Here is a 63,119-nt window from a genome sequence, read left to right on the forward strand (position 1 = left end):
TAAAAGCACTGCTTTCCAGAAGAGAAAACAAATTCAGGTTGAAAGAACGACAAGCAGCTTATCAGTAAACCACTTTTATCTAGAAAACCACTATTATCTAGAAAATAGTGCTGGTAAAGCCAGTGCTGGTAAAGCCAGCACTATTTTCTAGATAATTTTGAAAGAAGTACTTTGATCAAAGCGTATCCTTTTTTGGCTCCCAGATGAATCAGAGAGGAGACAAAATCCTGGCATTTGGATAAACATTTGGAATAAGAGAAAGACTCCCAACTTTTATACCAACTTTTTCAGTCAATCAGAGGAGGAGGGGGCTGTGGCCTTAACGCTAATTGTCCGAAATACCCAAACCTCCACACCTAACCCCACACATGGAAGGCAAAATCCTTTATCCCCAATTCAGCCATGAATAATTACACGAGAGAGAAATTAAAAATGCTTCCTTTATTACATAAAGCCAGTACTGCTACTTCTAAATTCCACTGTTTATGCATCTCTGTGTTTTTCAGTGTTACGCCTGTGATGTGAAAGGCAGTCACTTCCAGGTGTCCTCAGCGTGGCTTCCCGTGGCTGTCGGCCGTCACACCCGCTCCCTGCTTCAGACAGTCGGCAAACTACTCTAGGAAATTAAGAAGCTTGCCCAGGCCCCAGAGTAAACATAATGTTCTTCCAAACCTTACTGTACCAGAAGCAACACAGTTCTGAAGGAGACACAATTAAAGACATCTGGGTATCCCAGTCTGTCAATACACCACCTCACCATTTTCATCAACAAAGTGGATTACACTGGAGCCCAAATTTGCATTATAATTCGCTGTTACAAGACAGTGCACATTCTCCAGATTTCCAAGATGCAAGGTCACTCTCAGAACAGCCTCCCAACTAGACCAGCGAGCAGCTGCAGGTGCAGGAGCTGCTTCCTGTGTGCCAGCTACGTGCATGAAGTAGTGCTGTGCAAGATCGGTGCTGGTTCTAAGCAGTCTCCACCACACGTCTGGTAGAATCTTACGTAGTTAGTAAGTACATTAGTGCTGTTACATGTTGTGAGAATTATTTTCCATTACTCAGTTTAGCTCAACAGAGAAAAAAGAATTTGGGCCAAAATTATAACCAGATTATGACCAATTCTCTAAGCAAAAGAAACAAAGTAACTACTGAGGTTAATGAAGATGCAGTAGTTCTCTTCATGTGGCCTTGGACTGTTGTGTGAACTGCACTATTAAAAATCCTGAGCTTAACAAAAATCTTTACAAGTCAACTAATCAAAACAGGCATTTGGCCAGTAAGAATTTAATTTCACACCAATACAACTTTAGAGTTTAGATTTATTTAGGGCCATTTGCACATGTGCATGGAATAGTTTACCCTAGCAAATGACAAGACAGCTCCCCTCAGCGAGTCCCTGGCCTAAACGCATCAGCTTTACTTACATAGCGAAAGGATAACATTAAACACGGAAGCTTTCAGTTTGTGGCACCGAGTGATGGTCTACACAGGGCATCCTTCAAAAGCTACAATTAAGGATCCACCTAGCTTTTCAGCAATACAAGCCCGATTGAGGTCTTCTGGCCCATTTGCTTGACATTCATGTTTTATGCCTAGGGAGGAAAAACAACAATTCTATTTAGAATTATGGCAGTAGCTTACGTATTTCTCTAAGATATCCAACTGTTTTAAAAGACCAGTTCAAACGTGGGTGGGAAAGCCGTGGCATATACAAACCACGGAATAGCACACAGTGACGAGCAATCTGTAACCACATGCATCATCACGAATGACTCTCACAGACTAATGCTGACAAAAAGAAGCCAGACTTAATAGCGTATGTTCTAGACGGTTCCACTCGTATAACACAAAATCAGCCAGAGCTACCTTATGCTGTTAGGAGCCAGGGGACTGGTGTCCCTGGGGGGAAGAAGTAGGGGCAGTGGTGTGAGGAGGGGCACCGGGAAGGCTTCGGGGCGCTGGGGTCATTAAACCAGGAAACAACCGTAATTCACGTACGCTTTTCTACAGATGCGCTGTATTTCAACAAGTTAAAAAGCAGGTCTAGGAAGTTTTTCTTGGTTTTTGAAATATACATAAACGTATGAATTTGATGTTTTGATCGTACAGTTGATTTAGTCAACTGAATTGAGGAATAAGAGCACTTACAAATGGGATCACTTCTGCTCCAGAAAACAGGTCTCCAGTGGCACCGCACAATACATCAAGAAATCTGTCACAATTAAGACTATGTAAAATGTTTTACTGATCGCCTTCTCATCAAAATTACAACACCACACTGCACAAAAGGAGCTCAATTATGGAATCATATACAGTAGCTTCTCTGTAAACAGCTGCTCTCTTTTAAACAGCTGCATTTTCTGATTTTCCATAATTTTAAGACCATTTCTTAAGCTGCTGAAAGCACAGCAGGTCAGCTTTTGGACCACTCAGGACTGACTGGAGAAAGCCAGCGAAGGTTTCACCAGGAAAAAAGGCACCAGGGAGATGGTCTTTCACGTCAGCAGATCAAGTCCACGGAGCAGCTCCTTTACTGGAACGCACCGCAGAGCGAGGAGGAATCCACTCCGACGCCCTCTGGGGTGCCCTGTGCCAGTGCTGAAGCTAAGGGGTCACGTCAAAACACCAGTTCCCCGGCCAGTGCACACACTTCTAGGGGCAGCCCGACACCAAACCAAGCACATGAGGAGCCTGACAAGGACTGCACGATGCAGGAAAGGAAGCGAGAACTTTGTTTTCCCAAGTAAAACACGCTAGGGCAAACCCGATCTACTACAAGAATATAAAAATCAGTCACAGTAAAACAAGCAAAATGAAAATGACACTAGGCCAAGCCCTTGTGACCGCGGCTCTCCCAGCTGTCTGGAGCGGCCACAGCAGGAAGGTAGGGGGCCACCTCTTCTACTGCGCACCTCCCGTTCCCAGCTGGGAGAACCCGGCCCGTGGAGGTCACACAGCACTCAGACAACAAGCTTAGCCCTCAGCGGGCTAAGGGCACTTGCCCCATGCTCTGTCCATCATACCAACATCTCCTCCTGGCTGGAGACAGTAAGTGCGTCCAGGCCATCTCATCAGGGTCCCCAATCACCCAGCGGCAAGTCAAATATAACTGGCCAGCCCAAGGACTGAGGCCACTCTCCTCTGGACACAGATGCGTCTATAACGTAAAATCATACCATTCCAAAGAAGAGCCAGCGACAAGAGCAGCCCTTCCCATTTATGAACATTTCCTTTGTGCAACTGTGTTCTGTCAACTACATTCAGAGGTAACAGCAAATTTATTACTTAGTATGACCAGTTAGTCCCCACCTGCTACGTGAGAAACTTGACAGCATCTCAAACTAGTTTCACACCAGACTGAACAGGAGTACACACACAGTGTCGAGGGAACAGAATATCGAACACAGGCCTTTCGGCCCAGGGTGGCCTGCACAAGGCACAGACGCGCAGAAAGCTGGGTCAGCCTCCAGGGTTTTCCTCTAAACAAGCAGTGATGCCCTCCTCTGTGGCCAGGGCCCTCCAAAGAGAGTAAGGTGCTTCTTAGAACAGGCGGTCCCCGTGCCAGGGCTCACGACACCGCCGAGTACCGGAAGTCAGCTAGGCCTTACCTTGAAATTTCTTTTTGATTGCATCCTTGGAGCTTGCGTAGATCATTTTACTTTTCAGAGGTGCTAGTTCTGGAGCCCTGGATACAGAAGCGCCAAAGAAGAAAAACAGTGGTTTAGAGAAAGTTCAATTTACATCTTGTTAAACATCTGCAGCAGTGGGCAGGGAGGGTCCTCAGAATCTTCTGGGAGAGCTTCTCTAACTACACAATTTTTCCAATTCCGCTCCTTGGACCGTGGTGGCTGAGCGTATACAGAATAACTCAGGTTGACGAAGGTGGGAAAAAAGTTGAGGACCAATGATTAGAAATCAGTTAATGGCGCTAGAATAAAAGAAACAACGTTGGATAATTCACTGTATGACCCAACTGTTTTCTTGCAAATAATTGTTTTTCACTCGTATCAATAAAGGCTTGAGTTCAGGCTAATAACCACCATCTTTGTATGAGGTTTTTAATACTTTCTGGTGGAAAAGTTTCAAAATACAGAAAAGTACAGAGAATAATCTGTAAGTCAAGTATCTGCCACCCAGAATTAAGAGATGCTAGCAATTTTTGCTTCAGGTTGTTTTCTGGAAAAGAATGTATATAAAGTCCAAGTCCCCTTACTACCCCTGCCCACCCTGTCCCCTCATTCACATCTGTTCCAGCAGCAAGTTCTGACCTCAGGCACTCGTTGTCCATCTCAGTCTAACATAGTAAAACACGTCACAAGGATTTCTTTTTCTAAGCTTAATGGTAATTCAGCAATCATTATGTCTTAATTGTTAATATAACTATTATCTCATATTTACAAAATGTTTAGTGCCTCCCCCTCTTGAACGAATACTGGAAGCACAGCATACGCTTTACCATGTTCTTTACCTGCAACGTTGAAAGTAAGAGAAATACTAACAATGCACAGAAACATCTCATCTACTCAAACTGCACATCTACGAATGCATCATCTCTCACTATACACCAAACCTCAGGCCTGCCTGCACTCCACACCACCACGATTCCATTTAGCTGCCATATTTCCAGGACATTCCACAGTCATGAACACCGTGGCCCGGTGGGGCCCTCAGCTAGTCTGCCGCCCACACAGCGGGCTGAGTCTATTCCTGGGAACAAGGCGAAGGGCAGTTTCTCGGTCTCTCAGCGCATATTCCTCACAACTCTGAGGTCCAAGGAGGGAGGCAAAGCCACAACAAGGACCTCAGATGCACCAGCTACAAAAGTAAGTGGGTGCTTTTCTTATGCAAAATACGTCAGGGACAAAAAAAGCTTTAGCTGTTCTGATTTTACTCTAAACAGATCTTCAAAATACTTGAAGCAAGAGCCGTTCCCTGGGCCCTAAACAGAGCTTGTGATGGAAAACTCCTATAAGGTTTTATCTTTCTTTTAAAAAGTAATAAAGCAAAAATAAAACACTGCACGAACACTGAATCTTCGCTTCTTCATTCTACTTTTATTTTCCAAATGTTCTTTAATAAGGATGTATCATTTTCATAGTGGAAAAAAAAAAGGATAAAAATCCAGGATAAAAAATAGTGCAAATGAAGGAAATATTAACCAGTTTAAAAGCTTAAACCTTTACCTGCCATACCTGCCACTCAAGAGTAAAGCCCGGAAGAGCCAGGGCTCTAGCTGGTTTTTCACAGCTATTTTCCCAGCCCTAACACAAGGCCTGGCGTGTAGCAGAAATAGAAGTTTAAAGGATGCACCTTCATTCAACGCGCTCGGTTTAAGTCTCACTACTATCTTTATGCACTTGTGTCTGCGGCTGCCAGGCTCCTTCCACAGTGGGTGCCCAATACGCGCATCTGACCTCACCAGGTGCAGCCAGGGCTGCAAGGGACTGAGCCGTGGCCTAGGGTTACATTCCCTGAGACCTGAACTCTTTTGACTTCCCAGCCCCATGGTCCCACGTTGTTGGTGGCACACAGCTGAGAGTTAAGCCCCTCCTTGCCTTGCTGGGCTCAGGCCAGAGTCCAGAGGACACTCACGCCCCCCAAATCAGAGGCCGTTACCACTTCCCCCTTCCCCTTGGAAGCCAGAGAAGATTCTCGCTGTGTAAGAATTCCATACCAAGGAATGTACTACATACAATACAATTAAATGAGGAATATAGGGTGACTTTTAAATCAAGCTTAATCTCAAATATGAACTTACTTGAAAAGACCAGAATAACTAATTTAAACAGCCTTTTAAGGCCATGTAAATCACTTTATAGCACAGTTTCACTATTTACAACAACGCTGTCCAATAAATAGAGCTTTCTGCAGCAAAGGAAATGTTCTGTATCGGTGCTGTGCTACCTAAAAAGGTGGCCACTAGTCACATGTGGCTACTGAGCATTTGAAATGTGGTGATTCAACTGAGAAACTGAACTTCAGACTTTAATTTCAACAGCCCCAAGAGGCTAGTAGCTACCCTACTGGACAATGTGAATGCAGAGCAAATCCCAGCTGGAGGCCACGCCAGCACCAGCTTCAAAGGCCACAGAGGCACAAGTGAAGCGGGAGGCTGGTTCCTGGCAGGGCGTGTTGGAGAAGAATCTGGTGAGGTGCTAAGCTGACAATAAGAGATTAACTCTGAGATTTACAAAGGTTCAATATTTCTAACAATGCTTACCACAAAAAAAACATCAACTCCTCTTTTCTGGATTCCTTTGTTTCGAAGCTTGCATCATACAAAGCATAGCGACAATCTTTTTCAGGAAGCATTCCCACAAAATGCTTGAAAGGATCCGTTATGGTTACACCGATATCTCCAACCAAGATCTCTTTGCCTTCTTCTACAATGATGCACTTTTTGTCTGCGCTGAGACAAAAAATGACAGCTTTCTTTCTTTTCTTGATTTCTTCTGGTGTGGAGCACTTCCGAACCTTCATGTCATAAAAAATGCGACATACTTCATCAGCAACTTGCACTCCTGAGGCCTAGAATGAGAGGGGAAAAAATCATAAGGAGGCTTACAGTTTTTATCATGCCAAATACAAAACACTACGTAACTTTTGGTCCATAGACTGGCATACACTTAAATTTTTTTAGGTATATTTACCATCTAATAGGAAGACTAGAAAATTTGAGCTGCAAACACTAATTTCAGTCATTAAACTTTTAAAAAGATTACATATCTAAGCCATTCATCACTATTATGCGGGAGTAAGGGAAGATTCAGCTACAGCAGCTCCTCCAACCCTGAAACCTAGCAAACAGTGCTTCCTGGGGTGCTGAATTAGTTTCTTCTTATACAGGTTGCTCAGAGCCCTGACTGGGGTAGTCATCTCCCCAGTTTGGGTGTTAATAATACCCGAAATTCTTTTCATAACGAATAATAGATGGTCAGAGTGGCTGGGTTGAGAAAATTCCACTACTACAGCACATACTTCACTAATAAAAGAATTGAAAGATCTTTGTTCTACTAACATGTCAAAATTATATGATTAATCCAGTAACATATCAGTCACATACCTGTAAAATTTCATTTATAAAATCTCCAAGTTTTAAATTAAAATTAGAATAAATGAGACTGCTAGGAGACTAGATCTTAATCGTTCCCACCACAAGAAAAGAAATGATAATTATGTGATGTGAAAGAAGTGTTAGCTAACCTACGGTGGTAATCATATTGCAATAGATAAATGAATCAAAAATCAACACCTTGTAAACCCTAAGCTTACATAATGTTATATGTCGATTATATCTTGATTAAAAATAAATATTTACTGCTATAACAAAGAGGATAGCTTAATTTAGGATTATACTGACTACAGAAAATAACCTTTTACCATGTTATACTTGCTATTCCAAAATGAAGAAGTGGTTACATAAGATCTTGATAACCAAAGATCTAAAATCACTTTTTGATCTTTTCAACTTCTTTAAGGAATGTGCCATTTCCATTAACTTTATAATTTTTTATGCTTCATTAACTACTTTGGTTTGCATGTTAGCTTTTCTAAAGCAAGAATTATAAACTTAATAGAATTTAAATACTAAACAATGCCAAAATGTTAATGATACCCAAAATTAACATCACACCGTTTGATTAAATATAAATGCGTGTGAGATGAAAAAATAACCTGCACACTAGGAAAAAATATTTGCAAATCGTATATCCAATAAGAAACTTGCATCCAGAATATATAAAGAAACCTTATAACAACAATAAAAAAGACAACCCAATTTAAAAATGGGCAAGCAATTTGAATAGACATTTATCCAAAGAAGATTTTTAAAAAACGGTCAAGAAGCACTTGGAAAAAAATGCTCAGCACCATTAGTCATTAGGTAAGTGCACATCAACACCACAATGAAAAACTACTTCACACCCACCGGGATGGCTGTGGACAGAAACTAATGTTGGTGAGGCTGTTGAGAAACTAGGGCCCTTAAATGTTGCTGAAAGAACTACAACAATGGTGCAGCCGCTTCAGGAAACCATCTTGCAGCTCCTCAAAACATTAAACATGGAGTTAACACACAGCAACACCACTCCTCAGCGTAGACACAGGAGAAATGAAAACATATGTCCATACAAAAACCTGTGCGTGAAAGTTCATAGCAGCATTATTTCTAACCGCCAAAAAGTAGAAAGAATCCAATGTTTATCAGCTGATGAATAAACAAAATGTGGCATATCCATACAATGGAATATTATTCATCCATAACAGAATGAGGTGCTGATACCCGCTACACGACACATGAACCTTGAAAAGCACCATGCTAACTAAAGGCCCAGACATACGAGGCCACATTGCTCACAAGTCTATTCCCTGAAATGTTGAAAACAGTCAAATCCATGGACAGGAAGCAGATTAGTGGTTTCCAGTGGCAAAGGGGAGAGGGAATGCAGAGTGACTACTAGTGGGACGGGCATCTTTTTGGAGTGATGGAATGTTCTGGAATTTGACAGTGGTGATGGATGCTCAACTCTGGAAACATACTGAAAATCAGCGAACTGTACTTTATGATATGTGAATTATATCTCAATAAAGTTGTTACTTAAAAAGGCATGTAAGGGGCTTCCCTTGTGGCGCAGTGGTTGGGAGTCCGCCTGCCGATGCAGGGGATACGGGTTCGTGCCCCGGTCCGGGAAGATCCCACATGCCGCAGAGCGGCTAGGCCCGTGAGCCATGGCCGCTGAGCCTGCACGTCCAGAGCCTGTGCTCCGCAACGGGAGAGGCCGCAACAGTGAGAGGCCCGCGTACCGCAAAAAAAAAAAAAAAAAAAAAAAAAAGAAAAGAAAAGAAAAATCCATGTAAGAATTCTGGGGGTTAAAATACACAAAGATCCTAGCAGTTACTTAGTATTAAGGTAACTGGGCCACTTAATCATCTCATTGATTAAAAGAGCTCACCTCAATCCCATCTAATCTAATCTACATCTAATCATAATCCACTTCAATCCTACCTAATCTAATCCTAAATGAACATTTTACTCTAACAAAGAGGAATATATAGAAAATTAAGGCTAGAAAACTACCTCCAAAGTTACACAATCTTACCGCTTTCCCATTTTTAAAAAATACTACCTTAAACCTTCTTTTACTGCTTTAGGAGTAGTATTGTTCTGATCTTCACAGTTCATCTATGGAAAGCAAGTTAAGAATCTTTATTTTGATTTTTTGAATAGAGATGAATAAAATGTTCAAAGTGACAAAAATTAACAAGGAATTAGAAACAGACCCTAATTCCTCTAACTCCCTAGTCCATAACTGGTGATTTGTAAATGACATTTGACTAATCCATCTTTAAAAGCATGAAGGAAACATGTGAAGCCTTGAATCCAACCAATTAATATTTGAATGTATCTGTCAATATCTAAGTGAAGTATTTCAAACAACACTCAATTCCGACTTGGAAATTAAATTAATTATGTATCAGTAATTGAAAACAGAAAGTAAATGTGTATCCTGCAATCATAATGCAACTAACCTCCGTCAAATCTGGCTGTAACTTACAGGCACCTTAAAAGCCTCAGTAAGGAAGAATTTTGGCTTTTTTCTATCTGAAATGAGGAATATGGAGGTTTCTGATGAGGGGAATACTAGAGACATTTATGCTTGAGGAAACTAACACCAAAGACTGTGAAGGAGAAACTGGCAAAGACACTGGAAGCAGGAAGACTACTTCTGAGGCAACTGCCAATATCCAGAGAAAGCTCTGAACTACAGCAGTGCTGCTGAAAACAAAAACAAATCCAAGGACATTTCAAAGCAGAGCCAATACAGCTGAGAGAAACAGTACAGAAGAGCATCAAAGACGACCCTGGATGGATTCTCCAGACTGGTGACTAGAAAGACTGATGGATAAACAGAAGGGGGAGGATGGGCACAGTTTAACACGTTAATCTTGAAGAATGTGCAAGACATCTAGGTGGAGATGACCAGTTAGTAACTGGAAACAGCACAAATCTAATAGGAAGGCTCCACTTAATCGGTATTTTGGACCAAAGTCAATACCACGGAGGCATATCAACATTAAGTAGCAAAAGAGAAACAAGTCAATGGAATTAAGAAGAAATTATCAGAAGGCTAAGAAGAAAAAGTAAGAAGGGGGAAAAGACCATCCTGGAAGCCAAGAGAAAATATTTCCAGAAGGGAGGTCAGCAATACCAGAAACTGTAAAGTTCGAGAATGACTGGAAACGGACCACTGGGCTTGACGACTGGGCCTCTGAGCATTTCAGGAGACAGAGGGATGGGCAGGAATCCAGGGCAGTGGGCTGGGGATGCACAGGGAACTGAGGTACAGCAGACAGGATGGCTGATGGCGAAGGGAAGGGGAGGACTGAACGCTGACTTCCAATGCATGTAAGTTGTCTTCCACTGGGGAGATGCGGCCACACTAACAGTTTAAGAGCTTGAAGGAACAAGAGAAAGAAAGCCAAACCCTAAAGAAAAAGAAAAAAATACTAATATTGAGTACTTCTATTGTCACACACTTCTAAATCACCATTCTATGAGCTAGCTACCACTACTGCTTGCATCCTACAGATGGGGAAATTGAGGCATAGAAAGATTAAGTAACTTGGCCAGGGTCACACAGAAACTGACAGAAGAACTGAGGTTTGAACTCAGGCGATTTGGCTCCAGAGGATACTTAACCACTCAAACAACAGTCAGAATCCTAATGAGACTGACGAGATGCAGGGCACAGATGCACGAGTCAGTCTTAGGAAAGACTATGCCTTTATTCCTCTAAAATAGGAAGAGGGAGGGTAAAGGTTTAGAATAGCTATGATGGGTAGTTCCAAAGGGAATCCCCTAAGGACCAGCAAAGGGATCCGAGGACCCCACAGGTTCAGTGAGGTCAGAGAGGCAACGGTTGAGCAATCTGGCAGAAAGCAGATGCTGATGGTGGTGTTGGTGGAAAGGAAGGACTCTGCATTCTCCTGAGGTATCCACGCTCGAGATTTCCATCACCTAATCCAAAGGACTCGCACGGTGTTCAGATTTCTGCCTTTCTGAACTCACAGTCTTTACACCCAATTGCCTATCTAACATCTGCAGCTGGATGTTTCAAAGGGATCTGATGCTCAGCATGTCCAAAATCTGATACAGGTTGGTCTCCTTCTCATCAGTCTTCCTTTCCCAGTACACACCACCATCCCAGTTTCATATAAGCGCCAAACCTAAGAGACATCCTCAACAATCCTCTACCCTCACCTCACTTAGCCCTTTGAATTTCCAAGTTTTTCTCCAAAATATTCATTTCTCCCCATTTCTGTTGCCATTCTCCCAGCCCAAGCTACCACTGCCTATTACCGTAACTGTGCCAGTAACCTCTCAAGTCACTGCAGGGGAGGGAGACGAGGACATGCATGGACCCAGGAAGACCACGTTCTCCAGCCTTCCTCACAAGCTCAGCTGGGGCCACAAGACTGAGCCCTGCTCGGTGAGAGGTGGTCACCGTGACAGGAAGCACCGCCAGGCCTGGCCCTTTAAAGCTGATCTTCAAGCTCTGCCTTCCCCTGCAAAGATGACCCTGGCAGACACACCTCAAGACAGAAGAGGGCTGCCCAACCCCACTGCACTGCACGACAGAGATAAACCTTTACTCTATTATTAGGCCACTGATATTTGGCGTTTAATTTGTCATCCCAAACACAACAGACTGCTCACGCACCCTGTGATCACCTCCACTCCCCCTAATTCATCCAGTGCACTGCAGCCACAGATCTGGAACAGGAATACCATCACCGTGCGTAAAACACTTCAGTGGCGGCTTTCCACTGCTCTGCGCAGGCGTGATCCGCCCACCTCTGCAGCCCTACCTTACAGCACCCGTGCTCGGAAGTTCAGGAAGCTCACTACCGGCCTTCTGTCAGTTGTCTGCATTCAGGCTCCCTCCCGGCTCGGGGCCTCTGCTCACTGTGCCTCATTCACTCTTTACACCTCAGATCAATTTTCACTTGGAAAACAAGTTGTTTGGGCCAAAACCACTATCACGTGCTTCCATGAGATCATATGCCTCTAGCCCATAGCACTTACTACAGCCTCAATGTCCTACCTTCAAGATTACTTGACTGTCTCCCCAAAGGGGCAGTAAGCTCCTTAAGACTATATGTCTGTCTTGTTCACTTTTGTGTTCCCTTGAGGAAATCAAGAATAAATCAGACCCTCAAGGGAGTGTACTGATTAGTGGAGAAGATAAAGAGCACATATAGTGCTTCAATACTTGGTAAAACATTCACTATTCCTTGATAAACTCCAACAGAAGGGCGTTTAAAGAAGGTAGAGATCAAACTGGGGGCAGGGAGGGGATGCGGGTAAATCAAGGAGAGTTTCGTCTGGAAGGTGACTTACAGCACTCCAGAATAAGGGGGCTGAAAGGATGAAAAGACAGTTCCTGACAAACAGAACGCGGTTCGTCCAGTATGAGAGGAGGAAACCAGGATGTGGACTGGGTTCGGGGGAGAGGCCACCAACGGCAGGCCCAGGAGTCTGGAGGCACTGGGTATTTTTTGGAAAATACACGAAGCCATGCATGAGAGAGCCAGGACAGGAGGAGACTGGGGCAAGGAGACAACCTAAAGGCCACTGCGGTCAGCAAGGCCGGGGCCATGAGGCCTCCACCAGCGTGGCAGGCACAGTACAAGGAGGAGGTGGTGAGGACATCCCCTGTGCTCCACAGCCCCTGGCTGGGAAGGGAAGACAGCGAGGAAGCAGACAGAATCAAGTGTTCAGGTCAGTGACCAGGAGGCTGACTGATATCACCAAATGCTCATTTTCTCTCATCTTCCCACTGCGGTGGCTTTAGGGGCTTCGATGTTAAACAAGTACGATTTCTTTACGACTACTAACACTGTAATACTAACTTTTGCCCTTGAAAGTAATTTAAAACATGCACGAGGCAACATGTACATTAGATTCAATTGTAATGAATAAAATATGCTTGAATTTGTTAGACCTTGATTTACTTAGTATATACTTGGAATACACTTGATATGGAAGATTAAACAACTGGTGCCTAGACTCTTGATAATGATTTTTATAAAGCTGGACTAAAATAAAACCGCGAGGGCAGACTGGGAAGGCAGGGGACACCACTCCTCCAGCCCGGCGCCTCTGCCACTGCTCCTCCATGGGCTCACGGGCACCAGCAGGGCTCTTCTTCCACCTTTGACTCTGGGGGGTGAACGGGAAAGCCTGGGGTACGGACTAGTGGGATGGAAAAAAGATAAACTACTCCTTAAGTAACTACAGTTTATTAACTTTTTAGAGGCCAAAAGCAGATAACTTGATATTAAAGCACCAGAATTATGAGAGCAACAGCTCCACCCAAGCTTCCCCACTAACCAGCTGTGTCACCTCGGGCGTGTCATTTAACATCTCCTGAGTAAAGGAGTTCCTTCAACTGATTTACTTAGGGGCATGCACCAGGTCAGTAGGATCACCTGGGGATCCTGTTAAAATGCAGATTTTGCAGATTCTGATTCAGAATATCTGGGGTAGAGTCTGAGACTCTGCATTTCCAATCAGCCCCAGGTGACAATCACTAAACTGTTGCTCTAAAATTTCAAGAAACATTAAAATCTTAGCTCATTGCTATTTTACTTCTTTGCCTACAAGTTTAACTTTTATAATGAAGCAGTAGTGATAGAGTACATTATAAAAACTAATAGGCCCAAAGTCAAAGCATTTTTTGAGCCACAGACTCCTGGTAAAGCCTATGGGTCCTTTCTCAACATGGTATTTCAATCAAAATAAAAGATACAGCATTAAAAAAAAACCAATTATATTGAAATACAGTTCATCTATCATGATGGTTAAGAATTCCTGTGAGTATTAAATTCTGTGGATTTGTTATCACATTTCAATGAATCTCTTAAAAACAGTTATAACACTAATATTCAGAATCATTTGTTCACTGTGTTTTTTACCTAATAGAAAAGATCCTCTCCCATAAGTCTCAGTTTTCAGTATTTCTCTAAAATGTTAATTATTAACATTTTAACTGCTCAGCTGTCAAGAAATCCAAAGTTTATTTTTTAAAGCAAAACCAAATTCAGTTGCAATTTTAAATTTATTTCTAAAGAGTTATTTATATTCAACTGCAAAGTTTTAACAATAAAGACCATTAAAGGATACTTTGAAATAGGACCAAAATCTGCTGCACTGTTGGGAAAGAAAATCTTGAGAGCAAAAATAGATTGCTATTACAAGAGCCTTGTGATTACCTTAAAAAGATATGTTATCCACGACTTCAGTTTCTCTCTGTTCTGTACCAGTGACCACTGGAGAATAACAGTTGCTTTCAGAACTCCACCCCCATGTTAAAATAGTTGCTGTTAAATGATTCTTCACTTATTTTATCTCACGTGACTACCAGTTTTAACTTGTACCTGAAGCATAATGGATCTCAAACCTGAGTCTCCTCTGGCAGAGCTTGTGTAAAACACTGATTCAGAGATTAAATGTATAATGTACACGGAGGCACTGTCTTTATATTCAACATTCACCCAGTGTACGCTTCTTTAAATAAAGTTACTACTCACAAACAGAGGGGGAAGTAAAAGCTACAAAGACTATGAAACACTGGGTATTTTAAAGTTAAAACATCAACTCTCTCCACTTCTAGAGTAAGGGTGGTAATCTTTGAAAGAAGCTCAAGTTTTCTGATTCAATTATTGTAGACAACGGAACCAGGCCAAAAACGAAATGTGATGGCTTACAGCAGCCTACCTTTCAACAAAACTTCAGAAACAGTGGTCTATGTCTATACTACCAAACTCACGTAGGATGCCTGCTGGCTCCATAACTGATGCCAACTACACTTAACCCAATCCTCATTGGAGAAAACAGGAATGAAAGCTATTGTTTTGCCTCAGAAAATTATTAATTTTTAAAAAATTATTTTTCTAAGCTGAGCGTCTGAAACATTTGAAAGTAGAATACTGCATAGCAGACAAATACAGTTTCAAATTTACAAACACCTGGCAGAAAAAAATGGCATTAATTAGGTCCTTTCTCAACCTACCAACTCTTAAACACCCACCATAACTGCTAATCAAAGGAGTTGGGGAGTTTAAATGGGTTCACAATTATCCTTTATTTACACCATGCCTTGCACAAGGGCCAAGAGAATCAGAAAATTACTGACTACAGAATATTTAGGCTTTTGGCTACTACAACTGGTGCCTCTGAGCAATAATGATCACACAACAAATAAAATGAGAGTGACAAGTACTTCAGGGACATTTTTACATGTAAGATTTAAGAACCTCACAGATCCTGTGTCAAGATGGGAGGCAGAATACATACATTTAATTTATCTCCCTACCAAAAAGCCACTGAGAGTTCAAATAAGAATGAATGAAATTAGTTTGAGAAGCATTTAGGTCTCTAGATCCCGTCCTGAACTCCACTCTGCCGCCACCCCACTCCCTGGAATACTAGAGGTTATTCTCTGGGTAAACAGTATGTCTTTCTGGCTTAGTTATCATACTGAAAACAGGAAAATAGGTGGCCATATGCAAATGATGCTAAGACACTCCACCTCCAACACCACCTTGAAGCTGTGCTGAACAACAGAACTTTCTGTGATGATACAAATGTTCTCTGTCTGCACTGTCCAATATGGCAGCCACTACCACACACGGCTACTGAGCACATGAAATATGGCTAATACAACTGAGGATTTTAAATAGTTTAACATAAAATAACACATAAAATTAACTCACTATGTACCAAAATAGTATATATTGGGTAGACAAATCTATAAAACATATTACGTAGTTTTCTACCTTGGAAAAACACTATACTATTTAGCGTTATGGATGCCTCCTGTCCTCAGGAACCACCGTTACTATACTATGCAGTAAAATAATGTCCCCAAGGGCAAGGATTTCAACTCCAGTTTACTGTAATAATTATGGCCAACTATTTCTGGAGGTAAGGAAGCAATCTTGGGGGGATAAGAGACTTATAATAGACTCTTTTTTTGGCACGGGGATATTCTGAGTGTTAATTTGGAAGAGTCAAAACAACCAGACAGCTTAAAATTTTTATTTGAAACAGTAATTTCTACCTGTCCTCTGACGACCGCAACTACAGATTTAAAAAACATACTGACATTTGATGTATCTCTCTCCTTTCTTCCCGTGACTATTAAATGGATGAACAGCAAAGATATGAAGAACACAAAGGATGAGAACGGTCTTCTTTAACAGTCAAGATTGAGTCACACCACCTCTTACCATTATCCTCCGCACAACTATCAGCTACAGGTATGAAGCAAAGGTCACAAGGATGAAAACTGGGGCCTGCTGTGGGGCGAACTAACAGGCTCTGCCTTAAAATCTGTCCCTGCCCAGTAAGTAAAGATCACTCAGGCAAGCACACAGCAAATCCTCCATCCCTTGATAAGCCCAAAATGTCCACAGCTGCTGAGTAGTTTTCTAGACCGTGCCTGGCCAAGGGGGCCAAGAAAGAGCTAAATTAAGCCCCTGCTCCACTAGCCGAGAGGCGCCTCTGCAGGGCTGCGAAGCTGGCAGCAGCGCCATCTGCCTGCCTCCTGGGGCTGCGCCACCGAGGGAAGCGCCGTTCTGTCGTTTGCGCAGTCACTACACAGGCCAGCAGCGAGCCAGAAAATGTTCCTAGTTAACCCTCTGCCCTGATACACTAGCTCATCCCCCAAAGCCAGGGTGACTAAACTGTTAAATTTACAGCCAATTTCCACTTGTAGAAGTCCTTCATTCACCTCACAGCAAAGTACAGACAATGTCCTTGAGACAGCCTATGTAGACCAAACAGCAACTCTCTACTAGCTGCATGTTAATGTTTAGAGTTCCACGAAAACCATTTTATGGTTACACCTTACTTGGTAAGGAAAAAAACTCATTCAATAACCTAAATTCTAGGAACCACCACCCACAGAAAAAAAACCGCCACCAAAAGAAAAATAACTTACAGAAAAATCATCTCAACAGCCAAAATAGATTAGATAGAATAAAGGCCCAGTTGCTAAACATCTGTCTCACTCCGATTGTATGCAATCTTATTTACAGACAGTCTTACTAGGTGTAACAGGTTCCCCACCTGCTGGGAGGCTGAGGCAGGGAGTCAGAAAGGCAGGGCAGGAACAATAAGGAGTTCCATAAACCTGACGGAGAAAGTAACAGCCCCCATTTCTCCCCCCACCCGCCTCAAATCTAGATAGAAAAATGGGAGGGGGTCCGAGCAACCAAGGGATAGAAGCACACTGGCAAAAAGTCCTAGGTCTTTCCTGTTTTCTTTCAAGTGCCCAATTTCCTTCAGGATAAAATCCATGCCAAGCACTTTATGCCCTATCTTTCCAGCTTCCTTTCCCACTTCTCCCTGACGTGCACCCCGTAATTCCAGTCATGCACGACCTCTAGGATTCCCTGAATACACCACATTCTCTAGTGATACTTCACCTTCCTCCTCTGCCGCCGGCCAAGTCCTTCAGGGCTCAGCTCAGGCCTCCCCTCTGGGAAGGAAATGCTTACTTGGCCTCTCAACCACCATATGCTAACACAGAGGACGATTATTTCCATCACAGAATCATCAACGACTGTGATGAACTTTCTATTGGGTGTCTCATTCTCTAGACTGTGCTCCTTAAGGGCAAGAACTAACAGTATCATTTTTTCTCCAACCCTATACTACCTAAGAAATATCACCTACTTTATAAGGTTTTGAAAAATGATTATCCCTTAAAATTTTTATGAAATGTTGTATTTTTCCCCATTCTTTATGGTACAATTCTTCAGTTTACACCAAGGAAAATACTACATCTCAAAACTTTAGGGTTTTCTGAAAGAAACAAAGCGAAAAACTTCTAAGCAATTTTTATTGATCTCCACAGAATATTTTGGTCCTGATCAGACCTGCTATTATTTTCTTTTTCCTAAAAATACAGAACTTCAGACCTCTGACATACTGTTTGCATATATTTATAATGTTTATCTTTTAGATTCCTCATAACTGACAAAAACAACTTGTAAAGAAGGAAAATTTTTACATCATTTGATTTTATAAGGACAACTCACTGCATATCACATCATGGAACCATGAATGTACTTGCGATGATGATGAAACTGAAAGACATTTTTTTTGAGCTATAACTGACACAGCATTGTTAGGTCACAACAACATACCTATTGTTTCAAGTGTACAACATAATGATTCAGTATTTGTATACACTGTGAGATGATCACCATAATAAGTCTAGTTAGCATCCATCACCACACGTCGTTACAATTTTCCTTCTTGTGATGAGAACTTTTAAGATCTACTCTTTTAGCAACTTTCAAATATACAATAAGTACTATTACAATATTATAGTCACCATGCTGTACATCACATCCCCAGAACTTATTTATTTTATAATAGAAGTTTGTACCTTTTGACCACCTTCACCCATTTTGCCCACCACCCTGCCTCTGGCAACCACCAATTTGTTCTCTTTATCTATGAGTTTGGGTTTTTTTCTTTAGATTCCACATATAATTGAGATCATAAGGTATTTGTCTTCCTCTGTTTGACTTATTTCACTTAGCTTAATGCCTTCAAGCTACATCCATGTTGCTGCAAGTGGCAAAATCTCCTTTTTTATGGCTAAATAATATTCCATTTATGTATTTATATATGTGTGCACATTTTCTTTATTCACTTAACCATCAATGAACACTTAGGTTGCTTCTATGCCTTGGCTATTGTAAATAATGTTGCAATGAACAAGGGGTTGCATACATCTTTTATTCCTTTGCATAAATACCCAGAAGTGGAGCTGATGGATCATACGGTAGTTCTTTAATTTTTAATTAAATTAAAAAATCAGTATGAGGAATCTTCATACTGATTTCCATAATGGCTGAACCAATTTACATTCCCCCCAATAGTGCACAAGGGTTCCCTTTTCTTCACATCCTCACCAACACTTGTTATTTCTGTCTTTTTTATAATTGACATTCTAATGCATATATGGTCAATTAATTTATGTCAAAGGAGCCAAGAATAAAAAGTTGACCCTTGAACACCTTGGGGGTTAGGGGTACTGACCCTCTGCACAACTGAAAATCTGCATATAATTTTATAGTCAGCCCTCCAAGTCCATGGTTCCGCATTGGTGGATTCAACCAACCACGGATCGTGTAGTACTACAGCACATATTTACTGAAAAAATCCACCTCTAAGTGGACCTGTGCAGTTCAAACCCATGCTATTCAAGGGTCAACTGTACAATGGGAAAGGACAATCTCTTTTAATAAATGGTTTTGGGAAAAGTGGACAGCCACGTACAGAAGAATGACACTGGACCGCTATCTTATAGCATAAGGAAATTAACTCAAAAAATGGATTAAAGACTTGAATGGAAGATATGAAATTGCAAATCTCCTAAAATAAAACACAGATGGTAAGCTCTTCGACATAGGTCTTGGTGATGATTTTTCTGGATCTGACTCCAAAAACCAAAAGCAACAAAAGCAAAAATCAGTAAGTGGAACTATATCAAATGAAAACACTTCTGCACAGCAAAGAAAACCATCAACAAAATGAAAAGGCAATCTATTGAATGGGAGAAAATGTTTGCAAATCAGGTATCTGATAAGGTACATATCCAAAATATGTAAAGAACTCACTCACATACAACTCAGTAACAACAAAAAAAATTCAATTAAAAAATGAGCAGAGGCTCTGAATACACATTTTTCCAAAGACATAAAGATGGCCAAGAAGTACGTGAAAAGGTGCTCAACATCACTAATCATCAGGGAAACAATCAAAACCACAATGAGACATCACCTCAACTCTTGGTATCTTTATCAATGCCCTCTGCCTAACACATACACACAATCCCCCATCTACCCGGAACCGAAGCTGTTTAATAAATGTTTATTTAATCAACGTAAGTTTTCTACTTAATATTCTGTTCTAAAGGTCACAAATATACACTTTTTATTTCTAAAACTGATATGTAAGCATCACTTAATTTCAGAATAAATGCTAGATAAGAGACATTAATGTATACAGTATTCAAAATGCAAAGAGTATGACCTTTAAGAAGTCAATATCCCATAAAACAAACTGACACATTTCAAAATTTCTGCAATCCCCTCCCCTGTTAAATAGCCATTTGATTCTGCAGTTGAAAAAATTTTAAAAGCACTACTTAATAATAAGATATATCTATTAGTGGTTTTATCCAAGGTGGAGAGAATGACTGTTTCAAGCACTTATTAATATTAGGGGGAAAAAGATCTCCACAATATTTTGCCTCACCTTTCACTAAGATAGGAAACGAAGAATACATTCCTAAACTGGGGAATGGAATACTGTTTGCAACAAAAGGAACAAACTGCTGATGTACAAATACCTTATCCTAAGTGAAAGGAACCCAGACTCAAAGGTTATGACTGCACAATTCCATTTATATGATACTCGTGCAAAGGTGAAAGAAACTACAGGGACAAAGAACAGATCAGTGAGTCAGCTCTACACACCACCAGTCCCTCCCATCAGGAAACTTGCATAAGCCTCTTAGATAGCCTCATCCACCAGAGGGCAGACAGAAGAAGTAAGAAGAACTACAATCCTGCAGCCTGTGGAACAAAAACCACATTCACAGAAAGACAGACAAGATGAAAAGGCAGAGAGCTATGTACCAGATGAAGGAACAAGATAAAACCCCAGAAAAACAACTAAATGAAATAGAGATAGGCAACCTTCCAGAAAAAGGATTCAGAATAATGATAGTGAAGATGATCCAGGGGGCTTCCCTGGTGGCGCAGTGGTTGGGAGTCCACCTGCCCATGCAGGGGGCGCGGGTTCGTGCCCCGGTCCAGGAGGATCCCGCGTGCCGCCGAGCAGCTGGGCCCGTGAGCCATGGCCGCTGGGCCTACGCGTCTGGAGCCTGTGCTCCGCGACAGGAGAGGCCACGGCAGTGAGAGGCCAGCGTACCGGGAAAAAAAAAAAAAAAAGTGATCCAGGACCTCGGAAAAAGAATGGAGGCAAAGATTGAGTAGATGCAAGAAATGTTTAACAAAGATCTAGAAGAATTAAAAACAAACAGAGATGAACAATGCAATAACTGAAATGAAAACTACACTAGAAGGAATCAATAGCAGAATAACTGAGGCAGAAGAACGGGTAAGTGGCCTGGAAGACAGAATGGTGGAATTCACTGCTGCGGAACAGAATAAAGAAAAAAGAATGAAAAGAAATGAAGACAGCCTAAGAGACCTCTAGGACAACATTAAACTCAACAACATTCGCATTATAGGGGTCACAGAAGGAGAAGAGAGAGAGAAAGGACCAGAGAAAATATTTCAAGAGATTATAGTCGAAAACTTCCCTAACATGGGAAAGGAAATAGCCACCCAAGTCCAGGAAGTGCAGCAAGTCCCATACAGGATAAACCCAAGGAGAAACACGCCGAGGCACACAGTAATCAAATTGGCAAACATTAAAGACAAAGAAAACTTATTGAAAGCAGCAAGGGAAAAATGAAAAATAACATACAAGGGAACTCCCATAAGGTTAACAGCTGATTTCTCAGCAGAAACTCTACAAGCCCGAACGGAGTGGCATGATACACTGAAAGTGATGAAAGGGAAGAACCTACAACCAAGATTACTCTACCTGGCAAGGATCTCATTCAGATTCGATGGAGAAATCAAAAGCTTTACAGACAAGCAAAAGCTAAGAGAATTCAGCACCACCAAACCAGCTCCACAACAAATGCTAAAGGAACTTCTCTAAGTGGGAAACACAAGAGAAGAAAAGGACGTACAAAAACAAACCCAAAACAATTAAGAAAATGGTCATAGGAACATACATATTGATAATTACCTTAAATGTGAATGGATTAAATGTTCCAACCAAAAGACACAGGCTTCCTGAATGGATACAAAAACAAGACCCATATATATGCTGTCTACAAGAGACCCACTTCAGACATAGGGACACATTCAGACTGAAAGTGAGGGGTTGGAAAAAGATATTCCATGCAAATGGAAATCAAAAGAAAGCTGGAGTAGCAATACTCATATCAGATAAATAGACTTTAAAAAAAAGAATGTTACAAGAGATAAGGAATGACACTACATAATGATCAAGGGATCAATCCAAGAAGGTAAAACAACTATAAATATATATGCACCAAACACAGGAGCACCTCAATACATAAGGCAACTGCTAACAGCTATAAAAGAGGAAATCAACAGTAACACAATAATAGTGGGGGACTTTTAACACCTCACTTACACCAATGGACAGATCATCCAAAATGAAAATAAATAAGGAAACAGAAGCTTTAAATGACACAATAGACCAGATAGATTTAATTGATATTTATAGGACATTCCATCCAAAAACAGCAGATTACACTTCCTTCTCAAGTGCACACGGAACATTCTCCAGGATAGATCACATCTTGGGTCACAAATCAAGCCTCAGTAAATTTAAGAAAACTGAAATCATATCAAGCATCTTTTCTGGCCACAACGCTATGAGATTAGATATGAATTACAGGGAAAAAAACATAAAAAACACAAACAAATGGAGGCTAAACAATATGTTACTAAATACCAAGAGATCACTGAAGAAATCAAAGAGGAAATCAAAAAATACCTAGAGACAAATGACAATGAAAACACGACGATCCAAAACCTATGAGATGCAGCAAAAGTAGTTCTAAGAGGGAAGTTTATAGCTATACAAGCCTACCTCAAGAAACAAGAAAAATCTCAAATAAACAATCTAAATTTACACCTAAAGCAATTAGAGAAAGAAGAACAAACAAAACCCAAAGTTAGCAGAAGGAAAGAAATCATAAAGATCAGAGCAGAAATAAACAAAATAGAAACAAAGAAAACAACAGCAAAAATCAATAAAACGAAAAGCTGGTTCTTTGAGAAGATAAACAAAATTGATAAACCATTAGCCAGACTCATCAAGAAAAAGAGGAGAGGACTGAAATCAATAAAATTAGAAATGAAACAGGAGAAGTTACAACAGACACCACAGAAATACAAAGCATCCTAAGAGACTACTACAAGCAACTCTATGCCAATAAAGTGGACAACCTGGAAGAAATGGACAAATTGTTAGAAAGGTATAACCTTCCAAGACTGAACCAGGAAGAAATAGAAAATATGAACAGACCAATCACAAGTAATGAAATTGAAACTGTGATTAACAATCTTCCAACAAACAAACGTCCAGGACCAGATGGCTTCACAGGTGAATTCTATCAAACATTTAGAGAAGAGATAACACCCATCCTTCTCAAACTCTTCCAAAAAATTGCAGAGGAAGGAACACACCCAAACTCATTCTATGAGGCCACCATCACCCTGATACCAAAACCAGACAAAGATACTACAAAAAAAGAAAATTACAGACCAATATCATTGATGAATATAGATGCAAAAATCCTCAACAAAATACTAGCAAACCGAATCCAACAACACACTGAAAGGATCGTACACCATGATCAAGTGGGATTTATCCCAGGGATGCAAGGATTCTTCAATATACACAAATCAATCAATGTGATACACCATATTAACAAATTGAAGAATAAAAACCATATGATCATCTCAATAGATGGCAGAAAAAGCTTTTGGCAATATTCAACACCCATTTATGATAAAAACTCTCCAGAAAGTGGGCATAGAGGGAACCTACCTCAACATAATAAAGGCCATATATGACAAACCCACAGCAAACATCATTCTCAATGGTGAAAAACTGAAAGCATTTCCTCTAAGATCAGGAACAAGACAAGGATGTCCACTCTCACCACTATTATTCAACATAGTTTTGGAAGTCCTAGCCACAGCAATCAGAGAAGAATAACAAATAAAAAGAATACAAATTGGAAAAGAAGAAGTAAAACTGTCACTGTCTGCAAATGACATGACACTATACATACAGAATCCTAAAGATGTCATCAGAAAACTACTAGAGCTAATCAATGAATTTGGTAAAGTTGCAGGATACAAAATTAATGCACAGAACTCTCTTGCATTCCTATACACTAATGATGAAAAATCTGAAAGAGAAATTAAAGAAACAATCCCATTCACCATTGCAACAAAAAGAATAAAATACCTAGGAATAAACCTACCTAGGGAGACTAAAGACCTGTATGCAGAAAACTAAAAGACACTGATGAAAGAAATTAAAGATGATACCAACAGATGGAGAGATACACCATGTTCTTGGACTGGAAGAATCAATACTGTGAAAATGACTATACACCCAAAGCAATCTACAGATTAAATGCAATCCCTATCAAATTACCAATGGCATTTTTTACAGAACTAGAACAAAAAACCTTAAAATTTGTATGGACACACAAAAGACCCCAAATAGCCAAAGCAATCTTGAGGGAAAAAAACGGAGCTGGAGGAATCAGACTCCCTGACTTCAGACTATATTATAAAGCTACAGTAATCAAGAAAATATGGTACTGGCACAAAAACAGAAACATAGATCAATGGAACAAGATAGAACGCCCACAGATAAACCCACACACCTATGGTCAACTAATCTATGACAAAGGAGGCAAGGATACACAATGGAGAAAAGACAGTCTCTTCAATAAGTGGTGTTGGGAAAACTGGACAGCTACATGTAAAAGAATGAAATTAGAACACTCCGTACGTAACACCATACACAAAAATAAACTCAAAATGGATTCGAGACCTAAATGTAAGACCGGACACTATAAAACTCTTAGAGGAAAACATAGGAAGAACACTCTTTGACATAAATCACAGCAAGATCTTTTTTGAACCATCTCCTAGAGTAATGGAAATAAAAACAAAAATAAACAAATGGGACCTAATGAAACTTCAAAGCTTTTGCACAGCAAAGGAAACCATACTCAAGACAAAAAGACAACCTTCAGAATGGGAGAAAAGATTTGCAAACGAATCAACGGACAAAGGATTAATCTCCAAAATATATAAACAGCTCATGCAGCTCAATATTAAAAAAACAAAGAACTCAATCCAAAAATGGGCAGAAGACCTAAATAGACATTTCTCCAAAGAAGCCATACAGATGGCCAAGAAGCACATGAAAAGCTGCTCAACATCACTAATTATTAGAGAAATGCAAATCAGAACTACAATGAGGTATCACCTCACACCAGTTAGAATGGGCATCATCAGAAAATCTACAAACAACAAATGCTAGAGAGGGTGTGGAGAAAAGGGAACCCTCTTGCACTGTTGGTGGGAATGTAAATTGATACAGCTACTATGGAGAACAGTATGGAGGCTCCTTAAAAAACTGAAAATAGAATTACCATGTGACCCAGCAATCCCACTACTGGGCATATACCCAGAGAAAACCATAATTCAAAAAGACACATGCACCCCAATGTTCATTGCAGCACTATTTACAATAGCCAGGTCATGGAAGCAACCTAAATGCCCATCGACAGACGAATGGATAAAGAAGATGTGGTACATATACACAATGGAATATTACTCAATAAAAAGGAATGAAATTGGGTCATTTGTAGAGACGTGGGTGCATCTGGTGACTGTCATACAGAGTGAAGTAAGTCAGAAAGAGAAAAACAAATATCGTATATTAACGCATATATGTGGAACCTAGAAAAATGGTACAGATGAACTGGTTTGCAGGGCAGAAAATGCGACACAGATGTAGAGAACAAATGTATGGACACCAAGGGGGGAAAGCGGCGGGGGTGGGGTGTGTGTGCTGAATTGGGCAATTGGGATTGACATGTATACACTGATGTGTATAAAATTGATGACTAATAAGAAACTGCTGTATAAAAAAATAAATAAAATTAAATTTAAAATTTTTTTAAAAAAAGAACATCAGTGGTTGTTGGGGATTGGAGGAGGTATTAATATGGGCACTTTTTTGGAGTGAAGGAACTATTCTATATTTTGATTGTGGTGGTAGTTACACAACTGTATATGGCCAAAATCTGCAGAACTTACACTAAAAATGGTGAATTTTACTTTACGTAAATTATCCTAAATGGAAAAAATATACATTACTTTTAGTTTTTACTTCAAGAGCAACAATGTAAAAAACACTCTAGTCCCTTTTGAGAAAGATAATACTGAACACACCATAAGCTAATGGTAAACGATGTTGTCTTAGCTTAACAACTTGGCTTCTCTGGAGGATGAGCTAGCATGTCAGTGAACCGAAGACAGGAAGCAGACTTGACGCTGTTGGTTAACTGATCTACCTTTGTTCCGTGGTCACACTCAGTTTCTAAGCCCTACCAAATTCCTCCTTAAATGTGTATTTCAAATCTATTCCTTCTCATCTACTCTTCAAATCTTCTATCACGCCCAAGATTAAAAATCTTCACCAATTCCCAAGCACCCACAAAAGTCCGAATTCATTAACACAGCATAAGAGGCCCTTTATTATCTGAACCAACCTACCCTTCCAGATTTATCTTCCACCACAGGCAACGATATTACTCACTGTTACCTTTCAGGAAGCAATTTGGCCATTTTCACCAAGAGCCTTAAAAAAATCTAAACTCTTTGACCCTTTAACCTAGTATTCCTACTTCAAGGAATTTATTCTGGGGAAATAATCTGCATAATACTAAAAATGAGACAGTCCAAATAAAAACAGAAGAATTACTAAGAAAATCATAATATATCCACAGGATAGCTTGTGATACAGCTGTTAAAATTATGTTTATGGTAAGCTTTTAATGACATGGGGGAAATAATTATGATTTGGTTTAAGTGAAAAAATAAGCTAGATATAAAGTTTTATGTACAGTAAAATACACAGAGGAAAAAGAAATTTCATCTCTAACAGTGGGAATATAAGTGACTTTATCTACTCCCTAGTTTCCTCTATTTTCCAAGTTTTCTATGATGAGCAAATTTTAAAAATCAGAAATATATACACACAAACACCAAACTTTTGACTCAGTAACTGCATACCTAGGACTCTATTTTGAACAAACAATGCCAATGAAGGCAAAGATTTATGCTCAAGGATGACTGGGCACTACTTACAATACGGATTAAAATCTAACAGGAAGATGATTTAATACCATCACTGTATATGCATAATACCATTACAGTTTAAATAGTTTTTACAGATATATTTAACACACCATAAAATTGACCCATTTAAAGTGTAAATTCAGTGGGCTTTAGTATATTCGCATTGTGCATCCATCACAGTCTAGTTTTAGAACATTCTGAACACCTTAAAAAGAAACCCAGTACTCATGAACAATCACTCCTCTTTCCCATTCTTACCAACCCCAAACCTAGCCAACCACAAATTTACTTCCTGTCTCTATGTATCTGCCAATCCTGGATATGCTATATAAATGGAATCATACAACATGCAGTCTTTTTCTGACTGGCTTCTTTCACTTTACATGTGTTAAGGTTCATCCATGTCATAGCATGTATCAGTACATCATTTATTTTACTGACAAATAATACTCCATTGTACAGATATACTACATTTTATCTACCCAATCATCAGTCGATGGACATCTGGGTTGTTTCCACTTTGAGGCTATTATGAATAACACTATGAACATTCATGTACAAGTTTTTATGTGGACATGTGTTTTCATTTCACTTGGTATATAACTAGGAGTGAAACTGCTGGGTCATATGGTAACGCCTAAGTTTAACTTCTTAAGGAAATGTCAAACCATTTTCCAAAATGGCTGCACCATTTTACATTCCCACCAGCAACATATGTGGGAGGGTTCCAACTTCCCCATGCCCTTGCCAACATGTTAGTTTTTTTACAGCCATCCTAGTGGGTATGAAATAGGATCTCACTATGTTTTGATCTGCATTTCCTAGTGGCTAATGATTTTGAGCATATTTTCATGAGCTTATTGACCATCTGTGTATCTTCCTTTAGAAAAATGTCTATTCAAAGCCTTTGCCCGTATAATTCAGTTGTCTTTTTATTGTTGAGTTGTAAGAGTTCTTCATATATTCTGCAAGTTCCTTGTCAGACATATGATTTGCAAATATTTTCTCCCATTCTCTGGGTTGTCTTTTCCACTTTCTCAATGGTGTTCTTTGATGCAAAAAAGTTTTCAATTCTAATAAAGTCCAATTTACCTATTTTTCTCTTGGCACCTGTGCTTTTGGTGTCACTGCCTAAAAATACCACGAAAATTGTCCAAAAAACACTGCCTAATCCAAGTTCACAAAGATTTATGCCTATGTTTTCTTCTAGGAGTTTTATAGCTTTAGCTCTTATATTTAGGTCTATGACCCATTTTGAGTTAAATTTTGTATATAGTGTGAAGCAGGGATCCAAATTCATTCATGTGGACATCACCTGTCCCAGCATCATTTGTTGAAGACGCTATTCGTTTCCCCATTAAATTAGCTTGACACCCTTGTCACATTGAGATGTGAGAAATAAAGGACATAAAACTGTTACAGATGGACTCAACTGTTTGAGAAAAATCTACACTGACATTCTCCAGATATTCACTATCTCCCTTATTTCCATTATAGTACTTATTACAATCTCCAATTATCTTATTTATTTACTGATTTCTTACCTGTCTCCCCCATGAGAATGTATATTCCATAGGAAAAGGGACTTTGTCTTGTACACTGTTGAATCTCTAGAACCTACAACAGTACTTGATTCCCAGAAGGTACCTAACACTTATTTATTGAAAGAATGAGCATATGTTTAAAGTGGCCTGAAAGAAAGTGCACCAAATGCACTTTGGATAGGGCTGTCATTACAACTCAATTTTCCTTAATGTTATATAATGAACATACATTATTATTACAATCAGATGTGAAGATATTTTAAAGATCTGTAATACTTCTGCATCAATTTGTTGTTCCTCAAAGCTCCAAGAACCTCAATTTTTTTTTTTTTTTTGGCGGTACGCGGGCCTCTCACTGTTGTGGCCTCTCCCATTGCGGAGCACAGGCTCCAGACGCACAGGCTCAGCAGCCATGGCTCACGGGCCCAGCTGCTCTGCGGCATGTGGGATCTTCCGGGACCGGGGCACGAACCCGTGTCCCATGCATCGGCAGGTGGACTCTCAACCACTGCGCCACTAGAGAAGCCCCAAGAACCTCAATTTTTGCCAAACTATTTTGGCTTCTTTTATATAGTACCCCAGCACAATGACACCACCAACTACCTAGTGGCTCAGGTCTAAATCTTCGGAATTATCTTTGATGTCTTTCTTTCCCCTATGCCACACACCCAAATGATCAGTAAGTCCGGTCAGCTCTTCCCCCAAATATACAATATCCAATCACTTCTCACTATCCCAGTACTAACAATCCTAATCCAAGCTACCACTGACTGATTGAATAATAGCAACCGTCAATCAGTTTTGTCCCCATTTGTACATCTAAATCCTATCTCACTCCACAACTTAACACCCTAACACCTCCCTACCACCAGACACCCGACAGCTTCCTGGTGCAGTCACCTTGGCTCACCCAGCTCTAGCTCCTGCCTACAGTCCATTTCCTACTTTTCTCCCTGCTTTTCACTGAATTCCAACTACACAAACCTTTTTTTGTCCCTGGCATGTCAAGCTCATTCTCTTCTCAAGGCCTTTCTACCTACAGAGTTCCTTCTACCTAAAATGCTCTTAACATGGCTAGCTAGCTCCTTCTTGCCATGCAAGTCTTAAGCTCAAATGTCACCCCAAGAGGACTTCCCTAAGAATCTACCCCAAGGTAGCCAACTTTTCTAGTACTCCTTATTGATCACCCTATTTTTTTCACACCAGTTGCCATTACCTGACATGATCTTGTAATTTTTTGGTTGTCCCTCCCACCTGCCCACCTCCATTAGAATATAACTTCTACAAGGAATGGACTTTGTTTTTCTGTACTGTATGCCAAGTACCTGGGCCAGTTCTTGGCATATAATAACTTCTCAAATATTTATTGAATAGATGATTGCTATTCTAAACCTTGAGGGCAATGAACAACTGTGTTTCATTCTCCATTAATTACTTCAAGAAAAATATAACTATGAGTGGAAGACAAGATATTTTTACATCAAGGATCAAAATCACCTCAAAAGTCAAATTAAAAAGTTGATCATAAAAAAATGATCATATATAATGACTCCAAGTAAAATAAAATTAGTTTAAAGAAATAATAAACAATTAGAAACATGTTTTTATGCACTCCTTCACCGTTTTCATTTTATCTACAATTACTGAAGTAAACACTGGTGTACTCAGAATATAAAGAAAAGAGACTGTTAAACTTGGATCTAAGGTTGTTTAATATTATTATTTTAGCCAGTGCTGATAAGCACTTTACTATGTGCCAGGCATTGCTTTACTTATATGCATCGACAAAATGTTGTGATGGGTAAGTACTATTATCATTCCCACTTGGAGGAATGATGAAATTGAGGCACAGAACAGTCAGTAATGTGTCTCAGGTTATACAGTCAGTAAGTGGCAGAGCCAAGATTCAAAAAACCTAGGCAGCCAGACTCTGGGCTCAAGCTCTTAACCACTTCTCAGTATAGTTTAACAGTAATGATAACAATACCTACCTCACTGGGTTGCTAGAAGGATTGAGTGAGATAAGTTAACACAATGTCTGACACACAGCAAATACTTATAAGTTATCTAAGATAGCATTACTTCTTGTTCTCTCATTTGTTGAGCTTTCAAGTGCTTTTCTATGGTTCAGGATGCCTCAATGAACATCAAATACCATTCAGTTTCATTTTTAAGAAAGAAAGAGAATTGGCATTACTGAGCAGTTTTTGCATGTCAGAATTAGTTGAAAGGTGCTACTCTAATAATACCTGCCTTATCTATCTCAAAGGATTTTCACTGTTAAGACTCCAACTAAATTATAACGCAATATACAAAGGGGAGGTACTATTCAATTAGTTCAGTACTTAAAACTCAATTCCCATTGTATTAAAAGAAAGGTATGTGGGAATAGAAAGTATAAAAATTAAAGTAATCCATCTCCATGGGACCCGGCCCCATCATAATGAAGAATGCCCTCTCATTCACTCATTCGTGTTCATTTGGTAACATCTGTTGTGGGCCTACTTGGAGAGGTGTTGTGGTACTGAAATATACAAATCCTAGCCAATGGAGCTCAACAGTCTAGTCCCACAAAACATCTTAATAAGTTCCATAAAAGGGATTCACAGGCTACCTCAGCACTGTTAGTCATATGCAGACATGCCAAGAATTAACAAAAGTGTTGGTACCCACACTAACGTCCCCTTACACATTAAACAGGCCAATCCACAAAGTCTGAGGCTGGTCCGTTAAGGTGGCCACTAACCACATGTGGTTTAGAGAGTCCATTAAACATGGCCAGTGCTGCCGAGGAACTGCATTTTTAATTTTATTTCACTTTAATTAACTTAAATTTTTAAATTCATTATCAATTCCATTACTGGAAAACTAAGTATGCTTGGAGCAACTTAAGTATATGACTCTGCTTTTTCAACTATAAATTTTATGTCTAAATATATACCAAATATTTCCAATGAAAACTGAGCATCTGAATTGAGCTGTGCTGAGTATAAAATATACAGTGGATTTCAAACAATTTGTATGAGAGAAGAATGTAAAATGTCTCATTTTTTAATTGATTAAATGTTGATACAATATTTCAGATATATTAGGTTAAACAAATTTCATCTTTTCTTTTTACCTTTTTAATGGGGCTACTAGAAAATTTAAAAATACATATGTAACTCACATTTTATTTCTATTCGACAACATTGGTCTAAAGATGACTTACAACGTTTTTAAAACAAGGCCTCAATGATTTGAGAATTCCTCAGAGCTTCAGAGCTTCCATAACTGACTTAAAAGATAGCTCCAGAGCCAGCTGGAGAAGTTTTACCTATATCTGCCCATGCTTTAGTTTTAGCTCTATTACTTAAAAAAAAAAAAAAAAACACTACCACCAACAAAAATGTGCTTTGTGAAAGAATTTAAAAATTTACAAGTTGCCCATCTTCTGAAAACAAGCCAAGACAGGAATGTGGGTAGAAAATTCTACGGGTAGAAAAATATGGGTAGAAATAGGAGGAACAACCTATAAAGTAATGCAAAAATGTTGAAAGTAGTAAACAGTCTTCCTCTAATGTGATCCAAAAGCACAAACACACAGATAAATTAGTTTTAAATGTAGGTTTCCTGCTACAGTACGCACTGAAGTTTCTACCTTTCAAGTGCTCATCCTAAGCCTTGTTGCAACAGAATAAGAGTTGACGGTCCCTTGTCATGTCAAAAAAAATAAAGCCAAAATCTCCACCATTTCACACTACAGATTAAAATACGAATTTTAAGAATCCTGACTGCATTTTTCCTGAAATGAGCTACTTTTAAAAGATCTACCAAAAATTGATTCTTTAACACAGCAAACAAATCATGAAATGGGGTAAACAGCACACAAGCATTACAATGTCAGCCACTAGAAGACAATCTTACAAGAGTTAAGGATCACTCAAGACTATGTACTCAACTCTATGGGGGCCCTTGTACAGAAGATTCCTTGTACATGAATTCCAAGATTCCATGAATTAAGTAACAAGTCTGTCAAAGCATTACTGAGATGAACCAATCTGATGTTTATTTTTCTATGCTTCTCCCAATGTAAAATTTCAAGCAAAATGAACAGGAGACAGCTTTTAGAAGCAGGACAACTCCAAGTGAAAACTCATTTCTAACACCAATGATTAAAATATTTCTGAGTGTTACATATAAATCTTTGGGTATGTCTTTCATGGAAAACCTAGAGAGGAGTATTAGGCTATGTGGAAAGGTAGCTCAAGATGCTTAAATAACAAGCATCATGTTTATGGTTTATTATTTTCTGTGGTTTAGGTATGCAAATAGCAAAGACTACGACAGAGACCAGGCCTAGTTATTCAGACTAGAGCATTACTCTGTAGATAAAAAAAAGTACATGTTAAAACAACAGTTTTTAAAGAGTTTCAATTTTTTTTTCAAATTTCAAATGTGGTGTTCGGCTCAAAGTATCTTAATTATTACTGAAAGAAAATATAAGTTACATTAACATAAACAAAAACACAAATGTTTAGAATCTTCCTGTATACAATAAACACCATTTTGATTTAAAACAATTCTGTTTACAAAAAACGATTATGGTTATTTGTTTTATTTTTTTAATAGCCTTTATTTTGTAGAGACATTGTAGGTTCACAGCAAAATTGAGCAGAAAGTAGTTTTCCCGTATATCCCATGTGTGTTTGTTTTTAACATTTTGGCTAGAAGCCACACATAACCTAGATTTTATATAGTGCCCAGGAAAAGCAAAAGACATATTGACCATCTTGTCCAAAAGCCTCACATTTGGAGAATTAAAATAGTTCTGGTAGAGGCCTGTTAAGTTCTAGGTAGCCTAAATTAAGTAAAACTTAATCATCACGGTTGTAAATTCTTTGTTGCCTTTATTCCCCAGAAAAACACCCTCAGAAAAGGCACTGGGATTCCTTCTGGCCCTCTGAAAATTGTGTTTCTGATGCAACCACCCATTAAAAAATACGCAATCCCAAATTAAAAATCCCCAAAACGGAGGAAAAAGAAAGAAAAGGGTAAGTATAGAACAGAGGATGTTAATCTCCACGCCCTGTGGCAAAGACGGAACTCTACTCTGGATCACTGTGCATTCTACCACAACCAGGGCCTCACAAGGGCAGGTGGCTAGAATTAAGAGTACTGAACTTCTGTTACTTAGCAGCTTGAGAGGCAGGCAAAGAAAAGCAGGTGCCAGAGGCAAGGTATATTAGTCTTCATTATGCAGGTCTGGCTTTGACAAGCACATTCTCGCTGATTTTCTTTTAAGGTTAGATTTACTTTATGGCTCCACAAATGAGTTTATATGAAGACGTGAGGAGTATTTACACAGTGTCAGGGTCACTGAAAGCTCATGCATGTAAAAACATAAGCTGCAACAAGAATGAAAAGATACTCAACTACTGCTAATCAGAGAAATGCAAATTAAAAGAATGAGAAACCATTTCACACCTATCAGATTGGTTTTCAAAGTCTCATAATGCCAAGTAGTGAAAATAGAGAAACAGGCTCGTGAAAGCAGCTGATGGGAGGCAAACTAGAACTAAACCTCACCAAGTTCTTTTTTTCAAAGTTGCAAAAGGATACACGAAGCATGATAACATTTATGTAAAATCTTAAAATACGTCAAGGCAACATATATTATTACAGATGCATACATGTACAACTGAAAGTATGGAAACATCAATGAAATGTGTTAGTTTCAGGTGACTATGCTGAACTTTTACCTGAGCCCTGAGCTCCTGAAAAGCAGTGAAGATTAAGAAATTCACTCCCATCATTTTGTGTTCAGGGCAACAGAAGGATCCTGCTCTTGCTTACTTCCAGATTAAGACATGTCCCCAGGCTTCCTCAAGACTCCTCAGTTTACCAGCCCCAGGTCTCTGTCCTTTTTTGTTGTTTTTTTGTTTGTTTTTGAGATGTTCCTCATTTCAATTAATGTTCTCTCAAATGCAATAACCTGCAAAAATCATCTCCTTAATCGGCCAGTACATTACGTCTTTGACACAGGAGTGGTTACCTCTGGGGAGAGAAGGGAATGGGATGAGGAAAAAGATGCGTATTTACCTGTAAAGGTAACATAAAAACCTGAAATATGGCAAAAAGTTAACCTTTTCTTTTTTTGTACAAAGGAACTTATTATTCTGTGTACCTTCCTGCTTAAAATGTTTCAAAATTAATTTTTAAATTATTTTAAAACCTGATGTGGAGTCAGAAAAGGCCACAAGTCAATAAAACCTTTACAGACTGTTTTCTAATATGTTAAATGGGCACAGGAACACATGCCCAACCTCTTCCACTAGATTGCTGTAAGTAAAAGTGTTTTTGCTAATCATCAAGTGGAAGAATACAGGTGTAATTCAGTCTGAGCCAACGGCTCAGTTTGTTAGAGCCGAGTTCTGATTAGGGTAAGGTTAAGGGTTAGATTATCATGCAGACCTTTACTGTTTCAGGGACAAGACTACACTCTGACTTCCCAGAGAGCCACTGGTTACAAGAGGAGCTAGGCCAGTCTCCTGTGATGTCTCAATCCATACCCAACAGGAAGAACTACTCAGCAGATAACCCTAGGAATTTCATGGTAGGCTGGTAAATAATCTTTGTATGAGGAAGCTGGCGCACCCAGTACACACGCACACCAAAGTTTTGTTTGGAGAGTGTAGATGTGGTTCCTGTGGAGGGTAGGCTTTTTTTTTTCTTTGGCACTGTAAAGTGAGACTTTAAAAACATGAAATCTCATCTTAAAGTGCTCAGGGTGATCTGAGTTGGTTTCAAATTGCTTTATTCCCAAGTGCTTCGAGAAGACTTGGTGAGTACCAGGAAGTGATTTTGTTAATGTAGAACAAATCCATCAACAGTTAAAATTTAATCTGAAAAAAAAAAAAATCTTAGAAACTTGGAACCAAGTATCCAACCAACAGATCTAAACAGTTTCAAATACAGAGGTAAAGTGCTAAAATCAGGGAATAAACATACATCTTCATAATATTCTCTAATAGCTGGAATGAAGGGAGAAGCTCTGTGCTCATAAGGCTAAATACAAGAGTAAGCTTTAAAAATGGTCATCTGCACAAATGAACTGATCTACGAAACAGACACAGACTCACAGACAAAGAGAACAGACTTGTGGTTGCCAAGGGGGAGGGGGTTGGGGAGGGACAGACTAAGGTTGGGGTTAGCAGATGTGAGCTTCTACATATAGATCCTACTGTATAGCACAGAAAACTATATTCAACATCTATGATAAACCATACTGGAAAACAATATTTTAAAAAGAATGTATATATATGTATGACTGAAGCACTCTGCGGGACAGCAGAAATGAACACAACATTGTAAGTCAACTGTGTCAATTAAAATAATAAAATAAAGATGGTCACCTGTATTCTAAACTCTCTTTCTTTGCAAGCATCCTAACAAGAGTAGTTCATAAGTTCTTCCGACCTCCCGAAGTTTGAAACGTACTCGGAATCACCCATCTTGATTAATTTTTATTTCTCCTCCTCCTTCCGAACCATAAATATTTTAAACAGACTCTTCATTTTATTTGAATGTATAGAAATAAGAAAGTTAAGCTTTAAAGTTTAAGCATTTAGCTAAAGTAAAAAGGTTTGGTCCTATTTTCAAACAGAAAATAAAGTTATGTCAAATCAGAAGGCACTAAAGCCGGCTCCAGCCTGATTCAAAGCACTTTCGTCTGAGTGTATGGTCTTAAATTTATGAAAACTCAAAGCCCTAAGATTAAGTCTTTTAGCATAAAGTAGTACAATCTTAAAGAAGTTAGAAAGTTGTAAGATGCCGATCTCCTTTGTAGCTTACAAAATCAAACCAAAGAAGAACCAAAAACTGAACAACATCAAATTCGTACTAAATATCCTCAGTCATCCAGAAACTACTGTTAATCTCTAATTTTCTTCCACCACTGAGCCAGTCTGCATAGCCCTGAAAGGTGCAATACCTTAAGAAAACCCAAATTGTCATTCAGTGAAAACACTGTGTAGGAAGATAAACTGGTACCAACTGTTTCCAGGCAGACAGATGCAATAACAGTGTAATATTTCCAGCAAAGTCTGGTAAGCCTTTGCCTGCAAATCATTGACCAAAAATGGTAACAGAATGCGCAGACTACAGAAAACGACAAAATGTCCTACTTGATCGTCCACTTAAGAGCACGGTTCTACAGCAAACGAGAGTGACAGTTTAGAGGGGAAAATACGTGAATTAAGCAGTCCAACACCTAGAATATGCGGAACATCTGTTTACTTTTTAGCGACTCGGATAGCTTAATGGACTTTAAAAAGCTTTTTCATTTGCTTTAGTTAGCATCCCAGCATCATGCCCACCCCCTGCCCGCTAAATACTGGCAGAGTCAACCTGTTTGCAGGTAAAAGAAAATCTGTGACCGTACATGGAGGCCGGACAGGCCACCGCCCGGCCGAACGCGCAGGACGAGGAGCTGCGGGACGCGGACCACTGGGGGCGGCAGCAAAGGACCGCAGGCCCGGTTCGGAATCGTGGGGGTCACGCTCGGTGGCCATCCCGCCCCCCAGGTGGCTCAATAAAGGCCTCGTTCCCTCCTCAAGACGCACGGACCTCAGGGGCCGAAACCGCCCGAGTCGCCGACCGCCCGCTCCCGGCCTTGGCGAAACGTGCGCCAAAGAGGCCCCACCCGGGAGCGCGGGCGGACCCCGGGCGGCGTCGCCGGGGCGGGGGGGTCGACCCCGGCTGGGCTACCGAGGCCAGGGGGAGGCCCCGCGCCGGCGGCGACGGCGAGAATGCAGCGGCCGGGGAGCCGCCCCGGCGCGGGGCCCAGCGGGTCCGCGGCGGCCGAAGCCCGGGTCCCCCCGCGCCGCCGCCGCCCCGACCCCGCGGCGCCCCGGGCCCCCAGCTTACCATCTTCGCCGCGGCGGCCGCAGAGCGCGGAGAGGGAGCCAGCGAGCACCAAGTCTGCGGAGCGACCTCCTCACAGCAGCCCCACTAACCTCCCAGGGACTGGCGGGCGCCTCGGGCCCAGACGCGGCGGCGCACGTCACGCGCTGCCCACCGTTGCTACGCAACCGGCCGGCCTGGCAACGCCCCGCCCCGGCAGTCCCCCCCCAACCCCGACTCCGCGGGGGCGGGGTCTTCCTCGCCTTCCGGAGAAGGGGCACCGGGTACCCCTCACCAGCTCTGGCCTGTGGGGCGGGGGCGAGGTCCTCCCCCAACAGCTCCGGACGAGGGGGCGGAGCTTCAGCTGGCACCTGCGGGCGAGGGGCGGTGGCCCCTTCACCGGGGCGGGGCCACGTAGCGCCCCGCCCACTGCGCCGCCGTTGCCCTTACATGGAAGTAGCCACCTGGCCAGGTGTGCACCGCCGCGAGGGGCGGGGCCTGGGAGGGGGAGGGGTGAGAGGGGCGGGGCCCGCGGCGGAGGAGACGGGAGGGAGGAGGGAGGGAGGAGGGAGGGAGGAGGGAGGGAGGGAGGGGGGAGGGGGGAGGAGGAGGGGGGAGGAGGAGGGGGGAGGAGGAGGGGGAGGGAGGAAGGAGGACGGGAGGGAGGGAGGGAGGGAGGGACGAAGAAAGGACCAGCGGGAGCCGGGGCGCGGGCGGTCGCGGGGGCCGCGCGTCCCGCATTTTTTACCTACTTTGGTGAGATTCCCGCCATCCTCGCCTGATTGGCCCAGACTTGCACGTCTGGCCCTCGGGCGAGAGGAAAAATCTGCACATTTTTCCTCTTTGCCGAGGCGACTGTGGCGATTCAGAGCGCTCTGAGTCACCGCTAATTTCAGGTCTGGAAAAAACAAGGAGTGATTTATTTGTCTTTGGGAACAGCCCGGGAAAGGAGCACTGCAGTCCGCAGCAGTGTGGCAGGGAAACGGCAGAGATGCCTCAGGATGGTGGCGCCAGCCCCGCTGCTCCGTTTTGGGGGTTTTTAATTTGAGATTGCGTTTTTTTTAATGGGCGGTTGCATCAGAAACACAATTTTCAGAGGGCCAGAAGGAATCCCAGCGCCTTTTCTGAGGGTGTTTTTCTGGGGAATAAAGGCAACCAAGAATTTACAACCGTGATGATTAAGTTTTACTTAATTTAGGCTACCTAGAACTTAACAGGCCTCTACCAGAACTATTTTAATTCTCCAAATGTGAGGCTTTTGGACAAGATGGTCAATATGTCTTTTGCTTTTCCTGGGCACTATATAAAATCTAGGTTATATGTGGCTTTTATTCTGGCCTCTAGACATAGAGACTCATTTCTCGTTACTCTCCTGTTTTGTGTTTGTTTTCTTTTTAAGAAAGAAAGTTGTGGCAATTCTAAGCCTTACCACCTACTACAAGATTTTTGGCAGGCTAGAACAGTGGTTTGCAATGTGAACGAGAACTTATTCCAAGTCAGATTTGTGTGCCCCATCCCCAGAGTTTCTGACAATGTATCTCAGGTGAGACCCAAGAATTTGCATTTCTAACAATTCCCGGGTGATGCTGATGTGACTGGTGGGTATCGGGCACTTTGAGAAGAAAGAACCCACCTGTATCCAGCTGCAGCTGGAGCCCTGTGTTTCCCTGTCGGCCGGGACTCAGTGCCACCCTCCATCTCTGAGTCCTCAAAGACTTCTTTTCTGTTCAAAACGGAATCGTCCTCATGTAAGGATGCAAGTCGGGCCTGCTCCAACCTCTCTTATGCATTTCGTCCTCCTCACTGCAACCAGAGTTATGGCCAAACAGAGGAATCTTATCCTGTCACTTTACTGCTTAAAATTTCCTGTGGCTTCCTCCAGAAATCTCAGCAGTTCAGTCTGGCCCTTCTGCCTCTGGCCTCAGCCTGCCTTTTTTGTCCTGTCTCCCACACTTTCCAAAGTTCCCAGTATCCTTCCAGACTAAACTTCTCATTCCAGAATCCTTCTTGCTCTAACTGCCATCATCACGGGGCTGTTGGTCTCTCATCCTGGAATGTTCCCAAGAGTCTGGAGACTTCTGACCACTTTCCACGGGATCAAGAGTGGGTCCTTCTATAGTCCCACAGTTCATCACTTCTCAAACCTTGAGAAGCATCCACACCACCTGAGGATCTTGTTAAAATGCAAATTAAAGGGTTTAGCAGTGGGTCTCAGTTGCCCCAGGAGATTCAGATGCTGTGGGTCCTCAGACCACACTTCCATAGTGAGGTCTTAACATTTTTCCCTACTGTTAGTATAGCTGTAATTTATATATGCATTTGCTGCCACCATCACTACTTTATATTGAGAGTTCCTTGAGGTCAAGGGGTGTTTAGGATGCATTTTTTTTTTAATTTATTTATTTTTGGCTGCATTGGGTCTTCGTGGCTGCGCGCAGGCTTTCTCTAGTTGCGGCGAGCAGGGGCTACTCTTAGTTGCAGTGCGCGGGCTTCTTATTGCTGTAGCTTCTCTTGTTGCAGGACACTGGCTCTAGGCACGTGGACTTCAGTAGTTGTGGCACGCGGGCTCAGTAGTTGTGGCTTACGGGCTCTAGAGCGCAGGCTCAGTAGCTGTGGCACACGGGCTTAGTTGCTCTGCAACACGTGGGATCTTCCCGGACCAGGGATTAAACCTGTGTCCCCTGTATTGGCAGGAGGATCCTTAAGCACTGTGCCACCAGGGAAGTCCCTAGAATGTATCTTATATGGACTGGCATAGCCCCTGATGTATAGTAGGTGTTTAATACATGTTTGTTTCGGTCAGTGAAGTATCTGAAGATGTTTTACAATCCATCAGGCAAACCTCTATATCAGTTCATTTTAACCTAAAATGAGCCCCCATTTTTCTTAAGACCCCATTGAACTTTAACCTCTTCCTTTACACATTAGTTTCCTAGATATTTTCATTCCTTATCATCCCACAGAGGGAAAAAGTTTTAACATAAGGTCTCCCCTTGAATATGAGACTGAGTGTGTTCCGTTTCTAATTTAGAAAATATTCTGCGTATGTAACCATCTGTGAACATATAGGTGCTTTCATTTAAAACCATAAATATGAGTGGTAGGGGAGAAAATACATTAATGAGGCACTTGAAGAGAGATGTGTTAATCAATGATCAGGAAAAGCCTGCGAGGGGATATAACCCTGCCAGTATATATTGCAGAAAAACTATTTTTAGCTTCTTTCCTGCCTCTTCACAAATTCACCTATTCTCTCTCCCCTACCCTTATTTATGTCTGTGATCTTTTCTAAAAATAATTTTAATTATGTAAGTAAGATATGAGTGTGTTCTCATTATGCAAGATTCCAAGATACAATAAGAAAAGCCCCCAGAGCGCTTTTGCTCTCCATCCCCACAGCGTCAGCTTCCTCCTCAGAGGTAACCACTGCTCTCAATTTGGTGAATGGCCTTATGGAGAAGTAAGCCATGTGCAGGTGTTTTGTGTTGTGGTTTGTTTCTGTCGGTGCTTTGTGTCATGGTTTTGTGCTGGGTGTGTGGTGGCCCGTAGCTTGCTTTCTGATTTTCTTGATTTCCTACCTACTGGATCCGTCCATGTCTGATAGAGCAGTGTTGAAGTCTCCAACTGTGATAACGGATTCACCCATTCCTCCTCGCAGTTCTGTCAGGTCTTGCCTCACTTAGGTTGACACTGTTGTTGGGAACGTACACATAAAGAATTATGTCTTAGAGGAGAACTGACCCCTTAACGTTATGTAACCCCCTTGTTTATTCACAAGAACTTTGCTGATTCTGAAGTCGACTCCGTCTGAAATTAATGTAGCTACTCCTGCTTTGTTTTGATTAGTGTTAACATGGTATATTTTTCTCCATTTACTTTTAATCTGTATGTGTCTTTATATTAAAGTGAGCTTCTGGTAGACAACATAGAGTTGGCTCTTTTTTTTTTTTTTTTTGATGCACTCTGAAAATCTCTGTGTTTTGATTGGTGCATTTAGACCATTGACATTCAAAATTATTATTGATATAGCTGGATGAATATCTAATATTCACTACTGTTTTCTATTTGTTGCCTTTGTTCTTTGGTCTTATGTTTGCCTTCCACTCTTTTTCTGTCATTTGTGGTTTTAACTGAGCATTTTAGATGATTTCATTTTCTGTTCTTTCCTAGCATATCAGTTATACTTTTCTCACTTTTTTTAGTGGTTGCCCTGGAGTATGCAGTATACATTTACAACTAATCCAAGTCTGCTTTCAAATAACGCTTCACCGCTTGACAGATAGTGTGAGTACCTTACACTATCTGTACAGTAACAAAATAATACAGTAACAAAATAATCCTAATACAGTAACAAAATACAGTAACAAAATAATCCTAATACCCTCCTCCTCTTATATTATTGCTGTGATTCACTTCATTTATATCTAAGCATATATAGGCATATATGACATATACAAAAGCATATATAATTGAATACATTGTTGCTGTTATTTGAAACAAACTGTTATCCATTAATCCGTCAATTAAGAATAAGAAAAGTAAAAGTTCTTTTTTTTCTTTTCGGCCATGCCCCGCAGCTTGTGGGATCTTAGTTTCCTGACCAGGGATTGAACCCGGGCCCTCAGCATTGAAAGCACCGAGTCCTAACCACTGGACCGCCAGGGAAGTCCCTCTCCTTCACTTTTGAAGGATAATTTTGCAGGGTACAGAATTCAAGGTTGGTGGGTTTTTTCTCTCAACACTTTGTGTTTCCCTTCACTCTCTTCTTGCTTGAATGGTTTTTGAGGAAACGTCAGTAATTCTTATCTTTGTTCCTCTATAGGTAAGATTTTTTTCCCCCTTCTCAGGATTTTCTTTTCTTTAGCTTTGATATTCTGTAATTTGAAATGATAGGTCTAGGTGTAGTTTTTTGGTATTCATATCCTGCTTGGTGTTCTCCTAGCTTTCTGGGTCTGTGGTTTGGTGTCTGACAATAATTGGGGAAATTCTCAGTCACTATTGTTTCAAATATTTCTTCTGTTCCTTTCTCTCTTTCTTCTTCTGGTATTCCCATGACATGTATGTTACCCCTTTCGTAGCTTTCCCACAGTTCTTGGATTTTCTGTTCTGTATTCTTCAGTCTCAGTTCTCTTTGCTTTTTGATTTTAAGGATTTTACTGATATGTCCTCTAGATCAGAGATTCGTTTCTCAGCTGTGTCCAGTCTACTAATAAGCCCATCAAAGGCATTCTTTATTTCTTTGTGGGTTTTTGTTTGTTGTTTGTTTTTTGCCTTTTGGTATGCCTTGTCATTTTTTCTTGGTAGCTGGACATGATGTCCTAGGTAAAAGGAACTGTGGTGAATAGGCCTTTAGTAACATGGTGGTGTGGTGTGAGGGGACTCAGTCTTTTACTGAGCCTGTGCCTCTGTGGACGGCACAAGTGTTTCTCAGCCACTCCTACCCCCACCCCCAAGTTGTCTAGAGTGGGCTGGAGGTGGGTATTTCCCTTACCCAGATGAGTTAGGCTCTGATCAAATCCTGACTGGTTAGGCTCCGATTAACTAGTTTCCCCTGAGGGCAGGCTTTGTTAAGAAGAACAAAGTGCTCTGGAGAATTTCCCAATGGTTCCTGCAGGAAGCAGGAGGGGATTTTTCTCTGATATTTACTGTGGGAACATGGTAAGCTTCAGGAGGCAAAACATAGGGTCCCCCTGTGACTGAGTCTTTCGGGAGTTTTTAACCCTCAGACTTGTCCACACTGAGCCTCCCCTAACTTGTCCATCACAGTTCAGGTTTTCCCACCTGGCACTGGTTCCCCGGTGGTTGCCCCTCGTAAGACTGCTCTGGTTAACCACAGCTCCCTGGATTCTCCTGTCTGTCTCCACTTTGGGGGCGGCGGTTTGCCTTGTGTTCTCTTCTCTCTCATGGATCCAAGAAGAGTTGTCTGTCCAGCTTCTTACTTGTTGTTAGGACAGAGCTGCAAACTCCTTAAATGTGGAAGTAGAAATGTGACATCTGCCTCTTCCCTTTTAAAGAAACTTCTCAGAAGTTCCAGGCAAGGCTTCTCCTTTCATCTCACTGATCAGAACTTGGTCACAGGGCTGCAAGGGGGGCTGGGAAGTGTGGTCTCTTCTCTGAGTAGCAACGTGCTCAGCTAAGAAACTGGGGTTCCTTTACCAAGGAAGAAGGGGAAATGGATATTGGGAGATAACTAGTGGTGATGGCCATAGGTTGATATTATTATTAGTCCCATTCTACAGATGAGGTTAGGGGGAGAGATGTTCCTTAGGAGCCCAGAGGAGTTAGCCATCTGCTTATTATTATTCTCACAGTGATGCCGAACAAGAGAACTAGGGACCCCTCGTTGCTTCCTTAACACCACGGGGGATGGGTGGTTATACAAAACGAGGCAAATGGAAGCCATAGGAAATACATTCTGGACATTCCTTTACTGTAGCCTAGTCCTGCTGGATCAGGCAGCCCCAGGGGCCTGGGCATCTATTTTAGGAAAGGGCTAAATATATTTAAGTACATTCATGGGAACAATGTAGTACCACATGGTAACACTATTGATTTCTCTATTAATCCTTAAAGTCATATACCACTATTTTATAATGTTAAAAATTGAACAACTATGACGTGTTTTTCAGATAATAGTGCACTATTGATACTTGAGAAATTGCAGTAGGTAGTCTCACAATAACCCCAACCAGTGGTTATTCATCCCCCTTGGGCCAAACGGTCCCTTCGAGATGAAAAGTAAAACAGTCCCTTCGAGATGAAAAGTAAAAAGCGGTGTATTTGTAGTTATATTATTTTCACTTATGTTAGTCTGAACATAGAAAATGGGCAATACTCAACAACTATCTTTGACTTACAAAAACAGGACTTTCTTATGGTTCAATCTAATACACACTAACCAAGTAGGAGTCCTAGCAGCCTGGCCTTTTTAAAGTATGTTTGCGTCATCTCATCTATTTTTACCAACTGAATTTCTCATACGAAAAAGAGGAGGTAAATGTTAAAAAAATGAAAGTGTGTTTGGAGGCGAAACATTGCGTTCACAGTGGGATGCCACTTTGCAAGATTTTTTCAGTTAGATTTGACAGCTGGGTCCCTACTGTGTGCCAGCTGTGGCTGTGTTTGCCACCAGGACAGGAAGATGAATAAGTCATGGGCCCTGCCACAAGGAGATCACGAGTGCAAACAGATCAATGCCAAGGACAACTCCGCCCAGGATCCCTTGGGAATTCTCAGACTCCTACTGGAGGGGCAGATCATAGCAGGGAGATGTTACTGGAGCTTAATGGGTGAGGTATCAGGAGAGGAAGTTCCCCACACGATTTCTCACTGAGGCTGGTAAACACAAGTACGGAAAGGTGGTGAGAGGGGCTCACTCAGAGACAGATGGTTGGAAGGAAAGAACACCAAATGTTTCTACCAAAAAACTAGACTCCGTGGACTAAGATACCTAGGTAGATATAAATGAATTTTGTTTGTTTGTTTGTTTTTGCTTTGAGGGGCTGCTCTGCTGTGCTTCCTACCTTTCCTCTTTTCCCTTCTTCTGGGGGTGGGAGGAGGGGTGTCAAATGATGGTCCAGACAGAGACACCCAGCTCTGCCCAGTGAGGAACTCAAAGCAGGCTCAAAGACAGCTAGACCAGAAACAGCCAAGGGACAGAGGTTGTGATGTGAAATCCGGGGCCTTTTGCTATAACTGTTTTGCTTTTGCCTCTAAGACGCCAGTATTTCCATCATCAGTCTTCCAATGCGGTGTTTGATACCGCTGTCACCAGTTCCAGCTTTGACTGGCCGTGTAACCTCTTGTACAACATAACTCTCTGGGCCTCCTGTCCTCACCTGCAAACTGAAGGTGTTGACGAGTTTAACCCCTTTAGCTCAAAAATGCACTAAAGAGAAGATTTATTGAGTACCCAGCACAGTATTGGCAATTTGTAGGGTAGCCTATTCTAGTAATACTAAGGAAGACCCTCGAATTTTGATATATAAACTCTAGGCCTTGGGCTCTTGACACAGGGCCTATTTTTACAGCAAAATCAATAAGTTGCTGTAATTGTCCAGGCGGTGGCCTGATGGGGTTCTCTCAGCCACCCACACCTGGGGGAAGGGAGCTGATTGGCACAAAGGGAGAAAATAGGATTCATGTCACATACTCTTCATGTCAGTGAGAGGCTAACATATCACGTCTTACAGTCATTTGTTTATTTTTATTTTTTGGTCAGTAACTTCAGGCTCAGTCATTAAGAGGTGGCCCACTTGCAAGATTTTCCACGCTGGAGTTGGAAGGAATCACTTGATCATTTATGTTTCTCACTCCTGTGGGAAACCTTCCTTGCCGCCCCATGAGCCAGTGAGTCACTTCCTGGCTTCAGACCTCTCCGGCTTCCTTTGTTTCCCAGCCCCGGCCTGGCCCTCCGGAGAGGGGTCTGGGCTGGGAGGCAGGAAGGGGTCAGGCACCAGGCTGCACACCTTCAGTGGCTTTCAAGTCTCAGAGAAGGACCCTTGATGCAGGAGAAAGTATGCATGTGGTCTGATAAGTGCTGTGTTGGATTCCAGATTCAGCATTTTTTTTTCTTTTTCTTTTAAACAGCTCTAGGAAAGAAGTGCCCATAGAAGGTAGAGCGGGGTTCAGGTTTATTTTATGACTCATGGAAATTTCTAAAATGATAAATATTGGCTTGGCAGGAGCCTGACATAAGAAACACTGGACTAAACCAGACTCTATGGTTACAAGAAACAAGAACAGTGTAGTCAACAAATAAACTGGAGCTCCACTCCCAAGCTTTCAGAGAAAAAACAGCAGAAAACCCTTCCTGGATGCTGCACGGTGGCCTTCCTGGCCAGCCGCGATCTCATTTGTTTTTCCTGAGTCCAGAAACTGAGATGGTTGCCGGATCTTCCTGGCTAGGAAGCCATTTCAAATGCCTTTGGTTTTATACTTTATTTAGTCCAGACTCTTTTTGGCTAATATAATGAAAATACTTCATGAGGGTATGGTTAGAAATATTTTCCCCTTAGGAAAAAAAAATTTTTTCCTTCCTGAGTAAAAATTCCTCCACCTCTCTGTGTAGAAGAAACTAGGCATTCTGGAGAGAATATTGGGAATGCAGAATATCAGCTTGTTTCAGAGAAAACTTAGAAAGTCTGAGCCATAAATAATGGTTGGGCTTCTCCTGAGTAGAGTTTTTATTTCTCATGAAACAAAGTCAGCATTACCTTAACTTCCATCAGCTGATTTTATTTTCTAAAAAAAAAACAAATACGAATATTCATACCCAATGGAAAGGCTGGTGTAACAACTTAGCAGAACGTAGTAATGAGTAGCTTAAATCTTCATTGCAGCTGCTTTATCCTGTGCAACCATTGTAAGTTTATTAACAGAGCAGCTTTACTTACTAGTAGTGTTCTTTAAGACTGGCTTTCCCAACACACACACACACACACACACACACACACACACACACACACACTTTACAGTCTGGAGTCATAGTAAATCCATGGTGAGGAGGACCAATAAAGAAATAAAGTGAAGCTGTGCGGCATGTCCCCCCCCACTCCCCCACCCCCACAAAAGGAAATAAAGTGAGAAGGGCTCAGACCACAGTTCCATGCCTCAAATAAAATGGATTAAGGGACTGTGAAGCCTGTGAGGGGCCCAGGCCAGGCACCCGGAAGAGGCATCAAGTCTGAAAAGAGGTTTCTGTCAGTCTGCCAGGTCAGGCCGATGACCCTCCTACAACCAGTCTCAGGGGATGAAGGCGTCCATCCTTTGGAAGAGGAGGCCATGTTGGGATAGGTGCAGACCCCCAGGGCCGAGACTCTGGAACACGTTGCAGGGGAGGTCGGAGGGCAGAGAAATGGCTAAAGTCGCTCCCCGTGCTCTTGTAAAGAAGCCACCGCCCAGCTGGCCTGGAACACAAGTGCAACCAAACACTGCATCCGACTGCCCTTTGCCCCAGCTGCTGGGAAGCTTATCTCCAGCTTCCCGGAGAGAGAAACTGCGAGATTAACCAGGGGGTGTGCCAGGGGCCGGTGTGGGTGCCAAGGACCCGGGACTTTGCCTTTGGAAGGCTTGGTCCTCTGTACTTTTCCTCCCTTTGCTTCTTCGCTCATCTTATATTATTAAGCATTGCAGCCTGCTGGGGGGCTCTCCCCACCCCCAGAGGCCGTGGCAGGAGTGTGTCTGCAGGTGGCCACGGTGATGCTGGCAGCAGTCACAAGCCGTGACACAGGTGGGCCCTGGGTCATCTGCTGGTTGACTCAAAAAGCAGTAAAAATAGTTACAGAGCAGAAATCGCCTTGTTGCCTTTTTTTTCCTGGTTATTAAAAAATGCAGTTTTTTTTTAATTCTGAAAATGTATAAGAAAGAAAATAAGTATTCCCCCCTCATTGCCCATTGCCTTTTAATCCAGTCAGTTTAAAAGGTGACTTGAAAAAATTTTAATTACACAGATTACCTGGGAGTACTTTCTCTTACTTAAAAACAACAAAACAAAACAGAAAATTTCAACTTCACTCCCCTGCAGTTCTTTGCCCCTCACCAAAATGAAACCCTATCATTGGTTTGAAATGTGTCCTTCCAGAGTTTGTACATTTACACACCACTACCACCCCCCACACACGATTGATCTATCAATAGATACAGTTTTGTATTCCTGTGATTTTTAAAACCATGGCTAGCATCGTATTCCGTCATCAGCATGCGCCCCTGTGCCAGGAAGCCATCCAGATCCTTGTCCCATCACTTCCCTTGGTTCTCTGCTCAGATGTCACCTCCTCTGTGAAGCCTCTCCTGACCACCCTGTCTAAAGTTACCACACAACCCCAGCCTTCCGATGCCCTGTGCTTTTTAATTTTTTTCCATCTTAATATTATTTAATTCTATGGAAACATTTTTTTATGACATTCCTTTTTTAAAATGGGGGAACTCTGTACAAGCAAGCATGATCAAACATCTGTGAGAGCTGGTTAATACCGATCTTATTGTCTCAAAGTCTCTCTAGTAGTGTTCAAGAAATTATGTTTACGGTCCATCTGAAGGGCAAAAGCACTGGAGAGGCAAGAAAGGACTCGGGTGAAAAGCTTCAGAGGATTGCAGGGGGTATTGTAGCGGGGATTGCAGGGGGGTTGTAGGAGGGATTGCAGGGGGGTTGTAGGAGGGATTGCAGGGGGGTTGTAGGAGGGATTGCAGGGGGGTTGTAGGAGGGATGGCAGGGGGGTTGTAGGAGGGGTTGCAGGGTGGATTGTAGGGCAGATTGTAGGGAGGATTGCAGGAGAGATTGTAGGGGGGATTGCAGGGGGATTGCAGGGGGGTTGCAGGGGGATGTAACTTGCTGCTTCAAAAAACTATGTTGAATTCTGGAGCATCTCCATTCCCTAACACACCTTCCAAACCATTCATTGGGGTAGTTTTACCCAATGCTTAAAGACTCATATTATACGCAGTTTGGGGGCTTTTATAAATTCAGAAATAAATATAAAGAGTAGAGCGTATGGAAGCCTTCTGAGTAGGGCTATAAGAGACTCAATACTGCTAAATAAGTCCCCAAACGAAAATGTTTGGTCCACGCCACCCCAAAACCTATGTGTAATAAGAGAAAATGCACAGCAAGAAGCAACGGTTCCCTCTGCTTCATTCTTCTCCATAGCACCCATCACCCAATCTGGCACAGGGCATTTTTCACTTGTTTATCTTACTTACTTTCAGTTTTCCCCCATCTGACTATAAGCTCCACCAGAACAAGGATTTTTATATATATTTTCACGTCTGTATTCTCAGTGCAGAAGAGTGTTGGCACATAGTAGGTTGTGAATAGATATCTGTTGAATAAGTGAATGAATCAGATTCCAAACAGTTGGTGGGGAGACACTGGCAGCAGGCATCTCGTGAGCAGGGGCTCCAGAGCCGCAAACTAAGGTCGGCAGAATGAGAGTGGGGAGGAATCAGGGTCCGCCAACCAGCCCTGACCTGCCTATCTCTAGACCCCATCATATTTGCTTAAGCTATTGGCGGGTGCCTGCTATGTGCCTCTGAATGTGATTGTAGGTGGCCCAGAGGGTGGAAAGAGAAGAGGACTTAGGACAGAACCTGCGGACCCCCACTAATTCAAGGATGTGAATTTGAAGAGGATCCCTTCAAGAGGCTAAGAAGGAGTAAAGAAGTGGAAAACCCGGAAGCAAGTGGAATCTTGGAGCTAAGAAAAATGCTTCAAGAAAGGGCATGTGTGACATGGAAGCAACCTAAGTGTCCATCGACAGATGAATGGATAAAGGAGATGTGGTACATATATACAATGGAATATTACTCAGCCATAAAAAAGAATGAAATAATGCCATCTGCAGCTACATGGGTGGACCTAGAGTAAGTCAGACAGAGAAAGACAAAAATCATATTATATTGTTTATATGTGGAATCTAAAAAAAGGCTACAAATGAACTTATCTACAGATGTAGAAAACAAACTTCTGGTTACCAGGTGGTTAAGGGGAGGAAGGGATAAATTGGGAGATCAGGATTGACACAAACACACCACTATATATAAAATCAATAACTAATAATGACCTACTGTATAGCACAGGGAACTCTACTCAATACTCTGTAATGGGCTATATGGGAAAAGAATCTAAAAAAGAGTGAATATATGTATACATATAACTGAATCACTTTGCTGTATACCTGAAACTAACACAACATTGTAAATCAACTATACTCCAAAATAATTTTTAAAGAAGAAGAAAAAAAAAAAAAAAGAAAGAAAGGGCATGTGGTAAACAGACTCAAATGTTGGTGAGGAGACCCGGGAAGGGAAAAGGGGTGTTGGACTAGGAACTCCAGGTGGAAGTTCAGAGTGTCTTTTGATGATTCCTGTTTTCTCTGTAAAGCAGCAGGCATGACCATCTGTGGTGGTTAATTTTATGGGTCAATGTGGTTCGGCTGCGGTGCCCAGTGTCTTGGTCAAACACTCCTTGAGGAGTTGATTGCTCTCCCTAATGTGGATGGGCTGTGTCCAATCAACTAAAGGCTGTAACATCAAAAACTGAGGTTTCCTGGAGAGGGATTTCGCCTCGAGGCTGTAACAGTAGAAATCCTGCCTGAATTGCCAGCCTGCAGACCTGCCCTGATGGATTTCAGACTCGAAGCTGCAAATCAACTCTTACCTGAATGCCAGTCCGCTCTATGGATTTCAGGCTTACCAGCCCCAACAATGGCATAAGCCAGTTCCTTACTCTCAATTCATCTCTGTCTCTCGCTCTCTCGCTCTCTCGCTCCCGCTCTCACTCTCAATATATATATAATATTAGTTCTGTTTCTCTGGAAAGCCCAAACTGATACAGCATCCATTCAGAACATGTTCAGACATTTGTCCAATTATTTTCTTAGGCTGAATTCCTGTAAGTAAAGTGGCTAGGTAGAAATTCCTGAGCTATCCAAAGAAATATGCAGTATGTTGTCAGTCTGCCTTCTAGAAATGTAACATTCCTAGGAATAGTGTATGGCTGTCCAGGTCCTGGACCCACATCAGTGGTAGGTAGGTACTTAATGATCTTTTTAACCTTCACCCATTAGCTGGGAGGTACCACTTTCTCATTTTATATTTGCAGTATTTGATGAATAATGAGCTTGAACACCTTTTCATGTTTTTTGACCATGCACCTTCCTCCTTAACATTTCATATCAAACTCTAAAGTACAATTATTTGCTTTAGAAACCTGGGCTGCTTATATATGGCTTTTTCTTTTCATTTGAAAATATCGCACATGGTCACACTCTGTAACAGATAAAATTCTCAGTTGCTTTTGTTGTTTGTCCGCTTTTCTATCGGATATTTGTCCTTTTGGATTGATTTGTGATCTTTATGTAGTACTTTGTCTTTTATCCAATATGCAAGCTTTCCCTCCGTTTTTGATTAGCATCTAACATTGTTTGGGGGTTGTTGTTGCTCTTAGGTTTTTTTGTTTTTTGGGCTTTTTTTTTGTAGCACAAAAAAGTCTATATAATATGTGGTCAAATCATTCAGTCTTTTTCTCTGAGGCAGTTATTTATTTTGGAAATGTTGGCCATATATACGGACTTTCCTCTTTTCACATGAAAAAGACACAAATGATCAGATTATGTAACAGATAAATTTCTCAATTTAGGAATGGGGTTTATAGGTGTTAATTACCACTTTAGTATCTGAACCTTTGACTCGATGCATGGGAAAGTCTTAATACGTTATTTTTCCTAAAAACTTGAGTGGTTTAAGTTACTGGGGAGGCATGTTATTGCAGCTGTTAAAACTTTGTGATTTTTGGAAAAAGAGGGATTTTTTTCCTTTTTCGTGAAAACTTAGCTATTGCACAGCACTATGAAAAACATTAGATACATTTCTAGCTTCAGGTGGTAGGTACTGAGGAAGAAGTAAGTGATTCAAAGCAGAATTAGGGTTTAAACTCCACATTTTATTCCCAGTGCTGTGTTGATTTGAGGGAAACTTACAAATTTTTTTTGTTACATTATTTCTTCTCTTAGTACCTCCATTAAAACCAGCATAGAATGAATACAGTTTTTTTGTTTTGTTTTGTTGCATTATTATCGCTGTAGGGTTGACCTGTTACATATGTAGAGGAACTTCAGCTCATGTAATGATCAGAAAACAACAATGCAGGTTCTAGAAGCTCTACCAGTGCCCCTCCAGTGTTCCCTGAACACGTTCCTCTAACCCTGAAGGCTGCCCTTGGAGCCGCCTTCAACCAGAGATGGACAGGGAGTTGGTGGATAAGAATCCAGCTTCCTTGCCCCAGGTGGGATGTCTCTGTGGGGCATCCTGCTCTGTCTCCGAGAGGCCCCAGATGCAGTGAGCCCCAGTTGCCCATGATTCACTGCCTTCCTTTCCTGCCCCACATCTCCACCCATCTACTGGTGTCTTGGATCCTCTCCCAAATACACTGCAGTCATCCCTCAGTATACACGGGGTGTTGGCTCCAGGACCCCTCCCCAAGTGCTCAAGTCCCTTCTATAAAATGGTGTCGTGTTTGCATGTAAGCTACGCACATCCTCCCTTACACTTTCAATCGTCCCCAGATTACTTATAATACCTAATAGAATTCTGTGTAAATAGTGGTAAATACAATGTAAATTGTTGCCTGAGCATGGGCAAATTCAAGTTTTGCTTTTTGGAACTTTCTGGAATTATTTTCCTTTTTTTTTTTTTTTTGACCACACTGTGAGGCTTGTGCGATCTTAGTTCCTGGACCAGGGATCAAACCTGCACCCTCAGCAGTGAAAACATGGAGTCCTAACCACTGGAATGCCAGGGAATCCTCCCCAATTTTTTTCCCCCAAATATTTTTAAAAATTATTATTATTTTTTTTTATAAATTTATTTTGGCTGTGTTGTGTCTTTGTTGCGGTGCGTGGGCTTCTCATTCCGGTGGCTTCTCTTGTTGTGGAGCAAGGGCTCTAGGTGCGTGGGCTTCAGTATGGCACATGGGCTTCAGTAGTTGCAGCACATGGGCTCGGTAGTTGCAGTGCACAGGCTTAGTTGCTCGGCGGCATGTGGGATCTTCCTGGACCAGGGCTCGAACCCGTGTCCCCTGCATTGGCAGGCGGATTCTTAACCACTCTGCCACCGGGGAAGCCTTTTTAATTTTTTTATAAATTTATTTATTTAAAAAAATTTTAATTATTATTATTAAAAAAAATTTATTTCTTTACTTGGCTGTGCTGGGTCTTAGTTGCAGCACACAGGATCTTCGTTGATGAGTGTGGGCTCTTAGTTGCAGCATGTGGGCTCTTAGTTGTGGCATGCAGAATCTAGCTCCCTGACCAGGGATCAAACCGGAGCCGCCTGCATTGGGAGCACACAGCCTTACCACTGGACCACCAGGGAAGTCCCCCCAATTTTTTCCCCCAAATATTTTTAATCTGCGGTTGGTGGAGCCCACGGATGCACAGCGCCAATGATACTTGTAATTGAACCCTTGCCTCAGGGTCTGCTTCTGGGGACTCCAAGTCAACACAAGTGCTTACAGTAAGTCAGGCTACAGGCAAAAAACAACGGCTGATATTTATTAAGCACCGACCATCGTAAGCACATAATTTAACCCTGACAACATGTTTTGGGAACTAATATCATCTCTAGCTTACAGACGAAGCATGTGAGGCTGAGAGAGATCATCTCTTTGCTGAGATCACATAGCTAATGGGTCATGAAGGATTTAAACCTGGACTATTTAACTCAAGCAGCCATGGTTTTAATCTATATGTCCTATGACACAGTGTATCAAGTTACTTCAAATAACTTCACTGGTACATATTCAATCAGCTTTGGGAGGGCATTTTGCTGATAGCTGAGCTGATATATATATATATATATTTTAACAAACTATCAGCAGTAATGTTGCCTAATTTGGATTGTCTGCAATCATCCAAATGAAATCCGAGTCACTGCAAGCAGCTTTTCTTTTTTTCCAACCACATCAAGAATGTTCTCCTGGTTCTTCTAAAACACATCTGTTTTTGAAGCTAACCACTGTTCCTGCTGTTTTTGTCAAAACTAGCGAGCTATTTGCTGTATGATAAAGGTCTCCACTTATGCCCTAATAACCAACTGAATGGATCCAGGATTTTAGCTGGTTGTATGAGGCGTGTTCATTACTGGTTTGAAAGACAACACTTCACGGGCTTTAGATGACCTTTATTTGAACTGAAATATTCTTCCAGCCACTGATGTTATTAACTTTTTTTCTGTTTCAAGGCAAAATATTATGCTCTCCCCCTAGTCCCGCTGCTGGTCTTCAGAAAGAATAAAACAAATGTTTTGTGTTTTCTACAAAACGTTATCAAATTGTTTCCCAAGTTAGGTCATTGCAGCTGCAAAATTCTTGTTTGTAGAAAACTTAGCCAAGAACAACAGAGCCTATGGTCAGCTATTATTTCAGGGGGAAAAATAAATCTTGAAATTAGCTAGGGATTGCTATCTCCCTTTCCACTAAAATAAAGACCAATTCCTCCAACTGGGTCTCAACTATTGTTGAGATAAATCTCTTTCTTCCTTTACAGAGCTACACTTTAATTTACTGGCTGACTTCCCCAGTTTTTGAAATGGCCCCATAACATTTTGGGAGTTATGTTAACTTTATAAGGCAATTTATCATAAATTAATTTTCAGAAACTTCTTGAGCCAACTGGACATCAAAACAAGCCATTTTCTCAGGCTATATACTCTGATTCTAGTCTAATTTTTTTTTTAAGCTGAGCATTTAAATTTAGGGTACCATTTTACATAACATACTTGGGAAGCCTGATTCTCTTCTTTGAGTTTGCAGAGTCTGAAGAAAAGACATCAAAAGTTTCTCTCCCTCAACATCTGCCACTGGAGAGATGGATCTATATTATTTCACAGGTAATGCCATGGCAGTTGAACACCTGACTTTCAAGGGGCAAATGTCCTGAACTGGGTTTATGGTGTTTGTCAATTCCTATGGTATAAGTATTCCCACCTGGCTGATTTCAAGCCACCAGTGCAGTGTCAACCAGCTCCCCAAATTCCTGAAAATTTAACAACTGGGTCTTATGAGGTCCTAAGAGGCAGCTGCAGAACAGCACTGCAAGTGACTCAGCAAACTAGTGCCCCAAATGCAGCCTTGGGAACATCAGCTTGTTAGCTCTGAGATGCCCTGGAATTGTTCTTAGCGTCACACGGACATCACGTAGAAATCCTGGCAAAGCAGCATCTTCAGATCCAGTGTGTGTGTTACCTCCAAACTCAGGTTGCCTTGAAAAAATAATGTGGACTTCCCTGGTGGTGCAGTGGTTAGGAATCCGCCTGCCAAAGCAGGGGACACGGGTTTGAACCCTGGTCCAAGAAAATGCCACATGCTGCTGAGCAACTAAGCCCATGCGCCACAACTACTGAGCCCGTGTACCACAACTACTGAAGCCCACGTGCCTAGAGCCCATGCTCTGCAACAAGAGAAGCCACCACAACAAGAAGCCCACGCACCGCAACGAAGAGTAGCCCCTGCTCGCCGCAACTAGAGAAAGCCCACACACAGCAACGAAGACCTAACACAGCCAAAAATAAATAAATTAAATAAATAAATTTATTTAAAAAAAAATTGTATGTCCATGAAGAACAAGACATAAGTCTCTGGGTGTTAATTCAAGCTCTGGGCAACATCCCTCAACTCAAAGCAGCTAGATCGTATCATTAAGGGTGGCCCCCTTGCCTTCGAGCTGTAGCTGCTACTTGTGACATACTTCAGGAAGCTGAGAAATATGCCCTGGGGCAACCTACCACTGTGTGTGTCCCTCACTATTTCCTTTCTTTACTGGAACAAAAAAGGGGGCTATTGGCTGACCTCTGGGAGAATGGGAAAGTACCAAGCCATTCTCTTAGACAATCCCAGCGTAAGACTCCAGGTCACTTCAGCCCTAAATCCAGCCGCATTGCTCCCGACTGAAGCCACGCAATCCTCAGAGCACGACTGCCTGAACATCATGGACCCAGTGTGCTCTAGCAGACCAAGGCTTGGCCAGCCAGATTTGGAACTGTTCACTGATGGGGACCAGGTAGGCGATGCCCTGGGTACGCAGTGATAACCCCAGAGAAGACTGCTGAGAGGAGAGCCTTGGCCCCAGGGAGCTCAGCCCAAAAGGCAGAAATCTTTGCTCTGACAAGCACTCTCTTTATTGCTGAAGGAATGGGTGAATATATACACAGACTCCCTCTCTCCATTCTCCATGGTGCACGCTCATGGGGCAATCTGGAAAGAGAGGGGCCTCCTTACTTCAAATAATAAGGACATAAAACACACTTCTGAAATCCTGTCACTGTTAGAAGCATTTCATAAGCCCTCACAAGAGGCCGTAATGCACCGCCCAGGCCACCAAAGAGGCGAAACTCATATAATAAAAGGAAACCAATTAGCTGACCAAGCTGCAAAGAAGGCGATTATCAAGCCGTGAGAGGGTCACTTCTTCCTCAGCTCCATCTGTCAAAATACCAGCCGGTGTATTCAGAAGAGGACAAAGAAAGGGCTAAAGAGTGAGGATCCACTCTTGATCACACCTCGCCCAGCTGGAAATGTAGTGCATGAGGAATTGTTTTTTTATCCCGAGGCTTGGACCCCGTCCTGAGGCACATTCATAATAGTACCCATTACGGGAGAGATGCCACCTCACAATGGATTCAGAAGTATAAAATGGGGCCTAACCTACAAAGGGCCATCCAACGAGTCACTCAGAACTGTATGATTTGTGCTAAAACGAATGCAAAGACCGCTGCTTGATACAGCACCCCCCATGGGAACTCAGTACTTTATACAGGAACCTGCCCCACGGAGAACCTACTGGCAGGTAGATGAGCTGCAGGAAACTGAAGATACTTGTTAGTGTCTGTGGACACTTTTTCAGGATGGGTGGGAGCATATTCCACCCAGACAATAAAAACCTCTGAAGCAGTGAAAGCTCTCCTTAAGGTAATTATCCCCCGATTTGCATGGCCCAACACCCTTCAAAGTGACAGTGGGCCTGCTTTTCTCGGCACTATAACCCGACAGGTATCTAAAGCTCTGCATGTTGGTTAGAAACTACATTCATCCTGGAGACCACAATCAACAGGAAAAACTGAGAAAATGAATCATACATTTAAAAAGAACATTGCTGGGAATTTCCTGGCAGTTCAGTGGTTAAGACTCCACGCTTCCACTGCAGCGGGCACGGGTTCCATCCCTGGTCGGGGAACTAAGATCCCGCAAGCCATGTGGTGCAGCCAAAAAACAACCAGTAAAAAGAACATTGCTGGGCTTCCCTGGTGGCGCAGTGGTTGAGAGTCCGCCTGCCGATGCAGGGGACATGGCTTCGTGCCCCGGTCCGGGAGAATCCCACATGCCGCGGAGCGGCTGGTCCCGTGAGCCATGGCCGCTGAGCCTGCGCGTCCGGAGCCTATGCTCCGCAACGGGAGAGGCCACAACAGTGAGAGGCCCGCGTACTGCAAAAAAAAGAACATTGTTAAAATATGTCAAGAGACTAATTTAACTTGGGATAAAGCCTTGCCAGTTGCCCTGAGATGGATCAGAGTGGCTCCCAGAAGCAAGCTTAAATTAAGCCCTTTTGAAATATTGTATGCTAGGCCATTCCAGGTGTCTGCCTGTGTGGGAGAATCTGTAGGACGTCTTAAGGGACCTGGCAGTTGCCAATCATGTTAAGACTCTAGCAGTATACTAACTTCTGTTCAAAAGTTTGCTTCCAGTAGGTCTGCCTACCCAACTGAGGTGCTCCTGCATCCCTTCTAGCACAGAGATGAGTCCTCCTCAAAACCTGGAGAGAACAAGGACCCGAACATCAACTTGCAGCTAAGCGGACAGGACCGTATGAGGTCCTGCTAAACACTCCCTCCTCTGTTAGTTTACCCAGGATGTAAGGCCATGGATTCACCAGACCTGAGGAAAATTCGCTCCTCCAGAAACTGGACAGAAGAAAGAAAAGGGGACTTGGTCTTGTGAGCCATTAGAAGATCTTAAGTTGCTGTTTTGAGCCAAGCCTCCTACCAGATAAGTAATGATGACTTTTGGTCTTCTCTTTTGTTTCACTACACTGGAGACAGCCATTCATTGGAAAGGACCAAGGGGGGAAATAATCCCCCTTTCTGAAATGTTTGGCAGGATATAAAGATAGCACAGGGCTTCTGGTGGCGCAGTGGTTGAGAGTCCGCCTGCCGATGCAGGGGACACGGGTTCGTGCCCCGGTCCGGGAAGATCCCACATGCCACGGAGCGGCTGGGCCCGTGAGCCATGGCCGCTGAGCCTGAGCGTCCGGAGCCTGTGCTCCGCAACGGGAGAGGCCACAACAGTGAGAGGCCCGCGTACCGCAAAAAAAAAGAGCACAGAGCAGAGCATCCTGGGTATCCTTATACCAAGTGCTGGAATTTATGTTTATGTTCAAGTGCTTGTCTAAGTGTTGTGACAGGGCCATAAAAAGGGGAGCCATGGTTGCCCAAACCTGGCAATACTTCCTGACCCAAGTTGATCAGTTCCATTCCACAATCACCCCCACATCGCCCCCGTTCAGCAGAGCGGTTGTCACCCCTTTTCCCGCAAAATGGTGGAATAGACATTGACAGTGGGGAATTGTACCAGAGAGGAACAAACCTGACTCCATATTGAATCTATTCCTTTAGCTCTAACCTTTGTGCTCTGTTGCCGGGGCTTGGTCATGCAGGCTTTGCACCTTTTGTAAAAGAATGTTGCCTATAGCCTGAAATATACAGGAGAGCCCATTCTCAAGGCTCTGACCTTTAAAGGTATTAACACTTTTCCATTCGTATAGAATTTAAAAAGTTGCAGAAAAGAAAATAATTGTCTTGTTGGAGGTTTATAGGAACATTGTGACCAGACGTATCTGGACAGCTGCAAGAACAAATGATTCCGGCACCAGGAAGTGGGCAACAACCAGCCACATCCCCTCCCCTTTTAGTATAAAAGAAGCCTGAACTCTAACTGGGGTAGATGGTTCTTTGGGACACGAGTCCACCATCTTCTCTGGCTGCTGGCTTTCTGAATAAAGTCACTATTCCTTGCCCTAACAGCTCATCTGTCAATTTATTGGCTGTTGTGCGGCAAGCAGTATGTGCTTGGACTCAGTAACACTATATGCCTTCCAAACAATGGCAATCTTCTGCAAACCAGCTATTATTAGAACTTTCATTAGAAAACTTTGTGTGGAATTTAGGTCTGAGAGTTGAAAGTTAGGGCTTAAAGTGTACAGTCTTAGTATCCCTGAGTGCAGAATCTGAAAATAGATGATAAAATAGTTTGGGATATCATCTGTCCCAATTTTAGGTCAAAGCTGAGAAGTTGGTAAACTTCAGAAGATAGAACATCTTCTCTTGTGACATAGTTCAATTAGTTCCTCTTGATAGCAATAAGGAAGTAGATAAAGACCCATAAAAACAGTGGGTATACCAGATGTAGGTTTAAATCTGTGACTGTGTAGTTCTATTAGAAATGCCTTCATGGGTGTTTGTGCCTAATTCCTTGCAATCCATTTCCTACTGGTACAAATTGGGGTCTGGAACATCTTCCTTTTAGGGCAAAATGAGCATGCCAGTTGGCCAACTGTGGCTCGATGATACATCAAACCACTTGGAAATCTATTTCCAAAACAAAAGTGGGTGGTTGAGATGTAGGCTGACCCAACTTGAGCATGGCAGTAGGTCTGTTTAATGATATCTTAAAGAGAAGCACAGAGCAGAAATATGAATAGCATGGCTAGAGTGAAAGCCACAAGAAATTATAACTGTGAAAGAGACTTCTCCAAACTTGGTCCTGAGGATGGTGCCTGCTGGGATCGTGACTCATTGCTACATCCCCGAGGTCACAGGCATGGCCACTTTTCATGCATAACCAGAGTGAGGATGAATGAGTAGGTGTGACCGTGTCTCAACGACATTCCAAGGCTGTGCCCCGTCGTCTGGTGCTCAGGGGAGGTGAGTCCAGATACATCTCAACACCCCTTCATCACTAGTGTGTTAAACTCCTGCCTTGATCATCAGTGAAATCCTGGTTACCGAGACCATGATACCGTCTGGTGATTCAAAGGAGCATTTTTGCATTTTCTTGCTATGATTAAGAAGCATCTACTCTCAGCAAAAATTTTCCAGAGGTGGTTGGGATTTTGGAGGGTAGCTTTTTCTTTTGTTATAATTTCAAACTTACAGAAAAGTTTCAGGAATAGTATAGGGTACTCCCATTATACCCTTTACCTAAATCCACCAATTATTTGCAATTTTCTCTACTTGCTTTACTATTCCATGTTTTATTTATTATTCACATTGATTTATATGTGTGTCTATTCCATATGCATATATGTCATTTATTTTCTGAACCACTGCAAGTAAGTTGGATATTGTGCCTAATTATCCCTTAAACCATCATGTATTTCCTGAGAACAAGGTCATCTTCTCATATGCCATTGAACAATTATCAAAATCAGGCATTTTAACACATAATATTGCTATCTATTCAAATTTCATCAATCATTGCAATAATGTTCCAGGACAGCTATTTTTGTTTGTTTTTTCTGGTCTAGAATCCTATTCAGGATCATGCAGTGCATTTAGTTGTTATGCCTTTTGTTGGTCCCATCAGTCAAAACCCACAAGGAATACATCTGTCATCAAATTTGATATTTGCTTCAGTTACTGTATTGGGCCCTGAGAAAAGCAGGTGGATACTCAGTGCCCTCTGGCTTTGATAGTGAGTGAATCTATGGCTTCACTTTCCAGAAGGTCTTCAGCGTCCACAACGTACGTGCAGTTGGAGAGAGAGCCTTGCTTTTGAGTGTGTTTCTTCCTTTGTGTCGACGCCTCACTTACAGAGCAGCCAAGGCTGCTTTACAGCTGATGGGGAGGCCAGTCTAAGGGAGCCAGCATTGGGGGTGGTCAGAGGTTTGCCCTTTCACTCTGGGGTTTCTGGCCACCTTATTCAACACGAGCCTTTCCAGAGTGACTCGCCTTTTGAGTTGATCCAGTTTGGTTGCAAGGCTTCCAGCTGTGCATCTGTGCACCCAGCTGCCCCCTCTGCTGTCTGCAGTGGCCCTGGGGGCCAGGAGGCACTCTTAGGGCAGCGTGGCCCTCTTGTGGCAGACATGTGTATGTCCTGGGAAAGGATGGACCGTAATAGGAGACCATGCAGGATCAGAATGCTTGGGCAGTCTGTCTACTAGATTGCTAGGGCTGCCACAACAAAGTTCCACAGACTGGGTGGCTCAAGCGGTAGAAGTCTATTTTCTCACAATTCTGGAGGCTGGAAGTCCGAGATCAAGGTGTCGTCAGGGTGGTCTCTTCTGAGGCCTCTCTCCTTGGCTTGTAGACGGCTGTCTTTTCTTTGTGTCTTCGCGTGGTTTTCCCTTCTGCTCCTATCTGTGTCCTAATCTCCTCTTCTTATAAGGACACCAGTCATATTTCATTAGGACCAAACCACATAACTTCATTTTATCTTAGTTACCTCTTCAAAGGCCCTGCTCCAAAATACAGTCACATTCTGAGGAATTGGGGGTGAGGACTGCAACATATGAATTTTAGAGGACACAATTCAGCCCATAACAAGCAGCAAGATGGTAGAGATTCCTTAGCTCAATTCCATCTTTTCAGAAAATGGGTTAACTGAATTGTTCAAGGCCTCACAGCTAGTAGAAAGCAGGGACCCCTCCACTACCCTTTATGTCTATAAAAAGCCCAGAGGGAGCTCAGAATGTACCTGAACTGAAAGGGAAGGCTTAAACCTCTAGAGTATGAAATTGACTAAAAGGCAAACCATCTATGCCTATTTTTTCAGTGGACAAAAGTGTTAATTAAAAAATTTTAAAGTGTCATGTATTGAAACAACTTGAAATGGAAATAAAAAGATGTGATGAACATAAAACCTGGCATATTACACTAATTTCTAATTATCTGTATGTTTTTATATGACTATAATCACTAGGCATCTGGTGTTTTGTTTTATCTGCTTCCCTTCATGTTTGTTATAAACTTTTTCACTTATGTCATCACATATTCCACATGGTTAAAATTGGTCAATGGTTATAGACCATTTTCTCCTATTGTTTTTGCACAGTTGACTAAACCATTTCCCCTCTGTCCCTCTCCCTTTCTTTGCTTTTATGTAGCTAGTCGGCTATAAAGTAAAGCAAGGAATAGTTCTTAGATGTCTACACCGCAAAGTGCTTAATGTATAAGGTGATCACACTTTTCACAAATGTTTTTGAAAATAATCTCAAACTATGTAAGGATGGTACAAACAACACCCGCATACCTTTTACCCAGATTCACCTATTGTTATTATTATGCCCCATTTTCCTTCTCTTTCTCTTTCCATACATTTTAATGTTTATGTTTATGTATATATTTATACATGTAATTTTTAAAAATCATTTGAGGGTAAGTTACATACATCATGCATTTTACCCCTAAATAGTTCAGAGGATATTTTCTTTTCTTTTTCTTTTTTAATATTTACTTATTTATTTGGCTGCATCAGGTCTTAGTTGCGGCACGCAGAATCTTTTGTTGCGGCACATGGGCTTCTCTCTAGTTGTGGCACATGGGCTCCAGAGCGCACAGGCTCAGTAGTTGTGGCGCGCGGGGCTTAGCTGCCCTGCGGCACGTGGGATCTTAGTTTCCCGACCAGGGATCGAACCTAAGTCCCCTGCATTGGAAGGTAGATTCTTAACCACTGAACCACCAGGAAAGTCCCCAGAGGCTATTTTCTAAGAATAAAGATATTATTTTACTTAACAGTGGCGTAGTCATAAACTTCAGTGAGTTTAACATTGATACAGGTGTAATCTATTGTCCATCTTCCGATTTTGCCGAAGGAGCTAGTGATGATCTTACAGCATCTTTTCTCCTCCAGCACAGGATCCAGTCTAGGATCAGTAGTGCATTTGGATGTCACATCTTTAATCTGGAATCTTTCCACATCTCTTTTTGTCTTTTATGATATTAACATTTTAAAGAACATTGTTCCCGTCTATTTTTATTAATAATGTTCCTTATTTTGGGTTTGTCTGGATGTTTCCTTATATGGTTAGATTCAGGCTATGCGTCCAGGGC

At 41.8% G+C, this 63,119-nt stretch overlaps 1 protein-coding gene across 1 annotated transcript; it reads right to left on the reverse strand.

Moving 5' to 3' along the window:
- Positions 1 to 422: 422 nt before the first annotated feature.
- Positions 423 to 37,823, reverse strand: DSTN (destrin, actin depolymerizing factor). The gene is made up of 4 exons (XM_049700149.1): positions 37,548 to 37,823; positions 6,224 to 6,531; positions 3,612 to 3,688; positions 423 to 1,595 (listed from the first exon to the last, which is right to left on the reverse strand). The coding sequence occupies exons 1-4, from the start codon at positions 37,548 to 37,550 to the stop codon at positions 1,486 to 1,488; spliced, it is 498 nt and encodes a 165-aa protein (XP_049556106.1). The 5' UTR covers positions 37,551 to 37,823; the 3' UTR covers positions 423 to 1,485.
- Positions 37,824 to 63,119: the final 25,296 nt, after the last annotated feature.

Source organism: Orcinus orca, chromosome 16 (genome assembly GCF_937001465.1).
Source record: "Orcinus orca chromosome 16, mOrcOrc1.1, whole genome shotgun sequence".
NCBI lineage: Eukaryota > Metazoa > Chordata > Mammalia > Artiodactyla > Delphinidae > Orcinus > Orcinus orca.

What these genes read in the sequence shown, in the direction of transcription:
- DSTN (XM_049700149.1), bottom strand. An exon ending in GAGTTGATGTTTTTTTTGTG is followed by an intron (nt 3,689 to 6,223) that starts GTAAGCATTGTT and finishes TTCTGTATCCAG; the next exon opens with GGCTCCAGAACTAGCACCTC. An exon ending in AATCAAAAAGAAATTTCAAG is followed by an intron (nt 1,596 to 3,611) that starts GTAAGGCCTAGC and finishes TTTCCTCCCTAG; the next exon opens with GCATAAAACATGAATGTCAA.